Genomic DNA, 72,089 nt, shown 5'->3' with positions numbered 1-72,089 from the left:
TGTGTGGTCTTTGATTGAGCCGATGCAACAAGATGCATGCAACATCGATCCAGGCCGGAAGATTTTATCATTTTAATGATCCCTAAGTGTTGAGCATTTTTCATAATTATTTGTGTACAAATGTGCAACTTTAATCGTGTACAAATGATTGTTTACAACGGTGCAATATTATATGCATTTGATATATTTTTGTGCATAACAAACGCACATCGATATAATGATTTATCCATGCCAAAAAAATACAGAATTTATTAATAAGTATTAAAAATTCTTTTTAAAATATCATGCAAATATAGGTAAGTATGGTCTTGTTTTGAAAATCTTGTCATAATAACATCTTGTCATAAGAAAGATAATGGTACAATCAAAATTAAATTTGAATGCTCGGTTTAATACTTTAGCTTTTTTAGTTTTACATGTGTATGCACGTAGGTGACATCATCATCTCTGTCCTTTCTTCATGCATAGGAAAGATGAATCTTTTGCGCAAACAATCAACCTTAAATTTGCTTAATTACGGCCCAACCACAGGTGTGCTTCAGGTGATAGTTTGAAAACCATCACCTCAAGTGATAAATAATCATAGCAATTGCTATGGGTTAGTAATGTTTCAGATAGCCGCAACCCAAAAACAATAAACATCGGAACGCACTACTGCAATCGTGATGGATTTTTGGTCCATTATAAGGCACAAGTTTGGGTGGATGTTTAGATCCATGAGTTTGTTAATGGGCACAAAGCTCTACCTTATGGGTTTATGAGCATGAATTTGGTCCTACAATATCCGAACCTATAAATCCATAGGTTTTTTAAACCCGATCCAGCCTAGTGCAGTTGTTATTTTATTTTGCAAATTTTTAATCAACTTGACCTCCCTTCTCCTCCACTTCTTATATTGGTGAACTCTAATAGTGGGTAGAGGTGTTATTGCTTTGCAGTTTTAGTTAGGGATGGTAATGGACCCGCAACCCACGGGTAAAAACTTTATTAGGGTAAGGGTATGGACTTTTTTTTTGCGCCATAGATCTATTAATTGTTTTTTTCCCTCACCCTTGGAGTGAAACGGGTCCATACCATATGGCCCCATTTTGGAGATTAATCGATGGATTTTGGATTAGGGTTCTAAGAAGGCTAGGGAAGCCATGAGTATGGGGAATTTCTGGGGTCTTCTATCGATCCCCTTCCTCTGCCTATTCTTTTTACTTGTGTGAGATTTACAGTTCAGTCCTTATAATCTCTCATAATTATATCATACATCAACACTCCCCCTCAAGATGGGGTAAATATATCATAAAGACCCATCTTGCTACAGAATATTGAAAAGGTTTTCTTAAGCAGGCCTTTTGTAAGCATATCTGCTATTTGACTAGATGAACTTACATAAGGCACACATATTATCCCTCTATACAATTTCTCCTTGATGAAATGATGATCAATTTCCATATGTTTGGTTCTATCATGTTGCACTGGGTTGTTTACTATATCTATGGCAGCCTTATTATTACAATATAACATCAACGAGGAATCCCTAAAGAGTCCCAATTCTGTGAGAAGAATACGCAGCCATAATACCTCACATACACCATGTACCATAGATCGGAATTCTGCTTCTGCAGTTGATCTAGCCACAATAGTTTGTTTTTTGCTGCGCCATGAAACTAGATTTCCACCAACAAATGTGCAATACCCAGAAGTTGAACGTTGATCTTCTAGTGAGCCTGCCCAATCTGCATCGGTATAGCACTCAACATGAAGATTTCCTTGACAACTATATAGTAAACCCTCGCCGGGACATCCCTTTAAATAGCGAAGGATTCGAATCACAGCATCCATGTGGGACGATCTTGGGTCATGCATGAATTGGCTCACAACACTTACAGCAAATGCAATATCTAGTCGGGTATGAGATAGGTAGATAAGCTTACCAACTAATCTTTGATAGCATTCACAATCCACCGGTTTTCCTGAATCACTTAGGAGATGATGGTTTTGCTCAATTGGAGTCATTGCTGGACGACACCCAATCATACCTGCCTCTTGTAGAAGATCTAGCACATATTTTCTTTGAGAAAGGAAAATACCTTTTGTTCCTCTGGATACTTCGATCCCAAGGAAATATCTCAAATGTCCTAGATCCTTAACTTCAAACTCTTGTGCAAGGTGACCTTTTAGGTGCATTATTTCCTCTGCATCATCTCCAGTGATAACAATGTCATCCACGTATACAATTAGGATAGAAATCTTGCCCATGTTGTGCTTGTAGAACATAGTGTGGTCTGCATTGCTTTGATTGTAGCCAAATTTCACCATAGCCTATCGAAACCTATAAACCAAGCTCTGGGTGATTGCTTTAGTCCATATAATGAACGATGCAAATGGAGTACCTTCTCATTAGTGTGACTTGTCTCAAAACCAGGTGGAATCTGCATATATACTTCTTCATGAAGATCACCATGAAGAAATGCATTTTTTACATCCATCTGATATATATCCCAATTTAGATTTACTGCACATGATATGAGTATTCTAACATGATATGAGTATTCTAATTGAGTTCATTTTTGCTACAGGTGCAAATGTCTCCTCATAATCAATTCCATATGTTTGGGTATATCCTTTTGCCACAAGGCGTGCTTTATACCTATCAACTTTACCCTCTGGGGTATGTTTAATGGTAAAGACCCACTTACATCATACAGGTTGCTTACATGGTGGTAGATCCGCAAGCTCCCACGTTTTGTTCTTCTCCAAGGCTCTCATCTCTTCAAGCATTGCTTCCCTCCACTGGATCCTCCTTAGCTACCTTCCAGTCTTTTGGTATAGATGTAGAATCTAAAGAGGCAATAAAGCCTTGGAAGGACGGGCTACAATGTCTATAGGTAATGAAGTTGGCTATGTTATGTTTGTAACCAACAGTCTTTTAGGTGTGAAGGGGCATTTAAAGTTCTAGTTGGCTTTCTCAAAGCAATGGGTAATTCATCTTGAGGGACAAGTGTAGACAATTGGTTATCACTGTGACCTATGGTGCTAGTTGGAGCAACGGGACTAGGAGAATGATCATCGTTACCTGAGTCCTCATGCATACAGGGCTCCACATCTTGCGAGTACGGTGATGAATGTCCTGCTACATCCTGCATGTCTCCATGACTTAAATTATCATTACTGTTATGAAACCTTTTCTCTCCCTGACTAGAAAGATTACCATCAAGAGAAGAAACACCTGGAGTAGGAGAAGAAACACCTGAAGTAGGAACAAGAATTGAGCCACTAAGAGAGGCTCCACTATCACTCTCCCCCCCCCCTTGTCCTACTACAGGTGGAGACAAAACAATTCCAGTGCCATTTGTAGAGCCAAGATAATAAGGTTCATGCTCACGAAATGTCACATCCATATTGATAAAAAAATTGATGTTCGGATGGACGCCAACACCTATACCCTTTTTGAGATGGAGAGTAGCCCATAAAGACACATAATGGCTCGAGGATCCAATTTCCCAATAGAATTTCGATAATCATGCACAAAACAGAGACAACCAAAGACCTATGGAGGAACCACAAAGTCATTTGATTTTAAAAGACACTCAACAGGAGTCTTAAACTCAAGAGTACGAAGTGGCATCGATTTATCAAATATGTTGCAGTCTTTATTGCCTCTCTCCAAAGAAATTTAGGAACATTCATGGTAAACATAAGTGAACGAGCAACTTCAAGCAAATATCTATTCTTACGTTCCACCACACCATTTTGCTCTGGTGTATTAACATAGGTAGTTTGATGTTCAATGCCATGTGAGGCAAGGAACTGCCCAAACTCCATGTTAATATATTCAGTGCCATTGTCAGAACGTAAAATTTTGATAGTTGCCTTAAATTGATTTTTAATGAGAGCACACAGATCTTTGAAAACTGAGAACACATCACTTTTACGCTTCAAAAGATAGAGCCAAGTATAACGACTAAAATCATCAATAAAAGTCACGAACCACCTATGTCCAGAAATAGAATAAACCTCACAAGGTCCCCAAACATCAGAATGTATCACTTGAAATGGTTTATGACTTCGCAAACCTCTACTCGGATAGGTTCCCCTTGTATGTTTTGCTAATTCACATGCATCACATACAAGGGATTCCTTAGGGCATAACTTAAAAAGAGACTGATAAATATGAGACATAGATGCGAAGGAAAGATGACCCAGCCTTCGATGATGGAGTAACAATTCTTGACTAGGAGACATGCAGGTTGCCATGGCAATTTCATCACCCCCTTCATCAAGGTAGTAGAGTACATCATGCATGGTCCCAGTCCCGAGGATTCTCCCTGTCTCAAGCTCCTGAAAACCACAACAGGTAGGATCAAACAAACCTCTACAATTTAGGCTTTTAGTGATGGCGCTAACTGATAAGAGATTGACAAGAAATTTTGGAACATGTAGAATGGGAGATAAGGATAATGTCTTAGTACACTTGACAATTCCACAGCCTGTTATAGGCGCCATGGAACCATCGGCAACTCGGACTTTATCCTTACCAGAGGTAGGTGTGTAGGAAGTAAACAAGTTTGAGGCTCCTGTCATGTGGTTTGTGGCTCCAGTATCAATTATCCATGATTTAGGTTAGGCTTGATGGGATTTTATACCTTGTGAAGTAACATTAAGACCGGAATCAGCTTTCGAGAAACAGTGAGAGGAAGACAAGCCTTCTGAGAGTTTGAGCTTGGATTTAACCTTATCAAGAGCTTGCATATCTACCATAGGTAGCTCCCCAGTAGATGCAGTGTGATTGGCTCGTTTTTTAGTTGGAACTTGAGCTCCCCTTTGCTGAAATTTTCCTTTCTCCCACCAAGATGGATAGCCATGTAGTTCAAAACACATATCCTTTGTGTGTTGTTTCTGCTTGTAGTGATTACAGAAAAACTTACTTTCATCCTCCTTGACAAAGGAATTTGGGACGCGGTGAGATTGCATGGACAATGCTGCACGTGCATCTGCACACTTCTGACCATCCTCCTTGGGCTGCGCTAAACGAGTTTCATCCTCACTCACACTGGAAATTACATCATCAAGACTAGGACACTCAGGCTAAGAAAATATCAGCTGACGACGGAGATTTAATTCTTGGTTTAGACCATCGAGAAAAAGCTTGCTCACAAACGATTCAAATTAGACATGATGGATTGCCAAGTCATTCTTATCAATTGGTTCAAATGGATGATAGTAATGTAAATCTCTATACAACTTCTTTACTTCACCCACATACTCAGTCACAGATCTTGAGCCTTGCTTCAAATTTGCCAGCTCATGCATGATACGTGTGGCTTGCATCTTATTTGTTTTTCCTGCAAACTGTTTCTGCAGAGATGACCAAACTTCATAGACTGTGTCAATGTCCTCCACTTGTTATCTAATTGGTGGTTCCATGCTCCCCAACATCCAAACTAGCACTTTGTCATTGATTTGTTTCTTGGTGGCACCATCTTTCCCCAAAATAATGTTTTCATTGGCAGCAAGTAAATAATCATAGTCATTGGCACTCAAGATCAATTTAGCATGACGTGCCCAGCTAATGTAATTACTTGGTCCTGACAATCTGACCGGATTAGGTTCCAGTGCATGTTTAGAAGGCTCGGCGGTTGCTTTGGACTCATCTATTATTTTACTAAAAATTTCACACAACTTTCAACACTAGAATCTCCTGTCTTCTCTCCACTGCTGCTCATGTTTCATTATCTCAAGTGTGTCAGATACTACTATGAATCGGCAGTGCTAGCAAGCAGAGCAGTAGAAAAAGGCCAACTAAAAAATACTATAGCAGCAAGCACACAGTGCACGGACGAAAGCTCCTGGGTATCCAATCAGCACACCCCACAATGGAAAGCAAGGAGAATAAATTACCAGATCCTGATGAAAACTTCCAAGCACACAGACCCAACCTCCAATGAAAATCAACTAGGCGACGCAGCACCAGTTCACAATCTAACGGAGCACACGATGAGCTCCACAATCTTGGCGACGCAGCACCACAACCGTAGAAGGATTCAGCGATATGAGGTGAGATCACTCTGGATTAACCTGCTCTGATACCATTTTGGAGATTAGTCGATGGATATTGGATTAGGGTTCTAAGAAGGCTAGGGAAGCCATGAGTATGGGGAATTTCTGGGGTCTTCTATCGATCCCCTTCCTCTTCTTATTCTTTTTACTTGTGTGACATTTACAGTTCAGTCCTTACAGTCTTTCATAATTACATCATACATCAACACCCCATCCCCATTTCAGTGCCGTCCTCCCATCCCCCTGCTGCCTTGATGGAGTCGGTGTTTGGGGCTAGCTGCTCGAGCCGACCACCGATGAAAGAAGGGGCACCGGGCTCCAACTCGCCACCGGTACCATGTGGGTCTTTTCTTTCTTGGAGTTCGATGGCTAGCACTGCCGCTGCCCATCGTCCCTGACAACAGGGCCTAGCCCGCGTGCTGTGTCATCGGTAAGCCTTCTCTGGAGGGCTGGAACGCCGGAGCATGGGCCATCTGCAGCTTGGTCCACCGATGTCGTAGCCTGCCTGCGCCGCATCGCGTCCCTGGAGGTACCCGTTACAAACGCGGGTGATGGGTATAGGAAAAAATGAGATTTGAGTCGGGTCACAAGTCCTGGTGGCAGAGATTTTCATCCCAGGTGGGGGTGGGTGCGTTCCCCTGCACCCCACCGGGTTTCTCACCTGTTGTTGTCCCTAATTGTAGTGTGTTGTATATGTATATAATGAATTGGTGATTTAGTATGGTGTTGTGACCATTTAATAGAGAATTTTTTTTATTTTATCTATGAATTTAAGTGAACAATAAACTTCTTGCTCATCATGTATTTCTATACGCTATAAATTTGATGCTTATTAATTATGATAAAAGCAACATTGTAAACTGTGGACCCATGGGCAACTCGTAGTTACTTGTTAACCCAATGGGCATGAGTTTAGACACAAAATTAAATCCGGAAGGGTAATAGGTGTTTTAATGTGCATTGTTTTGTATACTTAGACACGGAGTTTGGGTGAACAAAATTCAGCCAGTTTAGACCATATCCATTGTCATGCATGTCTAGTGTGGATTGAGCACCTCGGCCACATAGGTTTGCCGTTCCTCGGTCTCGGTGACTTGCTCGGCCCAGAAAGTCTTGTCGCTACGGGCCAGGCCCACGGACAATAGAGCAGCTGCCAGCATGTCTGTCACACTACGAATTGGGAGTAGATTGGACTGATGGTTTCGTGGTGGGCCGTAGCAGCAAATGATGGAATAAATCGGCTTGCTCTCTGCTTGACCGCGGCCTCCGCACCAGTGGTTTTTTTATTTTTTTATTTTTTGTTTTTGTTTTTTTACAAAAATATATTTTTGTTTTCAAAATTTACAGGAATATACCCCGCCCGCCCCGCTGCCGGGCACCCGGGACCTGGTCGCCCCGCTGCGGGGGCGGCAGGGGCTTTTCTGCAAAAATGTTCGCGGAGAATTTGCGCTGAAGCCAATAGAGGTCCGGTCGCCCGACAGGGGGCGGCCGGCCCCCCCCGGCCGCCCGGCAGCGGGGCGGCCGCCTCCCCCAGCCCTATATAAGGGGTTGGCTGCCCCCACCCCCTCATTTGCCTCACTAAAAATCCAGAAAAAAAGAAAAGAGAGGGAGGGAGGGAGAGAGGCGAAGCTCTGCTGGATTTTCAAGCCGGCGACTGCAGGTAACCAAAATTCTTCTACACTTTACAAACAGTTTATGTTGTAATTATTTTTGTTGACACAGTAGATTAGCAATCAGTTTAATACAAGCGTTGATACAGTACATGGCGTCCTCAGAATCCACCTACATTACAAGGAGTAAGGTGACGGCAACAGTCCCCCAAGGAGTCCAGGTGCCTATGTGCTTTTGCGGATCCTTGTGCAAGCTAATGAAATCAAGAGTTTTGGGGGACGACTTTGGCATGTGGTTCTTCATGTGCGAGAATTACGAGTATGACCCGCCCAAGCATTACGGCAAGGATTAAGCAAAGGTACTACAAAACACTATCAGAGTTTGCCACTTTCAGATCTGGTAATGACTTCTAACATGATTTGGGAAAATACTCCACCGCCTCTATGTGATTTCGTGCAGTGGTTAGACACAGAGCAATCTCAGCAGGATAAGGACCACGTTGAGCGTCAAGCAAGGTGGGTTGCACAATGGTGGCAACGAAATGCTGCATGAAAAACAGATGGAGGAGAAGCGCAAGAAAGATCAGGAAGAGATTCAAAAGAGGATTGCAGAAGTGGAACGTCGGAAGGCAGAGGAACGTGAAGCTGATAGGGAGAGGAAGCGAGAGAGGGCCCGTTGTGCTAAGGAAGTAGGGCCTGAAGTTATTAGGAAGGAAAAATATCCCCGGTGCACTCAGTAAAGCACCACCATGTAATCCCGGCATTTTACATTTCCTAATGCATGTTAGGTTTACTCACAACACGAGGTTATCGTGTTGCACATGCCACTGCTTTTCATTGTTCAAGTACCTAGTAGTATGAATGCCTTAGGCCTCTGCTTTGTAATCGTAGCATTGTTTACAAAATTGTATTGCAAACCGGAAATTTATGGTTTGTAACTACCCTTCTATTTTCAGTACACTACATTCAGTGAGCAATCTAATTCAACCAACCTACACATTTAGAACTGCAACCAAGAAATCTTACTACACAAATACCTTCGTAATGTTACAGGCTACCATCTGGTTCAAATACATATCCATACATAACGAAATGTAATTATCACATACAGGTGGGAATACATATCCATACATCTGGTTCAAATACATATCCACACATAACGAAATCTAAACACGACGGGCTCCAAAATCCGGAGGCAATCCATCGGTGGGATTCCCAGAAGGTCCAACCTCAGCACCAGCATTATCTTCATGCATTTTAGGGCACTTCTTGTAAGTGTGACCGTCTGCTCCACATAGGTTGCATCGTTTTTTCTTCTTTCCTACCTCAAACTCATCCATTCCGTTACGGATACGAAGTGTCTGCCGTCGACCTACCCCTCTCCTAGCATCTGGATTAGGAATGTACATTGGAGAGATATTTGGTGTAGTGAATGATCCCAGACTGCCTATGCCATATATCTCATGGCCCTAAGTGTGCACAGCGATTTCTTTTCTGTAATATTTTGAAACAAAAACCCAATGTTTCAACCCAGATTCTGAACATGCCGCAATGACATGGGAGCATGTAAGTGAAGAAGCTGTGGCTTCTTGCAGCTGTAAAACACCTTGCCTTCTGGCGTTATCAAGAAATCCTGAACGACCCTTTGTCTGTGGACACCCTGACCTATACTGTCCTTGCATGAAACCTCAAACCTTTGATCCTTTGTGCCCATGGAGACCACTCTGTGATATTGAGCCTTTTCAATCTTTTCTTTCATATATTTAGTGACCCTATTACAAAAAACTACTCCTGGATCATTAAGTAAGACAACAGTTGCCTGGTACCGCTCTCTGAAGTACCTTGTGCATCCGTACATGATGAACTCAACTATGCCAACAAGAGGGAATCCACGAACATGACGCATTACCATATTGTAACACTCTGCGTGGTTGGTTGTCTCGATCCCATATCGACGCCCACCAGTGTCGTATAGAATTGACCACTTCTCCTTAGGTGCATCCTTAATCCACTGTGTGAAAGGTCCGCCGCCGGAACGTCTCCGGCTGGAGGTTGAGGCCTGTTCCTTTAGCAGCTCGGTGCACATGTTATCTAGCACCTGCCACAAAGCATCAAACTTCTGCTGCTGATTCTGAGTGCACAACCTCTTGAACAAATTCATAAGTTCCTTATTCTTGAAGCGCTCATAAAAGTTTGCACCCATATGCCTTATGCACCACCTACTCACAACATCTGGCCATAGAGGAGGTTGTCCTCGACTTCTTTTATGTAGTTACCTTATTGCTGCTAGAAGACCTGCATGCCTATCACTGATGAGGCAAACATCTGGCCTTGCAGCAACAACGTGAATCTTCACACGTTCAAGGAACCAGTACCAGCTCTCGGTGTTCTCATTCTTAACAAAAGCAAAGGCGATGGGAACCACCTGCTTGTTGCAATTAACTCCAATCGCTGTCAGTATTGGCCCCTTATATCTTCCTGTCAAGAATGTGCCGTCGATACACAGAACAGGAAGACAATATATAAATGCCCTCACACATGCACCAAGTCAGAAAAAAGCACGAAGCAGAAACCCAGGTCCCCCATATAAACTCGGTACAATGTAGGTATCAGTCGCGCTTCCAGAATTTCTCTGCACAATTGCTGACAGTATGTGAGGCAGGTTATCAGATGATGCCTCATATGTGCCGAACCTCATCTCAAACACCTTTTGTTTTGCCCGCCAAACCTTTGCATAGCTGATTTTGTATTGAAAACAGTCGTCTATGTCCCTAATTATCAATTTTGGCTCATAATCAATTTTGTCGAGAATCACCCCATACATCTTCTTGGCCACAAAAGTGGATGTGATGTTACAGTGATTTTGCGCAACAGCAGTCAATCTATATGTATGTGGTGTAACAATTGAACACTCCCAGTGTGTCTTGTACTTGCCCTTATAGGCATGTACTCGCCATGTACAATCGTCATTGACACACTTCACCTCATATTCTTTGCTGCTAGACTTCACAACTCTGAATTCCTTCCTCAATGATATAGCCCAAAGCTTCACAGCTTCAATGCTAGGATACTTTGCCCCCTGCACAACCTCATTCTCTCTGTATTCGTACTCATTACCCCTAATATCCTGTATCACTGGATTTCCAAAACCCTTGTCTCGCCATTCACCTAGCAATGGGTAGTCCTCATCGTCTGATGAGTCCCCACATTCTTCCATCATTTGAGCCTTCTGGTCTTCATTCTCTACAGCTTCTACTATTCCAGGTATCCGTTCCCCCTCATCAGCTAAACCTTGCGGCTCAGGTTGAATGACATACACGTTCTGATCTTCTTTTTCCCCTACCTGATCAGCTATACCTTGCGGCTCAGATTCTATGACATACATGTTCTGATCTTTATTTTCTTGTTCCATTGATTGGTTCATATGAGATGATGTACTTGTGGACCCTTCACCGAAATATGACTTCTGGTGAATATGAATTAGCATTGTAAGAGGCTATCCACGGTCAAGAGCTGCTTGCATGTAGTTCCGCCATTCTTCGGTGTTTGTTATAAGCATCAACTACCATAAATCCCCGTCAGTTGCCCAATTCATCACAGTCTGAACGGTTAGGAAATAGGTCTTTGGATTCACATTGAATATCTCGTGAAGCCATTTGCATATAGAACCAAAACTCCTCTCTAAGGGTTTATCTATTCCGCACTCTCTGCGTTCAAAAGCTGATAGATCTACTCCATACGCATCATGAGAAATATAGTAGTCATCATAATGAACTTGAAAACGAAGCTTATTCGACATATCTGGCCACACAATAATGATATTAAACTAATTGATAATCTACTGTGTCAACAAAAATAATTATAACATAAACTGTTTGTAAAGCGTAGAAGAATTTTGGTTACCTGCAGTCGCCGGCTTAAAAATCCGGCAGGGCTTCGCCTCTCTCCCTCGCTCCGTCTCTTTTCTTTTTTCTGAAATTTTAGTGATGCAAATGAGGGGTGAGGGACCAGCCAACCCTTATATATAACTTGTGGGAGCTGGTCGCCCCGCTGCCGGGCGGCCTGTCCTCCCGGGGCCCGCGCGCAAAATTTTCGTGAAAACTTTTACAGAAAAGCCCCTGCTGTCTGGCAGTGGGCGATCACCGGGATATATTTATGTAAATTTTGAGAACGAAAATATATTTTTTTTATAAAAAACGAAATCAAAAAATATAAAAAAAGACCGCTCCGCACCACCAGCGCCGAAGTTCGTAACTCGAGGCCCGCAGCCGCCGTCACGACTCACGAGGAGCCGCGACCTCCGCGACCTCTCTCCTTCACGCGCCGAGTCTGCTGCCGGCCGAGCGATCCTCATTCCTCCGAGACCCCGGCCCCATGCCGCCGTCGGCCGAGTTCCACACGGACGCGGGGTCGGAGTCGGAGGAGTTTGAGGACGATGGCGTCGAGACGGACGACGACGGAGGAGCGGGGTCGGAGTCGTCGGAGGATGGCATGGAGACGGACGGCGACGAAGGATTGGGGTCGGGGTCGGAGGATGGCGTCGAGACGGAAGACGACCAAGGAGCCGGGGAGGGGCATTGCCGCGCCGGGGCTAGGGTTCCGGTTCCGGCTGCGGCGGGAGGGGATGGAGGCGTGGGAGCAGGGAGGCCACCGCCTGCCTGCTGCGTGTGCATGGAGCCCTGGACCTGCTCCGGCGCGCACCGCATCTGGTGAGTTTGTTAGAGACGGACGATCAAGGGAAAATTAAAGGCCGGTTGATTCGTTTATGAATTTGTGTGATTGCTTTCTTCGGGTGATTATTGTTGCTAGTGCTGCTACTGAAACGCTTGCTAATCACGACTACGGTTTTTTGTTTTCTCTCGTTTTCCCGGATTAGGGAGATCGTGGGAATATGAAACTATGAAGTCCAGTAATTTTTCAGCTGTTGAATAGCTCAGACCTCAGATGTCCGTTTTACACTTTAGTTTTGGAATCAGGAATATAGACCCACCGTCAATTTTGCATAATTTAGTGCTTAAGATGTGCTGCTCTATTCTGAGGATAATTAGGAGTGAAAAAGTGGAAATGATTTATTCCATCTAGGTTGTCAGAGATAAACATGGACTGGTTTATTCCATCTAGCTAGGTTGTCACTTGTCAGAGATAAACATGGACTGGTTTATTCCATGAAACTGTCTGTTAAGTAGCAATGCAGCATGGCTATGTGCCTATGTGGTATCTTCTTTTCAAATATATAATGAAACTTCATTGGCCAGTTCTCATGATTATTCAATGGGTTAATTAATCCCTTTATTGTTTCACAAGGCTCATCATTTAATGGTCACGAGTTTATTGACATATTGGTTCTTGTTCTTATAGCCATAACTAAAAGTCTAAAACTGGTATGTTAGAGAGAGAGAAAAATAGGACATCACGCATGCATATTCTGAGATGATGACCTGGAATGAGCATAAACAGAGACGACTAGAGGAAGAAAGATAGTGATGTGCATCATGATCTATAATTGGACCGACTAGTTTGTTTCTTTTGTGATCTGTCTTTTTTTCCATGTTATATGTGTGCATGACTTTTATTCTATAAGAAGAGAGTGTGTAATTTTGCAATTGATTGTTGCCTATCTATCTACCACGTGCAGTTGCATTCCCTGCGGGCATGTGTATGGCAGGTCATGCCTGGAGAGGTGGCTGCGACGACGCTGTGGTAGTAGGAGCGCAAAGGTACCACGCATGACTTCAGAGAGGCAAATTAATTTCATGTTAATACGCTTCCTAATTAAACAAAAATATGATCCTAATACACACACTCATAAAAGTTCTCAATATTTCTTTTTGTATGCTTGTCAATCTTTGCAGTGCCCCCAGTGTGGTGAACTATTTAAGCTCAGGCATATTACTAACCTCTATGCATCAGAATATCTATGGGATGGTTGCTGCCAGGTTCCCCTTCTTCCTGTTCCTCATTGTTCTATGGAAGCCTCATAAATGATATCATATCTTGCTTTCCTCAAATGTTCTTCGAGGAAGTAATCTCTTTTCAGTCTCATCTCCTCCGATAGACTCAATTCCAGTAGCTGTTTTTGTTATTGATTAAACAAGAAGTGTTATCCATAGTTACAAGGTTAATTAAAGCAGTATGCATTTTAACCAAAAGCCTTAACTTTATATTAATTGTCCGATGATAATGCATGCATCTCACTAGTCATCTTTATGATCTACCAATCAGGAGTTGACAGCACAGATAGATGAGAAACTTCACAAGTTGACGGAGGAAATTAAGGCTAAATTGAATGACGTCCGCAAGGAGACATCAGTGCTTGTGTCTGACCTTCAGAAAGAGTATCAGAAGAAGCTGGACCATGATGTAGGGGCGATGGTTAAAACATTTGTGTCAATGAAGGAGCAGATGAAGAAGATGGCGGAACAGAATGCCACACCCATGGATCTGATAGAGTTCATGGAGCAGTCCTACACTCAACTGCCGATTCCAAGTAGCCCGCCGGAAGACGGGGCCACAGTGAAGTTATAATAAGTGGATGAGACTGTTTAATTTGCCGCTGTAATGAACGCTGTATGGATGGGATGAGAGCTGTTTGTAGGGTCGGTCTGTACTTTGTACCAGTCTGGTTTGTGTCTGCCGTGGTCAGCCTTACTTGTTGGCGGCCCTGTTAATGTGATCGGTCAAGCTGCAGGTACTTGTCGGTGCGCTGATGAGTGGTATGCGTTTACAATGCCACACATGACCTGAACATGTGATGTGTCTATGTATTTGGGTTTGATGAGCATTAGGGGTTGTGGTGTTACCTGTCTGATATGTGTTGTGCCATGGTCATGTTTGTGATGATCGCTCGTGGCCGCCAAGAGTACTGAGTACCGTATTGAGATTGCTGTTTTATGAAACGGACCTGTCAGCAAACTGAACTCACATGGGCCATGTTTGCCAGTCAGTTCTGCTACACGGGCCTGCACCACACTGGAGTCAAGTGATTTCCCGGCCCGAAATAGATCCGGCCTCGGCCCAACACCGGATCCGGGCGACAGCGGTTTTTTCTTTTTTATATTTAAAAAAAATTAAAATTTCAAAAATATATGTCGGTTTTGGAAAATTTCAAAAATATACCCCGGTCGCCCTATGGGGGGCGACAGGGCTCAAATGTAATTTTTTTCCTTCAAATTTGCAAAGAAGTCCATGGAGAAAAAAAAATTGGGGGGCCTGTCGCCCCCCCCCCCCCCCCCCCCCCCAACAGGCGACAGGCCCCTGTCGCCCATCCCAGGGGCGACCACCCAGTGGGCCTGGCCTACAGGCGCCAGGGGGGCCGGTCGCCCCTCCTGCGGGCGACAGGGGGTGTTGCCCCCCCACGGGCGACCGGATCAGGCCGCCTATATAAGGCCTCCCCCTCATTCCCTCCTCTCATTTGACCTCAAAAAATCCAAAAAAATCCAGAAAAAAGAGAGGGGTGAGAAGAAGGGAAGCGGCAAAGCTCTGTCGAATTCTGCACTTGTGATCTACCGGTAACTTCCGTATAAATTCGTTGATATTGTATAACAATTTGATTTAATTAGTAGATTAGCTGAATTAGATTTGGTGCTTTAGAACACTGGTTTAGTATTACAATTTGAATACTATTACAGACTTTTTCAAATAAAATAATTATACATTAGAATAGAATTATGATAGTACCTTATTGATATTGCAGTATAAGACAATAGAATTATATCAGTACCTATATTTTTACGCATCGATTTGGTATACGATATGTGCATTGCTTAAATTATTGTTTGTTATTTGGCGCACCACACTATAGCGCCAATGTCTTCGTCAGGATCAACCTACATTCCGTGGAGCAAGTGTAAAGCCACCGTACCCCAAAGGATTTGATGTGTCAATGTGCTTCTGCGGTTCGTTATGCAAGTTCATGCAATCTGAGGTTTTAGGAGATGACTACGGCATGAGGTTATTTATGTGTGAGAACTACGAATATGATCCACCTAAGCGATATGGCAAAGACCGGGCCAAGGTAGCGGACAACATACGCTATTTTTCTATATGACCTAACATTGAGTTATGATTCTAACTTGTGTTGGACAAAGTCTCCTCCGCCTCTTTGTGATTTTATGCAGTGGTTCGACACCGTGCAGTCGCAGCAGGCAAAGGACATTGTGGAACAAAAAGCAAGATGGGCTGCAGAACGTTGGCGCCGAATGAAGCACGAGGAACAGCAAGAGGAGAAGCGCAACAAAGAGCAAGAAGAGATCCGCAAGAGGATGGAGGAGGTGGATCGTAAGGCGGCGGCCGAACGTGAAGCTGACAGGGAGAGAAAGCGAGAGAGGGCACGCCGTGCGAAGGAAGCCGGGCCCGAAGCAATTAGGAAGGGCAAATATCCTAGGTGCACTCAGTAGAGTAGTACCATGTAATCCCGGCATTTTACATTCCATAAGGCATGGTAGGTTTAGATGCAACAAGAAATTATCTTGTCGCGTGCACATGCCACTGCAATTAGTTGTTTATGTTTTAAGTTGAGAGCTTAACTCTGTGTGTTGTAGCATTTACCATTAATTTGCAGTTGTAGCCGGGAGTCTATGAAATCTTTAAACTTTTCCTTAATATTTTCGGAGCTTTTCATGTCACTAGAATACTAAAAAACACACATTAATATAACGATAAGAATTAAGAACTAAGAAATACATCAGGGTCTGCTGCTAAAAAGCTCGAATAGCTCAAAATAGGAACCATAGTGTATCTAGCTGCGAGTACGAGATCACAGGTTGCCACTGCTCAGCACGGCGATCACGGGTTTCCCAAATGTCGCATTCTTTGCCCAGACATACGTGACAAAAGACGATAACCCAATAGCAGTGCTCTTCCACCATTTCAAAAAGATGTGACAAGACGGCAACCACACCAGCTCACCTTCAAAGCAGTCTCTCTGGCGAGGACGACGGACCTGTCATTCTATAGCGAAGGTCTGTGGCGTGTAGTGGGGAAGGCGGCATCTAGGCGCGATCGACCGAGCGGCAGCAATGCAGTGCTGTGAGTCTGCATGCACAGAGATGCATCGAGTAGTCATTTCGAGCATCGAATCTAGCCTTTTCAGTGTTAGGTCAGCTAGCCTCTTCACTGTGTTGTCATGTAGGTTTTTTAGGTGCATTTACACTCCACACTCCGGGTATCAGACCTTTGTGCGCCTATAAATACTCCCAAGTTTGTGAACTCCCAGCACAACTCAAACACCAAATCTCATTGTATACCCAATGTCTGGAGATGGGTCTAGCAGGAAGAATTACTATGGTTTTGGGAAAGGAAAAGGAGGAAGAAAGGGAGACCCCATAATATGGGAGGGGCCTCTTGGACCTGATTCCTTTCCGGAACCAGTGTTTGAGTTTCCGCCACAGCACAAGAGTGAATTTACCAATGAAACTCCTCTTCGACAATACGATAACCGTAGAGAACCGTGGCCAAAATGCAGACATGGTGCGGACTGCTTAGTGCAGATGTGCACCGACGGGATGGATGGCAGTCGGCGTTTCTTTAAATGTCCACACGCATGGGTAATACTCGGTTGTTTCATTTCTTTATCTTCAATGAGACACCTTACATGGAATTTGTTTTGCAGTCTTCCGATGCTCCAGAAAACTGTGGTTTTACTAGGTGGGTAGATCCTGCACCAATTGATTCTGTTCAGGAGTTCATCGAGTACCTCCAGATAAAGATCTTTGATCTGGAATGTAAGGTGAACCATTATGAGGAAGTGAGCGAGGGTAACAAAGACGACGAAGATGATGATACCAGCAATGCAGCCGGTTCACAGGATGAACCATGCACTATTCCTTACTGCAACTACCCTTGTCACAAGAAGAAGGGTCATGCGCCTCCGGCACCACCGCCTGCACCACCTGCAATGGGTGGATACTGCGGAGAAGGCTTAACGCAGTTTGCTACGTGGGGGTACGGCTACTAGGACTACCCTAGTGCTACCCTAGTGCTAGTGACATGCTGCATCATTGTGTTTGTTCTGTTTTTTTTAAATTACCTAAGGCATGTTAGGTTAGTCCAGAATCTGTTTACCGTAGTTTGCAACGGGTTCTGACATGCCACTGCATGTGTGATGTGTGTTTCATTATCGTTGTATTATGATGTAAAATTTGGTGGTTCACATTACGTAATGCATTTCTTAGTTCTTATTTCTTATCGTTATATTAATTACATGTGTGCTTTTTAATATTCTAGTGACATTAAAAGCTCCGAGGGCCATGTCCGTGCCCAGCAGAGGCCTAAGAGGGTCCGACGCCATTGGGGTGGTTAGACATATCTGATGTTTGTATCTCTGATGTTTATTTGTAATGAGATAGCTGTGGACCGCTTATTTATACACTTCAACGTTCGTCTCTGATCACTCTCGTATTTTCCATTACAATCAATAGATGATATGTTTATACTTCGATGCTCCATTACGACTAAGTACGATTCAAACTCGACATTATGTACATGTCCAGTGAATGCAAGTTTGGTACGAGACATACATACAAGCATAATACAACATTAACAATACTAAATGCGAATACATCTTAAACCGATGAATATCATATGTTATAGATCATGGCATGAAATCATCTAGGTGTATAATTCGGCAGAACTTCGCCGCTTTTCTTCTCCTCACCCCTCTCTTTTTTTCTGAATTTTTAGGCTCAAATGACAAAGGGAATGGCGGGGACCCTGTCGCCCCCCCAACGGCCCTGTCGCCCCTGGGATGGGCGACAGGGACCTGTCGCCCGTTGGGGGGGCGACAGGCCCCCCCAATTTTTTTTTCTCTAGGGACTTCTTTGTAAATTTGAAGGAAAAAAATTACATTTGAGCCCTGTCGCCCCCCCATAGGGCGACCGGGGTATATTTTTGAAATTTTCCAAAACCGACATATATTTTTGAAATTTTAATTTTTTTTAAATATAAAAAAGAAAAAACCGCCGGGCGACACAGAGCGAACCACTTGTGGCTGGAGATGCCACCGTGGCCCGGGGGGAGCCCCGCCGTCGGCCCAACAGGATGTGGTCCCAAAGAGCAGCAGGTGGGGCCGTGGAGGTGGGGGGCTGCCGGACTGGGACGGAAGGCGGCGGCGAGCCGGCGACGAGGAGGTGTTATCCGGCGGCCTGGGCCCCTCCATGTACGACAACGAGGAGTAGTTTGCCGCGGCGGAGGGGAGGCCGCACGGCACGGGCGCAGCACCTACTGCAGCCCTGGCTCCAGCGGCTGAGATCCGACTCCACCTGTCTCAAAATAAATATAATTTTAACATCACAAATTAATATTAGTTGTAAAATTATAAAAATAAAATCTATTTTTTATGATGAGTGAATGAGGTGTTAGTTGTTTTTTGCAAGAATCTTTCCGAAATTATCTTGTCTAGACAAGTCAAAGTTAGCAGTTTTTGTAGAATAAATTTTGAACTCTATAGTTGTAATTATTTTAGAATAAAAGAGTAATTTAAATTTAAATTGCTGCTTAATGTGTAGGGGTTCCAATTGCCTCAGCTCAGAATGAAATTGTTGAACAATGTGCAGGTTTTGTTGGTTGCTTCATTTCTTTGCTTGACTTGAAATCACCCCTCGAGTCTCCTGTTTAGCTATGCCCAATTCATTGCCGTGCAAGCAAGTCCACCGCCACCTTGCCAGGCTCTTGGGATTTTTTTTTTAAGAAAGGGGAAATTTTATTGATTTCAATAGGCTACATTAAGGTGATACATCAACTCGAAACGTTCCCGGCCTCTGGCGTAACTGCACACAGTCTAAAAAGAGTTTTAATATAACCAGGTACACTAGTGACCGTCAATCCTACGACTAGACCGCCACACATGAGCCTGGGCAAAAAAAAAAATCCTTGGACACCTGCGCCAAGAAATGAGATGCTGCTACAAGAATATTCTGTGATGAAGGCCGCTGTAGGATAGCCTACGTACGTAGCCAATGTGTCGTCAAGTAGATAAACTGCAAAAAGGAAGATTATTTGTTATCGAACACCACCGCATTCCTGCAGAGCCAAACAGACCAACACAAGGTTGCCGCGCCCACAAGCACTAATAGTTTAAAATCTTTGGGTATTCCATTTAGCCAACTTACGAACATATTTGATATATTGCGGGGTTTGGGTAATCCCCAGGCCACATATACTGTAGCCCATAACATTCTAGTGAACCGGCAGTCAAAAAAAAAGATGTTGTATTGTTTCATTTTCATGAAAGAAACAACATTGTTTATTTTCTTGCCAGTTTCGTCTCACTAGGTTGTCTTTTGTGAGAATGACACCCCTCCTGAGGTACCATAAGAAGATTTTGATTTTCAATGGGGTCTTCAGTTTCTAGAGTTTCTTATTCAGGTTTGGGGTATCTTGATTGATTAATCCCAGATAATATGATTTAACAGAGAAAACACCAGACTGGCCTAAATTCCATCTAAAGTCATCTCTCTCCTGTCTTAGTTCTATTCCCTCTAGCCGAGATAGAAGATTGTTCCACAATATCAGCTTGTTGCCAATTAGGTCTTTCCGCTAAAATATGTTTGGGATCTGTGTAGTTGGTACATCAGCCATCGTATCATGTTTTTTCCTGGCTATATTGTAAAGCTGAGGGTATTGTTCCCAGAGAGTTATATTGCCTAGCCATCTATCCTCCCAAAAACACACTTGTGACCCGTCTTTAACTATGAAGGTTCCGAATTTCAGGAATTCCAGTTTCGTTTTCATTAGGCTTGCTCAGAAATGAGAATCTCCGTTTTTCCATTGGACTTGCACAAGTGGCTTTGTCCCAATGTACTTATTGCGGATGAGTTGCTGCCATGTACCGTCTGTCATTAGCAAACAATATAATCATTTACTAAGCAAAGCTATGTTTTTTAGCTCTAAGTTATGTATCCCTAAGCCCCCTTGGTCCTTAGGTTGGCACAAGATATCCCACTTGGCTAATCTATATTTTTTCTTATGCTCGTCACTTTGCTAGAAAAATCTACTACAACAACAACAACAATATAGCCTTTTTTTCCCAAGCAAGTTGGGGTAGGCTAGAGATGAAACCCGAAAGAAATAAGTTCAAGGTTCAGGCACATTGATAGCTAGTCTCCAAGCGCTCCTATCCAAAGCTATCTCTTTAGAAATATTCCAATCCTTAAGGTCTCTCTTAACGGACTCATCCCACATCAGTTTAGGTCTACCTCTACCCCTCTTTACATTATCGACCTCAAGAACCCCATTACGCACCGGCGCCTCAGGAGGCCTTCATTGGACATGTCCAAACCATCTCAGCCGATGCTGGGTAAGTTTCTCCTCAATTGCTGCCACCCCGACCCTATCCCGAATAACTTCGTTCCGGACTCTATCCCTCCTTGTGTGCCCGCAAAACCACCGCAACATCCGCATCTCTGCTACACTCAGTTGCTGGACATGTCGCCTTTTTGTAGGCCAACATTCAGCACCGTATAACATCGCCGGACGAATTGCTGCCCTATAGAATTTGCCTTTTAGCTTTTGTGGCACCCTCTTATCACAAAGGATGCCAGAAGCTTGCCGCCATTTCAACCAGCCAGCTGAAATTCTATGCCTAACATCTTCATCAATGTCGCCATCCTTTTGTAGCACCGATCCTAAATACCGAAAAGTATCCTTCTGGACCACCACTTGCCCATCTAGACTAACGTCTCCCCCCTCATGCCTAGTCGCGCCGAAATCGCACATCATGTACTCGGTCTTGGTCCTACTGAGTCTGAACCGTTTCGACTCTAACGTGCGTCTCCACAGCTCTAACTTCCTATTAACCCCAGCCCTACTCTCGTCAACTAGCACCACATCATCAGCAAAGAGCATACACCAAGGGATCTCACCTTGTATATCCCTTGTGACCTCATCCATCACTAAAGCAAATAAATAAGGGCTCAATGCTGACCCCTGGTGTAGGCCTATGTTAATAGGAAAATCAGTGGTGTTGCCATCACATGTCCGGACAAACGTCGTCGCATCCTTGTACATATCCTTAATGAGGGTAATGTACTTAGTTGGGACTTTGTGCTTCTCCAAGGCCCACCACATGACATTTTTCGGCACTTTGTCATATGCCTTCTCAAGGTCAATGAAGACCATGTGCAAGTCCTTCTTCTGCTCCCTATATCTCTCCATCAATTGTCGTATTAAGAAAATCGCCTCCATGGTTGACCTTCCAGGCATGAACCCAAATTGGTTTTGGGTCACACTTGTCACTCTTCTTAGACGATGCTCGATAACCCTCTCCCAAAGCTTCATCATATGGCTCATCAGCTTAATCCCACGGTAGTTAGTACAATTTTGAACATCGCCCTTGTTTTTGAAGATAGGTACTAATATACTTCTCCTCCATTCTTCCGGCATCTTGTTTGACCGAAAAATGAGATTAAAAAGCTTAGTTAACCATACTATTGCTCTATCTCCTAGGCATCTCCACACTTCAATGGGGTTACCATCAGGGCCCATCGCTTTACCTCCCTTCATCCTCTTCAAAGCCTCCCCGATCTCTACCTCCTGAATTCTCCTCACAAAACGTCTGTTGGTATCGTCAAAAGAGTCATCTAACTCAAGGGTAGGGCCCTCACTCTCCCCATTAAACAACTTGTCGAAGTACTCTCTCCATCTATCCATGATCTCCCCATCCTTTACTAACAGTCGATCTGTCCCATCCTTAATGCATTTGATTTGGTTGATGTCCCTTGTCTTCCGCTCGCGGATCCTAGCCATCCTATAAATGTCCTTCTCCCCTTCTTTCGTGCCTAGCCGCTGATACAGGTCATCATACGCCTTACCCTTTGCTACACTCATAACTCGCTTTGCAACCCTCTTCGCTAATTTATAGCCCTCGATGTTGGCTGCACTCTTATCAAGGTGGAGGCGCTTGAAACACTCCTTCTCCTTAATAGCCCTTTGCACCTCGTCATTCCACCACCAGGTGTCTTTCCCCTCCTGTTTGCCTCCCCTACTCACGCCAAACACCTCTGAGGCCACCTTCCGAACACATGTTGTCATCTTTAGCCACATGTCATCTGCGTCTTCTCCTTCCCAAGGCCCCTCACCTAGCATCCTTTCCTTAAACGCTTGTGCCGCTTCCCCTCTAAACTTCCACCACTTTGTTCTCGCAATCTTGGCATGTTTGTCCCGGTGGACACGTACCCGAAGATGAAAGTCCGCCACCACAAGCTTGTGTTGAGAGACAACACACTCCCCAGGTATCACCTTACAATCTAAGCAATCACGTCTATCCTCCCTCCTAGCAAGGATAAAGTCGATCTGGCTCGAGTGTTGTCCACTACGAAATGTCACAAGATGGGATTCCCTCTTCTTAAACACGGTATTCGCTATCAACAAGTCGTAGGCTAACGCGAAGTTCAACACATCCTCCACCTCTTGACTCCTGCTACCATACCCAAAACCCCCGTGCACTCTCTCGAACCCTACATTAGTCGCACCCACATGGCCGTTGAGATCTCCTCCTATGAAGAGTTTCTCGCTGGTAGGTACAGTACTAATCATGCTATCTAGATCTTCCCAGAACTGCATCTTGGTGCTCTCACTAAGGCCTACCTGAGGGGCATAGGCACTAATCACATTCAAAACCGAATCTCCAACTACCAACCGGATTAGGATAATCCGGTCGCCTTGCCTTCTAACCTCTACGACTCCATCCTTAAGGCTCCTATCAATCAAGATGCCTACACCATTCCTACCCGGAGTTGCTCCCGTGTACCAAAGCTTGAAGCCAGTATCCTCAACCTCCTTCGCCTTCTGGAACGGAAATAATCCAACTTCGCCTTGCTAGAAAAATCTAGAACAGAAATAATCCAACTTCTTACGGACCCCTTTCGGGATCTCGAAGAAGGACATCATGTACAACGGTACACTGTTGAGGACCGAATTGATTAAAGTCAGTCGGCCACCAGTTGAGAGGTTTTTCCCTTTCCAACTCTCTATTCGCACAAATCTTGCCCAAAAATCCATCCAATAAACGTGTTGGGATGGAAACTACTGCTGTTGAGATTCATTACCAGCATAAAAATCTTGATCTTCAGGGGTATTCTACTTTTCCGAATGAGATTTTGCGGGAATTTTATTTGCTCGAACTGAAGTGCAAGATAGAAAAGAATAGACAGTACCAAGAGTTTGTCTTATGTTAGCTAGATTTAGAGATTATATCCCTTTGTAAAAATAGAAAACCACCTAATTCTATTAGGTAGTCCAAGAAATTAGAGAAAATATGATAGTAGTTATATTCAAAACCAGTTCCACATCATCCTCTCTCTTATCCTCTCATTTCTTATCCTCTCATTATCTCTCTCTCCTCCCATCCACGGTGTGCAACACCAGCGAGCCCGAGCTCCAGCGAGCTCCTAGATGGCGCGTACGAGGCCTTGGATGCTAGCTCGTGGCCGGCAGATCTCGCGGTTGGCGAGCGGCGGGCACGAGCGTGCGTCTGGAAGATGAAGCGTCTGATGGTGCCCCGGTGCCTCTTCAAAATCAAACCATACGACTGCTCCGTCGTAATTGAGGAGTTGACGATCCACGCACTTGCCTATTCATCAAACCATCGATCCCCATTCCGTTCCCCCCCCCCCCCCCCCACTGCTTGTGCTTGTGCCAGCGGCGCTCCCCTTCCCCCATGCCTCCGCCGACACCTGCATCATGGGCGCCGGCATCTCCGGTGCCTCCACCGCCTTCTTTCTCACCAACTACTCTACCTCGCTCCATGGAGCACGGCTCCGCATCTTTGAACGCCGTCACAGGGTGGGCGGACACCTCGCCACTGTCGCCATCGCTGGTGACCGCTTTGAGGCCAGGGGCTCCATCATCCACCCACGCAACCTCCATGCGCGCTGCTTCGTCGACCTCCCGGGCCTCGCCATCAAGGATGGCGGCCAAGACGTTTGGCTAGGGACCTGGGAGTAAAAGCTTCGCCTTCCAGAGGATCCTCTCGCTGCTCGAAACTGGCAAGCAGGGAGGCACAGCGGCCAGCGGAGCTCGCAGCCCGCGAGCTGGGGAGCGCGGTGGCCGGAGCCCACGATCGGCATGCAGGGAGAGCGCGACAGTCATCGAGCCGGGGGAGTGTGGCGGCGAGAGTGCGGTCACCTTCACGCAGGTGGGCGGCGCCGGAGAGGGCACATGAGAGAGGGCGGGACCACGCGGAAGGAGGGATGGCGAGCATGATGGGCTCGGTATGAATGCCGGACGTGGAGGCTGTTATGGTGAGCAGGATACCGATGGGATGGATATGGTGGAAGTGTTGGATGGTAACTTTAAGAGAGTTTATATCTATCCAATCTAATTTACCTAATCTGTTGGAGTTGCTCTTAAGCTTGCCATTTGCAGAAAAATTCCAAACACTCTTGGCTGGAAGCCTTACATTAGGCATGAGTGCTCTAAACCTGTTGCCTTTTGGTTATTGTTTCTCCTCTCCTCGCGTTCCTTATAAACTTCATGCTAGCTACCGCTGTGTCATAACCTAGTGTTGAAAGCCAATATTAGCAAAGACGATGCCCGATTGGTCTGAACTGTGTAGTTCGAGTAGGCTTAGATTTGTAATGGGAATTTTTGTGTAAACCGATTTGGAAGGAGTACGACTTTCCCGGCCTATATATATGAAGACTAAGGCCGATTGAAGATATCCCCAATCGAATCATACACTTTATCTTTATTTTTTCCAAATCCTAGCTTTACCAACCCTTTTGTTGTTCTTCCTGCATCTCTACAGTGTTTGAAGACATTCTGAGAGGCCTACCGATCTCAGAATAACTTTAGATCCACGAGCTCCGACAGAGTCCCTCCCAACTTTGTAGTTCAGGTTTTCATTGTTCCCTTAAAGGAACCGGTTTGAGCGGTACGTTCAACCGGTCTGACCGGTTGGCACATAAGGGATGCAGGAGATTATAGTTGTGATCAGCACATTCTAGCACTTTCATGTGTTGAGCAGATTTACGTCAACGTTTAGGTACATGTCCATAACCAGCTGCCCGAACAAAATTTGCTATGGATAGTGGTTTGCTTTTGCTCGTGAGTTGCGACATGCATTGGTATAGCCATAGTACTGATCGTACTCTGCTCAATGCTCATGTATTGTAGCTGCATTCCTTGCGGGTATGTACATGGCAGATCATGTCTACTTAATTAGACCTTGTTCGACTCCCCGGGGGGATCAAGGGGGGTTTTAACTTGTTGGGATTTAATCCCTCCCAATCCCCACTAACCCCATTAGGCCTCCGGTTAGATATGGATTCATTCCGGATCGGAAATGATAAAAACAATAAAAAAAATATAACAAGAGACCGGGATTCATTCCGGGTCAAAAACTAATTACAACAAAATAGACTTATAATTAGTACAACAAGAGACCCGGATTGATTCCACACCTCTAGACTCATGGATTAATTCCCAGTCTTTTAATGTAGCTATCATAAGTCTATTTTATTGCAATTAGTTTTTAATTCGGAATGAATCCCGATCTCTTGTTATATTTCTTATTGTTTCTATCATTCCCGGTTCGGAATGAATCCATGTCTAACCGAACAAGCCCTTAAGGTACTTGGCATCATAATAATGGTTTCTCAGTTCTAGGGACAATTAACCTTTGAGCCTAGCTCCATCTATGCCCCTCTTTGCAGTGAGCTCAATGTGGAGAACAATATAGATATATTAATCTCTACACCCCCGGATGAGTCTCCTCTGCAGTACTGCAGGGAGACTCTCCCACTGACCTGTGGCCCCCTGAACCATGGGGCCCGCAGGTCAGTGGCACCGAGTCCCTCTGCAGTACTGCAGAGGAACCGGTTCCCCATGGAGCATCTATGGGGTGACTGCCGTTCAGGGTCCCAAGAAATCATTAGCTCGTTTGTTCAGGTTTTGAATGTGATGCTTCTCGTGGCAACCACAGTGCTACTTTCTGTTGGAATTATGGGCTTAGCCCATTTATTCTAATCAATGCAATAAAAGAATTTAAAGCCCACTATTAAATATTAGGGAATTAATTGCTTAATTCCGTACCAGGATTTGAGGAGGATCTCAACCGACTTAAAGGGTGCACCTCGTGTACACCACTTGTGAAGCCGGTAAGAGGAGGTCGGTGAACCACACGCGCACGCGCTCGCTCGCCTCACCGGGCCGAGGCCGTGGGCGTGGCGTGGCCGGCCAGACGGGCGGTGCGTGTGCGTGTGCGTGGCCGGACGTGACCTGCAGGTGCAGGTGCAGGTGCAGGTGCGACGTGATGTACTAAGATGAGAGAAACATAGACAATAAAACGTTGGCATTAACAGGTGAATGATGACACAGAATAAAACCTTTACGGTTAATGAGATTCCTGTGACTCAATTGCACCAGTAATTGCTGCTCATCAAAGCCCATTATGACGTCCAGGTTCATTGAATCTGAGGCACCTCCACGCCTATATAAACCAGGCCCTCCTCCACTCATCCTCACAACACAAGCACTCTTGCTTCATGTACTCCTGCTTAGGAGACCTCTCCCTTCTCTCTCTGCTGCTTTCTGCATTCCCATCGCTAGCGCTGCGCACACAGCTCCAGCGAGAGCAGGCCTCCAAAACCTCTGCTCGCTGAAGGTCCTGCACGGGACGCGGGCAATCAAGTTTTTGGGGAGCGTCTTGACGCGACTGCTCACTCCCTGAACGACTACTTCGTCTACATCCCGGCGTGAACGAACGACTACTTTGTCTACTTCCTGGTGACCGTTCGTGAGACTGTACTGCAAACCTCTTCCTGCATCGATGTCGTTCGGCTACTTCAGGCAAGGCCAGTCGAATAGAATGTCTATTCCAGCTGGTAACGGCGCAACCGGTGCCTCCGGCACTGGTCCCGCCTTGGGGTACACTCTAAACCTATTCTGGTTTAATATTTTGTTCATGCTTATTAGTGAGAATAACATGAACACAAGCACATTCTTTGTTCACATATTATCACTCTTTCATGCCATGAAATTGCTAGTAATATTTGGAATTAAAATATACCGAAAATTGCCTAGTTATCTAACAATCCAAAAACCTGAACTTGTTAATAGGCTTTCGGTATCTAGCTTTGCTGTAACAATCAAATCACCACCTTTTGATGGTTCCAATTACAAACGTTGGCAAGAGCGGCTTATACTATGGTTGACAGTGCTGAGAGTGATGCATGTAAAAGAGGGTAAGCCTGAACAGTTTACTCCAGAGGAAGGGAGTGCGTTCGATGAGGCTGATACCCTCTTTCGAGGCTGCGTCATTAGTGTTCTCGCTGAAAACTTGGTGGACTCTTATGTCCTACTGCCAACTGGCAAAGAATTGTGGGATGCACTTGAGGCTCAATATGGAGTGTCTGATGCCGGCAGTGAGTTGTATGCGATGGAGCAGTTCCTTGACTATAGGATGGTCGAAGATCGTTCTGTAGTGGAACAGTCTCATGAAATATATACTCTGGCAAAAGATCTCAAAAATTGCAGCAAAGAGTCCCCATGTGTGTTACCCGATAAGTTTGTGGCCGGAGGTATTATCTCTAAGCTGCCACCTTCTTGGAGGGACTTTGCTACTTCTCTAAAACACAAGAGACAGGAGTTCACCATAGATGGACTCATTAGGACTCTTGATGTTGAGGAGAAGGCGAGAGCAAAGGACATACGTGGGAAAGGAGTTGTTGGTGCTTCTAGCGCCAATCTTGTTCAGAAGAACAACTCCCACAAGAACAAGAAAAACCCACCGCAGAACCAACCAAAGACTAAGCAGACAACCACCTTCAAGAAGAAGAAGAAGAAGAAGAATGGAGCATGCTATGTGTGCGCTAGTACGGAACACTTTGCTGTAAAGTGTCCGAACCGCAAAGGCAACGACTCCGCCAACATGGTCATTAGCGAGCCTGGAGGAACATCGGGGTACGGTAATTTATTACATACAGTTCTTTTAGTTTTTTGGTCACCCGAGTGGTGGGTTGACACTGGTACTAATATTCATGTTTGTGCTGATGCTTCTTTGTTTTCTTCTTACCAGGACGGCGGGACTTCCTCCTTGCTGATGGGGAACGGATCGCATGCGCGTGTTCTTGGTGTTGGTATGGTAAATCTGAAGTTTACTTCGGGGAAGACCGTGCAGCTGAAGAACGTGCAACATGTCCCCACCATCAAGAAGAATCTAGTCAGCGGCTCTCTACTGTGTAGAGATGGTTTTAAATTAGTCTTTGAGTCCAATAAATGTATCTTGTCTAAGTTTGGTACTTTTGTTGGAAAATGTTATGAAAGTGGAGGCTTGTTCCGTCTTTCTTTGACAGATGTTTGTAATAAAGTTACTTACAATATTATTAATGTTGATGAAACAAATGTTTGGCATTCGAAGCTTTGTCACATTAATTTTGGTTGTATGATGCGCTTAGCTAATTTGAGTTAAATTCCAAAGTTTACTTTTGTCAAAAATTCTAAATGCCATGTATGTGTTGAATCAAAACAAACTCGCAAGCCTCATAAGGCCGCTGAGGCGAGGAGCTTGGCACCCTTAGAATTAATTCATTCCGATTTGTGCGAAATGAATGGAGTGTTGACAAAAGGTGGTAAAAGATATTTCATGACTTTGATCAATGACTGCACTAGATTTTGTTACATCTATTTGTTGAAGTCAAAATATGAAGCTTTATACTACTTTAAAATCTATAAAGCTGAAGTAGAAAACCAACTTGAGAGAAAGATCAAAAGAGTTAGGTCAGATCGTGGTGGCGAGTACTTCTCAAATTTATTCACTTTGTTCTGTAAGGAACATGGTATTATTCATAAGAGGACGCCTCCCTATTCACCTCAGTCAAATGGGGTTGCCGAAAGAAAGAACCGCACTCTAACGGATTTGGTTAACACCATGTTAGTTACAGCGGGACTTTCCAAGGAATGGTGGGGTGAGGCTATATTGACTGCATGTCATGTTCTAAACCGTGTCCCTACAAAGAATAAAGAGATAACACCATTCGAGAAATGGGAGAAGAAAAGGCCAACACTTTCATACTTACGTACATAGGGTTGTTTGGCAAAAATGAGTGTGCCAATAACCAAGAAACATAAGCTTGGACCTAAAACTGTGGATTGTGTCTTTCTAGGTTATGTTATTCAGAGCGTTGGGTATAGATTTTTAATAGTGAAATCTGGAGTACCTGACATGCATGTTGGTACTAAAATGGAGTCCAGAGATGCTACATTTTTTGAAAATATTTTTCCCATGAGAGATGGAACAAGTTCATCTAGGCAAGAGTTCATCGAGGATGATAGCTCTGCTGAGTCGATAGAACACAATGAACCTACACTTGTGGAAAATCCTGAGGAGGATAACAATGATGCTCCTAGAAAGAGCAAGAGACAAAAGACTGTAAAGTCTTTTGGTGATGATTTCATTGTATACCTCATGGATGATACATCCAGAACCATTGAAGAGGCATATTCATCTCCTGATGCTGACTATTGGAAGGAAGCAGTGAGGAGTGAGATGGATTCTATTATGTCTAATGGAACCTGGGAGGTCATTGAACGTCCTTATGGATGTAAACCAGTTGGGTGCAAGTGGGTGTTCAAGAAAAAGCTTAGGCCAGATGGTACTATTGAAAAATACAAAGCTAGGCTTGTGGCCAAGGGTTATACCCAAAAATAAGGAGAAGATTTCTTTGACACTTATTCACCAGTTGCCCGATTGACCACAATTCGAGTGTTACTTTCCCTGGCAACCTCTTATGGTCTTCTCGTTCATCAGATGGACGTTAAGACGGCTTTTCTCAATGGAGAGTTGGAAGAGGAGATCTATATGGATCAGCTAGATGGGTTTGTATCAAAGGCTCAAGAAGGAATGGTTTGTAAGTTGCTGAAATCTTTATATGGTCTCAAGCAAGCGCCTAAGCAGTGGCATAAAAAGTTCGACAGAACTTTGACGTCTGCTGGTTTTGTTGTGAACGAAACTGACAAATGTGTGAACTATCGCTATGGTGGGGCTGAAAGAGTGATTTTGTGCTTGTATGTGGATGACATACTGATCTTTGGCACTAGCCTTAATGTGATTAAGGAAGTCAAAGACTTTTTATCTCAAACTTTTGAGATGAAGGATCTGGGAGAAGCTGATGTTATCCTTAATATAAAGCTGGTAAAAGAAAGCAACAGTGGGGTGATTCTTACACAGTCTCACTATGTGGAGAAGGTGTTAAGTCGCTTTGGTTATAGCAACTATAAACCTGTCTCAACACCATATGATGCTAGTTTAATTCTAAGGAAAAACAAAAGGATAATGCGAGACACCATATGATGCTAGTTTAATTCTAAGGAAAAACAAAAGGATAATGCGAGATCACCTGAGATATTCTCAGATCATTGGGTCATTGATGTATTTAGCTAGTGCAACAAGACCTGACATCTCGTTTGCTGTAAGCAAACTGAGCCGGTTTGTTTCAAACCCGGGAGATGATCATTGGAAGGCTATTGAAAGAGTAATGCACTATTTAAAGGGCACAATGAACTATGGAATTCACTACACCGGGTACCCTAGGGTACTAGAAGGGTATAGTGATTCAAACTGGATTTCTGATGCTGATGAGATAAAGGCCACAAGTGGATATGTGTTTAAACTTGGTGGTGGATCTGTTTCCTGGAAGTCTTGCAAGTAGACCATCTTAGCGAGGTCAACTATGGAAGCAGAACTCACAGCATTAGATACCGCCACTGTTGATGCTGAGTGGCTTCGTGAGCTCCTTATGGACTTGCCGATAGTTGAAAAATCGATACCGGTAATTCTAATGAACTGTGATAATCAAACGGTGATTGTCAAGGTGAACAGTTCAAAGGATAACATGAAGTCATCTAGACATGTGAAAAGGCGGTTGAAATCTATCAGAAAATTGAGAAACTCCGGAGTTATAACCCTGGACTATGTTCAGACGGCTAAAAATCTGGCAGATCAGTTTACAAAGGGTCTTTCACAGAATGTGATAGACAATGCATCTATAGAATTGGGCTTGAGACCCACGTGAGTCATTCTATAGTGGAAACTTGTCCTATATGATCGGAGATCCCGTGAAGTAGGATGGTGAAACAAACTAAAGTCTGACTGAGAGAAGAGAACCTTTGTGAAAAAAGCTCATTCCGTGTATATGGTGCATTTCTCTTCTAATCTGTATGGCAGGTTGGTCTATACCTTAATGTGTTCCAAGTGGTTTCTTTAAAACAAATGAGTTGTTTTCTTGAAACAAAGATGTTGTCCTATAGAACATCTGAAAGGAACACACCTATATGAGTCTGACTACTGGTCATGGTCTATGAGAACTGGGTATTCTCTAGAAACTCATGAAGGGCCTGGAGTATGACTTATAAGCTCCAAACCGCGGGGATGCTTATGCAGCCTAGTACCAGTATAGGGCTTTGGTCAAACTTGTTTGCACAAGACTAGCAATTCAAGGCATAGTCCATTGTACAGTTGTGAATAAGTGTAGCCTTTGTCCTAGATGGAAGTTCAATTTAACAGTCTCTGTCAAATACTGGTATATCAATGAGGGAATGAGAGCATTTCTAGTATGTCTTGAATTTCTTGGTGGGGATTGTTGGAATTATGGGCTTGGCCCATTTATTCTAATCAATGCAATAAAAGAATTTAAAGCCCACTATTAAATGCTAGAGAATCAATTGCTTAATTCCGTACCGGGATTTGAGGAGGGTCTCAACCGACTTAAAGGGTGGACCTCATGTACACCACTTGTGAAGCCGGTAAGAGGAGGTCGGTGAACCACACGCGCGCGCTCGCTCGCCGAGCCGAGCCGGGCCGAGGCCGAGGGCGAGGGCGCGGCGCGCGGCGCGGCCGGGCGGTGCGTGTGCGTGGCGCGGCCGGACGTGACGTGACGTGCAGGTGCAGGTGCGACGTGATGTGCTGAGATGAGAGAACGTTTTGCTGTTGAAAGCATTAGAATAGAGACAATAAAATGTTGGCATTAACAGGTGAATGATGACACAGAATAAAACCTTTGCGGTTAATGAGATTCCTGTGACTCAATTGCACCAGTAATTGCTGCTCATCAAAGCCCATTATGATGTCCAGGTTCGTTGAATCTGAGGCACCTCCACGCCTATATAAATCAGGCCCTCCTCCACTCATCCTCACAACACAAGCACTCTTGTTTCTGGTACTCCTGCTTAGCAGACCTCTCCCTTCTCCCTCTGCTGCTTTCTGCATTCCCATCGCTAGCGCTACGCGCACAGCTCTAGTGAGAGCAGGCCTCCGGAACCTCTGCTCGCTGAAGGTCCTGCACGGGACGCGGGCAATCAGGTTTTTGGGGAGCGTCTTGACGCGACTGCTCGCTCCCTGAACGACTACTTCGTCTACTTTTTGGTGACCGCTCGTGGGACTGCACTGCGAACCTCCTGCATCGACGTCGTTCGCTACTTCAGGCAAGGCCAGTCGAATAAAATGTCTATTCCAGCTGGTAACGGCGCAACCGGTGCCTCCGGCACTGGTCCCGTCTTGGTTTAATATTTTGTTCATGCTTATTAGTGAGAATAACATGAACACAAGCACATTCTTTGTTCACATATTATCACTCTTTTATGCCATGAAATTGCTAGTAATATTTGGAATTAAAATATACCGAAAATTGCCTAGTTATCTAACACTTTCCAAGATCCAACTCCATCCGTTTCAAATTATAAAGCATTCCAATTTTTTGGAGAGTCAAACTATTTTTATGTTTGACCAAAATTATAGAAACAATTATAAAAAGTTATAGTACCAAATAGATATATACTATTAAAGTATATTTAATGAAGAATCTAATAATACTTATGTGTTATCATAAATGTTAGTATTTTATTTATAAACTTAGTTAAATTTAAAATATTTTGACTTTTCAAAAAAAAAATTGAAATGACTTACAATTTGGAATGGATGGAATCATTAAGATAATAAGATGCAGTTGTAATACTTGTACCCTGTCTGCTACACAACTGTCCAATGTATATATGGCACATGACTTGCTGTGGGCTGTTGGTGGAATCCTTGTGTACTCCACTGTGTTTGTGGATGAACTCCTTAACCAGCCTTTGAATCAGTATTTTGACGGATGATGAAGCTTTATGAAATGATGGCTCACACATGGAGATGCATAGCACATAGCATCATCAGAAAGTACTCCTATCCAAAACATACTTATTGATTAGATCAGGGATAAAGTCATCATCTCCCTCGGAATGGTGACGAGTTTTGACTTAATGTTCTGCTACAATCATGGAGAAAAATGGCATGGGCTCATGCCATCAAACACCAACCAAAAGCATGTGCATGGGCACCCAAACAGAGTCAAGGTCAGGCCACTCAAGGTTTGCAGGAACTTTCAGAGCAGGTTGATGATCAGCCAAAGAAAAGAAGCCGTTGTTTGGTGGCGCTAACTGTCTAGGCTTTTATTACTCAACAGTGTCTAGATCGATCCTGTACGACTATATGTCTACCTTCCAAAAGTGGAGCTGTTTCAATAAAACCAAAAGAAGTAATCTTAGGCGCTGTTTGGCTACCCTGATTTGAGTCACCAGTTTAAGTCGATTTAAGTAAGTTGAGATCCAAATAAACCTAACTTATAAGGATTAAAATAGATTGGAGGGATTTCAATCCACAAGTAGAGACGACAACGGGTACGTACTCGATGGGTAGTGATCACCCATACCTATACCCACTAGGACTAAGTTTTACCCGTCGGGTTACCCGTACTTGTACATGGGTAGGAAAATGCTTCCATATTCGTATCCGCACGGGTAATTTGTATCCGACGGGTAACCCGTACTCGAAAGCATACCTGAGAATTATATATAAATATCACACATTTATACGAAAAATAAATCATTCCAAACTAAAACTGGAGTGAGTGTGGAGTAGGATTTCATGGAGGGTTCAACAATATATATACTAGAACGGTTTAATTGGATTTGGGCCAAATTTATAGGTCATATGGGCTAAAATGAGTTAGGCACTTAGAATGACTTGTTTTTTCTGCGGGTATTTCTCACCCGCGGATAGGCGGGCATGTGTACTATACATCCACACCCGTACCCGCCATACCCAATGGGTACACGATTTTGCCCAACAATGTACCCACAGGTATAAAACGCATTCCATACTCTTTTTCTTATCGGCTAAAACCCATTGGGTACACAGTTTCGAGTACCCATTGCCATCTTGATCCACAAGTTCACTCAAGGGTAGGGTAGCTTAAAGGGACTTAGGGCCTGTCTAGTTACCAAAATTTTTTGCCGACTTTTACAACACGAATTAGGAGTATTAAACGTAGACTAATTATAAAACTAATTACACGGATGGATAGAAAATCGCGAGGCGAATCTATTAAACCTAATTAATCTATTATTAGTGGTTGTTTATTGTAGCACGACACTGTCTAATCATTGTATAATTAGGTTTATTAGATTCGCCTCGCGATTTCACCCGGGGTTATGGAATGGGTTTTATCAATTATTCACATTTAATGTTTCTAATTAGTGGTCAAACGTTCAAAATTACTGTAGTGCATTAATTAGGGACACAATGATATTTGTTTGACAGCATTAAAACATTTTGGTCATTGCAACCAAACAAAAGGTGACTTAAAGAAAGTAAGTTAAAATAAATCACCAACATAAATCAGGGGTGACTTAAGGTATCCAATGCAAGGAGGGCCTTAGACCTTTCAAAACTCAAAAACTCAGTATGATGATACAGTAGTTGACCACTAAAAGTTTATTAGAAATAGTTACTGAGTGCAATATGAAGGAAATATCAAACACACTTGTATGTGTCCGCTAAAAGTTTTCCTATGTCCAAATTAAATTAACTAAACTACATAATATACACTGTATGTAGTCAAAATGAAGTATTAACACTTTGTGACGGCACAGATTCTAGAGGCCTTGTCTTCCTATTTTCTAAATCAAACACACTTGTACCCTTGGCCCTTGGGGCTTGGCTAAGGGCATGTACAGCGCCATTTAATGAGCCGTCTATGTCTGGTTAATCGGGTTTACCAAGGGTGATTAAATGCCGAACCGGGCGAGGCCGTGGTCTCGCGAGACGACGACCACGGCTCGTGCTCCCAGAAGTAGCGACGACACCGTCGCCGGTTGTACGAGCTGCGGATTGAAGCGACGCCCCCCATATGGATTGAGTGCGAAATCAGATGCCTGTGTCCGCCCCATGCCACACCGCAGCTACCGCATCGCTCTCCGGCCGACCGGCCGGCCGCCATCGCTCCACGCTCCGGCTGCTCCCCGCCCCCGCCGCTCCGCCCGCTCCGGCTTGCCGCTGTGCCGCTTGCAATCCGCCCGCTCGCATGTAAGCTACAGCACCGTCCGGCTTGCATGCTGCCTAGCTGACTGCTCTGCTGTCCGGCCGCCTGACGCTGCGGAGAAGACCGGCGGAGAAAGCACGGGACGAGAAAGAAAGAGACCGGTGGTTGAGAGAGATCGAGAACAGGAGATAGAGATAAGGTGATATTTTTCATTCTACAACATAGCCTCTAGTTATTTTATGAAATAGTCCTCATAAAATGTAGAAGTCACAAGATAATTTATAATCATATAAAAAGAAAGTGAAATGTAATATATAATTCCATTAAAACGTTAATAGGATTGTATTATTCTAGCATACAGCATGAATTTTGTAGAAAGCAACAAAATGGCACACAAAGATCTAGTTTATGCTTGATCATCATGATATATGACTCAATGTTTGGATTAACTGCCTTGTAGACAGTGTAATAGATAAATTATTGTATGAGTTGTCTATTTTATTGTCTATGTGCTATATACTACAAGATATTTATAAACGGCAGCTGTCTAAACTATTGTACATGCCCTAATAACTACTCCTATGTACTACGAGTAGCTATAGATGCTGCACGTTGGTGATTGATGGTTGGCTGTGTTGTCACTCCAATGCATCCAGCGCCAGCCGGCAGCTCAACTGTGGTCTGTGCACGCACGCTAGCTGGGCTCTTGGCAAGCGCACGTGTAGGCGACTGACGAAGCAATCTTGGAAGCCATCTTTCCATGATCGGAATCGGAAAGATTCGTAACGACGACGACACGAGAACCGATGCAGATCAGGCTACACGGTGGCCCCACGGCATCGAATTTAACCAACCTACTACTCCAGGCTCGTAGATAATGGTCGTAGTATGTGCTGATCCGTTAATTACCTACCCATGGTTAGTTAATTTCTGCAGTAACCATGGTAGAAGAAAACTAAAATGTCCAAGCTATGGCTGAAACCGGTAGCTAGAGAAGATGCGGGGTCTGAAGTTCTAGCCTGCGCAGTCATCCTCAAGAACAGTATTATTTGATCCGAAAACAATGCTAGTTGCAAGGTACAGAGCGCCATTGTTGATAGAAGGTGAACACAATTGGTGGTGGAAAACCGCGTTTATTTTGCAATATTACAGGCCACTGGAAGCTACAATCAAAGAAAAAACGAAAGTTGTTCGAGAAAGAAGAAGGAAACACTTACTGCAAACAATAGGAGACAGCATATGGACATGGACATGGTCTTTTTCCAATACAGGTTCAGACTTCAGATCAGCAGCACTGCAGCACCGTCTTCTTCCCTGACTCCGGCGACAGATGGAGCCGTTGGGGGGAATGAAGCCTGGTCCGAGACCGTCCGAGGCGACGGCCCACGCCGCCCGTTGTCCGGCCGGTCTCGCTCCAGACGACATTCCCCTCAACAAGATAAGATGATCGCGAGGAGATGGGGGAGAAAGAGGACCGAGTTTTCTTTATACAAGCTGCTGCATCCCTGCAGCAAATGATGCTGCCTTGTGGTGGGCGATGGTGTCAAGTTCAGAAGCAAGCCCCTTTCTTGCTTATAGCTTCTTTGCTGCCCTCACACTACACCTTGCAGCGCCTGCAGAAACCAAATCTTTGTTGCCTGTACTGCACATCTCAATGCAATGTCAAAGAGGATTTATGTTCAGGGGATTGAGACATTCAGTCATGGTCCTGGATTTTAATATGGGCATACATTCACTCGCAAATCGCAATCATGGGTAATATATGCTCAGCTATGATGGTTATGCAAAAACGTGGCGCCAAGATTCGGGGGGATAGTCAACTAAACCGAAAATTTTGTGGCAGAAAGGTCAATTAGTCCATTGTGAAATCTGAGCCATCATTACGCTTATTCTTGGCTATGATTAAGCATAACATTGGGTCGCTGGAGGAAAAAGGATTGGTAAAATAGATTGTTCTTTCAGAAGTGCTTGATCCTGACATCAGTTGATGATTTCTATTCGCCAGCAAAGGCCAAAGGGGTTCTTTGCATTGCGTTGCCTGGCTGTTTTGATTCCAAGCTTAGCACTGAAGAAACTAGTGGCCGTGAGGCGCCATGCTACAGCAAAAGAGGCTTTTTCTGAGCCTGTGGATTACAAGCGGTTTAGAAATTAAAAACAGTATTTGCTCTGTTCTTTATTTGCTGCCAATTTACATGAATGATTTCTTTTCTTCACCTAATTTGTATTTCTTTATCGCGGAAAACGATTGCTTAATTTGTTTCTGTTCCCTCTTTTGGTGAGTAGACCATGGAAGAACTTCACTATCAAGCTTTTAATTTGATAAAAAAACTCGGCCGGGTGGGGAAAGACCGCCCCACCGGTATTATCTAAGAGAAGACTCGGCTTCCCCGACCGAGAAAATCCCCGAACCCTAGCCTGTCCTGACACTGGGAGACGTAACCCCTAGGGACTACCTGCCTGGGCTATGTAAGGGTCCTCAGGCCGACTTGGGGCCGGCTCACAACCAGTGCTTTGGCACACAGGGCCAGCGAGGGGATTTTTTTACCCTCAGCCTGAAATTCGCTCCCACGGGGAGTCGAACTCAGGACCTGAGGGGTGCCGCTAGGTTCCCCTAACCAAGTCAGCTAGAGGCCCTTTGGCAAGCTTTCCTGTTGACGGGGGGATCAAAGAAATTGTACTTGCCGGTCCCGAATAAGTCTACCTTAGCTTTACCCCACTTGAATAACTTTACTGAAAGATATTTCTAAAACCTAGTGATGACCCTTACTTAGCACTAGAGAAACTACTGGCCACGAGCCACATAAGCCCTGCAACAGCGAAAAGGGGTTTTCTGTGAGGCTATGGATGCAGAGACTCAGTTTTGCGCTCCTTTTTGCCATTCATCAAAAAAAAATCCAATTTCCTTATCTATTTTCCTTTCCTTTTTTCAATTTTCTGTTCTTTTTGCTAGAATTAAGTGTATGGTGTTTCGATTGAGAGGGAGTCAAGTTCATGTATGGTTCCCCCTGTCACACAACACATCAGTAACTAGTGAGTGTTGGAACTCCATATCAGGCATCAACATGGCTTTCAAGACCTAAACAACTTCACTGAAAGGTATTAGAACCTAGCAAAACTGTAGAATCATCGTCGTCAGCACATTGATCTTCAGTTCCACACATCTCACCTGATTATTCACATTAAGTCAACTTGGAGGCTAAAACACACACAAATGATGTCCCGTCATAAAATTGAATGATTTGTATATTACTGTACAAATCTATTATATTTTAACACACTGCGAAATTAGAGTGACGGGTCGCGCGTGTGCTTCCTTGAGATAGCCGTGAATGTTAGTGGTCATGCACGCTATTGCGAGTAGACGTGTCGGCAGCCCACCACTAGTCCAACCTATGGAGGATCGAGAGGTAGGGCAGCGAGGGGCACCGCCTCTTGGGGTGGTGGAGGATGGTAGGTGGAGAGGGATGGTGGCGGGGGAGGCCGGACGGTGGAGAGGGATGGTGGCGGGTGAGGTCAAACAGAGTTGGAGAAGGGTAGCTTGCACGTGTTGGAAGGTGGTGGTGGAGGCGCCGGGGCAGCGCCAAAGTCGGTGAACGGCGGTGGAGGCGAGGGAGATCGGCTAGTGTCGAGAATGAGGGTTGTGGTTAGCGTCGGTGTTGGCAGAGGCGCCAGGACGGCATCGAAGCCAACTGGAGGCGGCAGAGGCGAGGAGCGATGCCGACCCATATACATGTAACATCCCGAAAATTTACTAAAATAAATCATGCGCTAAAGTTGTTTTTCGTCGTTGAGCTCGACTCCACCCTGAACCATAGTCCCAGAATTTCTCCTGAACAACCCGACACCTGTTTTCAATGTGCGTCCCATCCATTTCCCATCCAGCACGACGCGTCGCGTCCGACCGCCGCGAATCTCTCCCTCTCTTTCTCCTTTTCCTCCCTCTCCTCCCTGGCGCGCACCCGACCGCGCACGCCGGCCGCTGGCCCGCGCACCCCGCGATCGCCGCCGGCGCGTGACCACTTTTCCCTCCCCCCTCTTTTTTTGTTTTCCCCTCCCCTTTTCTTCTTTTCCTCTATTTCTTTTCCCTTTTCCATTTTTTCTTTTCTTTCCTTCTTTTCTTTTCTTTTCCCCCTCCCCCCGTCGCGCCTGCCCGAGCCGCACCACGCCACCACACGCGTGCCTGCCCGGGCTGCTACCGGTGCGCACGCCTCCCCTACTTCCCGAGCCCGAGCGGCCTGACCACCTCGCCGGCCTCGCGCGCGTGCCACGCCGCCCCGCTCCGGCCTGCTCCTACCGGCCGCGTTCGCGTGCACCGCAGCGCCCCGCCCCGGCCAACCGTGCGCCCGCGAGCGCACGCTCGCGTCGCGCCGAGCTGCGACGCGCACGCGCACCGCGTGCCCGCGCCGCGCGCCGGTCCGTACCCGCGCCTCTCGCCGTGCCCGCGTGCGTGCCTGGCCAAGAATCGAAGAGACTGTGAAGAAATTCAATACACCGGTTGAACCGACGTTAAGGAAAAGACACACGCCGGTGTAATTGTCCAGAAGCTGGAAACTGAAGATACACTCACCGGATTAACCGACGTTGAAGAAAATGCATACGTCGGTGCATTGCCAAACGAAGACCGATGAAAATACATACACCGGTTGAACCGACGATGCATCGGTCAATTGCATCGGTTCAGTTGTCCAGAGAGGTGGTTTTTGGAGGAACGTGAAGAAGTTACAATCACCGGTTAAACCGACGCTAATTTTACATACACCGGTTGATTGCATCGGTTAAACCGGCGATACACCGGTTAATTGCTAACGGCTAGTTTTTCACGTAGCAGTTTACATATACCGGTTAAACCGATGATGGCTTTTGGGGTACGTCGGATTAACCGGCGTTACGCAGTTTTCTGGCAGCTTTTCTCCAACGGCTATATTTGCTTGTGCTGCCTATATATACCCCTAAGGCCGGGTCATTTGAGAGTGCTGGAGTTCAAGGAAGTATACAAGAGCTAAAGATCATCTCCAACCACCATAGAGCTTCATTGTACATCATATAGGCTTAAGCACACTTGTGAGAGTGCTTAGTGCTTGTTTAGGCTTAGTTCTTGAGAGAACTAGCTTGAGAGAAAGCCTTGCTGCGGCAAGCACCTTGTGTACTCGTCGTGTGACCCTCTGACTTGGTGTGGAGTGGCAACGACACTTTGTGCGGGGAAGGAGGCCCCTACTTGGTGTTAAAACTCCAAGATAGTGAAGACGGTGCCGTGGTGACGCTTCGAGATAGATGGTGGCGGTGACCTCGTCTTTGTGACTTGGCGTCACTTAGCCTTTGATTGTCGGGAGCCTTGGAGGCGTGGCAAGACGGTGATCAAGCGAAGAGACTCGGCATTACACTTGTTCTTTGTGAGCAAGTGGCCGTGGACGTAGGGAGGGACTTTGGTGTCTTAACCGAACCACGTTAAATCGTGTCTTGGTGTCTTCACGGGAGTTTGCATATCCTCTCCCTTACCGCTTTACTTACCGCATTACGTTTCCGCATTTACTCTTTCTTGCTTACCTTTACTTTCCTAGTTAGTTTGATTAGGATTGGCTATAGGTTGCAAGTCTTTTAGGGTAAGTAGAGAGTAGCATAGATAAACCTTAGTCATAACTAGCATGTGTAGGACGTGTTAGGTTTATCTTATGCAATTAGATTGAGCCCTAGATTAAAAAAGCGATTAGCGACCCTATTCACCCCCTCCCCCTCTAGGGTCAGACACCCCGGTGATCCTTACAGATTTTCTAAGATAGCCCGGTCCATGACAGAGCTGCTCAAGAAAGAGAAGAAGTTCACCTGGATGGAGTCGTGTGAAAGGAGCTTTCAGGAATTGAAGCGAAGATTGACGACAGCTCCAGTACTAACCCTGTCAGATATTCATCGGGATTTTGTCATCTATTGTGATGCGTCCCGACAAGGATTGGGTTGTGTACTGATGCAAGATGGGAAAGTCGTTGCATATGCTTCCCATCAGCTCAGGACTCATGAGCAAAACTACCCGACCCATGATTTGGAACTCGCAGCCGTAGTGCACGCACTTAAGATTTGGAGGCATTATTTGATTGGAAATAAGTGCAAAATCTTTACCGACCATAAAAGTCTGAAGTATATCTTCACCCAGCCAGACTTGAACTTGAGACAGAGAAGATGGCTGGAATTGGTCAAAGATTATAATTTGGAAATTTATTACCACCCGGGAAAGGCAAACGTAGTGGCCGACGCCCTTAGTCGGAAATCCTACGGGCCCAAGAATGACCATTTACGATAGGAAATGGCACGATTAAATGTGCACATTGTCCCTCGAGGCTCCAGCCAAGTGCTAAACGTTCAATCCACTCTAGAAGAAAGAATCAGAAAAGCCCAAAGATCGGACAAAGGACTGATGGAAATCCGGAGGCAGACCGGAGAAAATAAGGCACCAAACTTTAGAGTGAATAATAGAGGAACGTTATGGTATAAAGATAGAATTTGTGTACCCCAGAAGGGAGATTTCAGGCAAATAATCATGGATGAAGCCCACAACTCAGCCTACTCCATTCACCCAGGATCCACCAAAATGTATATGGACATAAGACAGAAATATTGGTGGAATGGGATGAAGGCAGATATTGCACGATTCGTCGCCCGTTGTGATACTTGCCAAAGAATCAAAGCTGAACACCAGAAGCCGGCAGGATTGTTGCAACCCCTACCCATTCCGGTTTGGAAATGGGACGAAATAGGGATGGATTTTGTGGTAGGACTGCCCAGAACCCAGAAAGGGCACGATTCCATATGGGTAATAGTGGACCGACTCACTAAAGCGGCTCACTTCATATCCGTACGGACCAACTATGGCGGAGAGAAGCTAGCCAAGCTCTATGTGGAAAACATAGTGAAGTTGCATGGTGTGCCCAGTCGAATTGTCTCAGATAGAGGGACCCAGTTCACCTCTAGATTTTGGAAGAGTTTGCATAAGGCCATGGGCACCAAGCTAGACTTTAGCTCCGCTTATCACCCACAGACAGATGGTCAGACAGAAAGGGTGAATCAGATTATGGAAGATATGTTGAGAGCATGTGTTCTCACCTACGGCAAAGATTGGGAACATAGTTTACCCTATGCCGAGTTCTCATACAATAATGGGTATCAAGCAAGCTTGGGCATGTCGCCGTTCGAAGCTCTTTACGGAAGAAAATGCAGGACCCCTCTGATGTGGTCAGAAGTTGGAGAACGCGCCCTAGTCAGGCCCGCACTCATAAAAGAAGCAGAAGAAAGAGTAGCCGAGATTAGAGAGAAACTGAAAGCATCCCAGTCCCGACAGAAGAGCTACGCGGACAAGAAAAGGCGGGAAATTTGTTTCAACCCAGGAGATTTTGTGTATCTCAAGGTATCACCCATTCGAGGAACCTGAAGATTTCAGGTACAAGGAAAATTGGCCCCTCGGTACATTGGACCATACCGAGTTCTGAAGAAAGTTGGAGCAGTAGCATACCGTTTGGAGCTACCAGAAGAAATATCAGATATACATCCCGTATTCCACGTCTCGCAGCTAAGAAGATGTTTGAGGGTACCCGAGGCAGAGCATGTGCCAGTAGAAATGATAGATCTACAGCCAGACCTACGATATCAGGAAGTACCGGTCAAGATTCTAGACACTGTCACTAGGAGAACCAGAAACTCCGAAGTACGGATATGCAGAGTTCAGTGGAGCAGACACGGAGTAGAAGAAGCAACGTGGGAACGCGAAGACGCTCTGAAGAAGGAATTTCCCCACCTGTTTAGGAACCAGCAGAATCTCGAGGACGAGATTCATTTTAAGTGGGGTAGGATTGTAACATCCCGAAAATTTACTAAAATAAATCATGCGCTAAAGTTGTTTTTCGTCGTTGAGCTCGACTCCCCTTAAACCCTGAACCATAGTCCCAGAATTTCTCCTGAACAACTCGACACCTGTTTTCAATGTGCGTCCCATCCATTTCCCATCCAGCGCGACGCGTCGCGTCCGACCGCCGCGAATCTCTCCCTCTCTTTCTCCTTTTCCTCCCTCTCCTCCCTGGCGCGCACCCGACCGCGCACGCTGGCCGCTGGCCCGCGCACCCCGCGATCGCCGCCGGCGCGTGCCCACTTTTCCCTCCCCCCTCTTTTTTTGTTTTCCCCTCCCCTTTTCTTCTTTTCCTCTATTTCTTTTCCCTTTTCCCTTTTTTCTTTTCTTTCCTTCTTTTCTTTTCTTTTCTCCCTCCCCCCCGTCGCGCCTGCCCGAGCTGCACCACGCCACCACGCGCGTGCCTGCCCGGGCTGCTACCGGTGCGCACGCCTCCCCTCCTTCCCGAGCCGAGCGGCCTGACCACCTCGCCGGCCTCGCGCGCGCACCATGCCGCCCCGCTTCGGCCTGCTCCTACCGGCCGCGTTCGCGCGCACCGCAGCGCCCCGCCCCGGCCAACCGTGCGCCCGCGCGCGCACGCTCGCGTCGCGCCGCGCTGCGACGCGCACGCGCACCGCGTGCCCGCGCCGCGCGCCGGTCCGTACCCGCGCAGCTCGCCGTGCCCGCGTGCGTGCCTGGCCACGCCGCGCGCCGCCCGTCGCTGCGCCGCCCCGCTCAATGCCGAGACGCCCGCCGCTAGCACCTTGCCCCGGTCCCGCTCGCCTGCGCCCACGTGCCCGCGCACTTGCCCCACCGCTGCCCCGCTCTGCTCGGCGGCGTCCATGCGCACGCGGCCACGCACAGCGCCCGCCCTCGCCACTAGCGCCACCGCCCTGGGCCGCACAGCACCACCCTGTGCTCGCCGCTACCGCTCGCGTCCCGTCAACTGTGGCCGCCTCGCCGCCCGTGCCTCGCTCCGCGACGCTCGCAAGGGGCCAGAACGCCATCAATGGTGGCCGCAAGGCTCGCCGGCCGCCATCACCGCCTCCTCCACTCCACCGCCTTCCCGCGGCTATAAAAGGGACCCTAGCCCCGCCTCCAAGCCCACCTCAACCTCGCCGACCCCTGCGCGCCTCCTCCTCACAGCTCTCAGCGCCGCCGCCGCACGCCGCTAGTGCCGCCGCCGCCTGCTCACACTGACCCGCCTCCTCGCTACGCCCCGGGCCGAGGTGAGCGGGGGGATCAATCCCCCACATCCCACTGCCCCTTTTCCCCCTACCCCGAGCCGACGCCGAGCCCTCACGCCGCCGAATCGCCGGCGCCGAGCGCCCCCCCCCCTCTCCTCTGTTCCGCGTGGGGAGAGGAAGGAGATGGCAATTAGCCCAAAAGCCCCTCCCCTTTTCCTTTATTTCTTAAAGAAACCCTCCACCCTTTTATCCTTTTTGCAGAAACACCCCCACCCTTAATATATTCGCAAATAAACCCCCCCCTCTAGTATAAACTAAATTTCAAATAGACCCCTGATCTCTCCAGAATAACCCAAATGCTTCCAAAAATTACAAACAGACCCCTGCCTACTCAAGATTAATTACGACTAGGACCCTAACCCCTTGATTAACCCATAAACCTCTACACAACTTATTATTTCATGCACCTAATGAACTCTGATCAACCCGAAATGTTACCACGTCTTTTCTAACCTAGTTTCGGCCATGCCATTAAGAATCCACCCAAAAATATTACTCCGAACTCCATATTTTATGTGTTTCCGTTTCGAGCTCAACGATAAATCTTTAAGTTTTGTGTCTTGATTGGGTGCTTGTTTGTGTGCGCTGTAGACCACGGAGTGAACGAAGGAGAGCCCGTCAACGAGCAGTACTGTTAGCAGGAGAACGAGGACCCGTTCCGCGACCCCGAGCCCGAAGGACAGGACATCCCAGAAGGCTTTGAAGACGGCAAGTTCAATCCCATCCTTTGATGCATGTTTCTGTCCTAGTTTTTATAAACACAACCCAATGGCCTGTTTTATAAAATTGCATATGTTTTGCTTGCATGAAAACACGGTTGGATAGCCACCCCTTGATTTGTGATAACCATTCCTTGACCACCTAGATTAATATCTGATTTTGCTTGGACGTTAATCGATATTAGAACGCTTAGGACTTTACTCATAATACTATTTATTTTATAAAGAAAATGTGTGCGTATGGGATGGGATAAATGTGGTGTTTTTGTAAAGAAAGTTTAGACGGGATGGATGTCATTTCTAAGGATTTGCCATTTGGTGTGCTCGTGCCAATGTGGCAGGGCAGAGAAGGGAGATATACATCTTGTCGTGTCTAAGGATCGAGCTGGTGTGTCATCTCACCTAACTCCACTATCGTGCAAACCACTCGACCGTTGTATGGGCAACGGCGTAGCATAAATCCCACTAGTTGGTGTGATAGCCATCAGGAGGGCTGAGAGCAACGGGTGATCAAGGAGAAGGGATATGCTCAGTGTGACTTATACCCCGATTATACCTCAGAGTTAGGTCGATGACCCCTTGGTGAATCCCGTGATGGCTAGTCAGGCTTAGCTATGGTGGGTAATGGCTATGTTGGGATCTACACCGACACGACGGTGTTCGAGTTGTGGTATCCTACTTGTGGGTAAAGTTGCACACCTCTGCAGAGTTAAAAGCTATTCGAATAGCCATGCCCACGGTATTGGGCGAGTTATGGTGTGGTCACATAACTAGTGTTTCTTTGGGATGGGCTGGTGTGAGTTGTTTTGGAATTGTGTCCGGCAGTTGTGCCGTGTGCTACGACGGACGGGGAGTCCGGTAGCAGTTTAAAACTTGAACTCCGTATTACTCAATATAAAAACTGATTTCTGAAATGTTTTAGCTAAACAAACCCCCGCATTAAACTTAGCTTTCCGCAAATTAAACCGTAACCTTACCCTTGATTCACCTGTGCATATTATTCTGATTTAACCCCCCCTCCGTGGGTGTGGTTGGACTTGCTGAGTACGTTTGTACTCACCCCATTCTTACTTTTTACAGAAGAAGATCCAGACTTCGTACCAGACGACGCTGAGTAGGGTTATCGTTCTACACCCAACCTTGCCTGTGGAACCGGCCCTGTTCGAGATGTTTTCGCTGACGCAATACTCTGAGCCCGCGCTAGCCCCCATGTGGTTTGCGGTCTGGTGTTATGTTGTAACTTGGTTACTTATTATCATTATCTGTATCGAGTGTCCTCCAAGGTTTGTACGGTTTTGAACCATCTGATGTAATAAATGTGGCATCAGCCTCCTGGGACTGGTGTTTTGTATCACATTTAAGTCTTATTTTATGAGGGGACGCTTCAATACAATCCACAGCGGTAGAGGTAGGGGGAGCCTTATGCGAGGCTCCTTCTTTTGGGAATATCCCTCAGGATAGCTGGTCTTATTTGATCGGGGTGAATTCATAAAGGTCGCTTCTTCTTCTTAGTGAAATAAGTGCGTGCACGTTCTCAAAAAAAAAAAGGTTGAGTGACTTAAACATTTCCTTTTGGGACTTAGAAGGTTGAGGTCATCAGGTGGGAGTAATGAGAGAAAAATAAGAAAAATCAGAGAAGTGGGCCTCTGCTGGGCCTGGATTGTCCAAACCCTTTCGGCCCAGCCCACAGGAAACACACACAAGGCCCAAACAGCCGCTGGTGACAGGTGTGAATCGGGTGCTCCTGCCTCCTGCTCTGCTGCTGCTGCTGCGCTTAACCCCTCTGCTCTCCACCAAGTTTAAAACCCCTTCCTCTCTCTCCAACCCCTTGACTCCTCACGTGCTCCGCCGCGCCACGGCTCGTCGTCGAGGCCGCCATTCTGCCTCCACCGCGTGCTCCGCTCCTCCTCCGCCCCGCCGGCCCCCTTCATACGAGGAGGTATGCATAAGCCCTGCGCCCCTACCCGTCCTGTCTCCCGTGCGTGAGCGCGCGCGCGTCCCGGGAATCGCGCTCTCTGGTCGGGTTGGGCGGCGGCGGGGCATCGCCCCCCGCGGTCGGCGCTAGGAGCCGCGCTTCCGTTTCTAGGGTTGGGGGAAGGATGATGTGGCCGGATTGAGGGAGCGCGGTGTAGACCTGAGCGTTTGAGGGTGGCGGGTGCGAAACGGCGTCGACTTGATCTAATCGCAAGCTATGTCGCTGTATTTTTATCTTCCCTTTTATTCTTATTAGGCCTAGTTTTGGATTTATATCTGCGGATTACTGCTCGTATGATGTTTACATAGGACTAAGATTATGGTCTGGATACTGAAAGGGTGCTTGATGCTTGAGATCAGTATCGGACATTGCTGGCATATGCGGATTTTCGAGCCTGATTGTTCTTACGGCGTGTGTTTCTATTGTGTATCTGTGGAAATGCTCTGATTCTTCAACATTTCCCATCATTATTGCTTTCTCCTAACCATTAAGATGTAACACTGTTATCATTATTATTTGACTGTTTCTATTGGGTGTTAATTTGACCTGTGTTTATATGTTTTGGTGCTTCAGTGCTGGTGGCATGGCTAAGATGCAGTCAAGTTCCAAGGAGCAAGAGGTTCATAAAGTGGCAGGCAAATCCCGTGAGCAGAGTCCCCTGAAACAAGGGTCTGTTGATGATGAAGACTCTGGTAGTACCACCCCCTCTGCTGGTGAAAACAGGTATCCTGGTTGGCCTGGAACCAGTGTCTTCAGGATGCTGATTCCTTCACATAAAGTCGGTGCGATAATTGGCCACAAAGGAGAAAGGGTTAGAAGGCTGTGTGAGGAAACAAAAGCCTGTGTCCGAATTATAGGTGGCCATCTTTGTGCGGCAGAGCAAGCTGTAAGTTCTAAGTTGTCCACTGCACAGTTACCTTATAGTTGATTTAGGATTTTTCTGGTTTCCAAACAGGACCTTAAGGAGTTTATGTTTCCTGTTCATTGGATAATACAATTTATTGTATTTTTGGCTGCATTATATTTCCCTTTTATCTTTCAGGAAACAATATGTTCATTTGCTACTTGTGATCGATTACAACTTGTTGCTATTTGTTTGTAATAAACACCTTTTTGGTTTAGTTAGTACAATAGATAAAAATGCATCTTGATTTCATTAAATTTGCAGGCCTAATCAAACTTCAGCTAACTATCAATGTTTAACACACACGAATCCTATATTTAGTTCACTTTATCCTGGTCAAAGACAGGGCATTTTGTCAGCACAGCTGGAGAGCTGCGTATCATTATATTATATAAGAAAGGGGATAAAGAGAGCCCCTATTAAACACCCACCACTATCTTAGTGTTGTGATTTGCTGTTAATTATTATAAATTGTACATTTTATTGTAACAACCGGGCCCTCCATGAGTACCCAGGAGCTAGAGCAGTACTGCTAAAACTGTGAATCCTTATTTCCGCGATATCCTGTGAAATCTAAACAATATATATAGTGAAGACTGAAGAATATTTCGTTGTTGAGGATTTGAAGAAATATTTTGAGACAAAACAAGAGAACAAATAAAGCATTTGCCACTTACTAAGTATGGCTCATCATATATTCTTGTATGGCTGAACAAAACAAGAGAACAATCGAAACACCAGCTGATCATAATAATAAAAAACTCTTCAAAATAGCTCCTAAAAAAGAGCTTGATTTATGCTTGGAAAATTTAGGTTCACGCCACTGTCTCACTTACCATTGCTTTTAAAATTATCCGTTTCATGCAACTTGTTCTGAAAGTTGTTTAATTCATGCCATACCCATCACAGAGCTTTATCTCCCGTTAAATTTTTGCTGAGCTGGCTGATATAGACAATTCAAAATTCCTTCATGTGTTGGTTCAACGTAAAGAATTGTCCTAAAACTTGCTCTCATTTTCTTTTTGGAAGGTAATAATTTTCGGAAAGGAGCAGCCTGATGCGCCATTACCTCCGGCCATGGATGCACTACTAAGAGTATATCAGCAAACAATTAAAGATGATGATTTAGATTTGGGATCCAATAGTACAATTGTGACACGGATTCTTACACCAAGTGAACAGGCAACAAGCCTTATTGGTGAGCAGGGTGTGATGATAAGTTCAATCATGCAATCTTCTCAAACCAATATCCGTGTCCTTGGTATCTTTCTTACTTTGATTTCATGTACCTCTCAGCTCATTTTCCCGCTACTCTTCCTTCTGCTGATATCAGTGATTGTCATAGAAGTGCATGGTGATCTACAGATGATTGCACTGACTTAGTGAGAATATGAGTAATCTGCTGCAAGCAACAGGATTTTGTACCTAATGAAGTATGAAAGTAGAGCAGTTAATCCTGTTTCTGCCCAACTTGCTCTGCTGAAGCTCATGTTAGCATAAATTGTGCTTTGCTCTCATCACAGAAGTACCACCTGTTGTTTCAATTGCATGATTGCATCTTTTCTCAAACATGGTTGAACTTATTAATATTAGATTGTTGATGCACTTCTGAAATGTAGTGTTGCTGTAGCGATGGTGTGTGATGCATATATGTGTTATATGTTGTCAGGTATTAATATCTCATATATGGTCAGAAAATATTGGCCTACATTCAAAGAGTTCTGGTAAAGTACAAACTGTGCTGGAATTTCTAAACTCCTTAATTGTTCATGTACCTTTCTTTTCTTACTTTTCAACTTTAACACTGACATGACAGCTCTTGATTCATTAATAGAACAGAAAAGAAACAGTTTCAACTATTACTTCATAAAAATCACATGATGCATGCCCTGTTGAACTAGAAGTAGCATGATTTTTACCTCATCCATGATCCATCTTTGAATTAAAGTGTGTTCACTTGTTCAGCATTATTTAAATTCATGTCTCAACTTGTTATTGGCTTACATGAGAATCTATCTTGTCCATCTGGAGATACCATGACAGACAGTTTGAGGGTGTTATTCTTGCAATTGGTATTGCTGGGTTGTCAGTCCAGCCTTCAGTATTATTGAGTATGTACCTCATTCATTACATGGTTTAACTGTTTAGATGGTGACCTGCCGCCTGTTGCACTGGAAGAAGATAAGGTTATTGAAATATGGGGACTGCCTGCAGGAGTGCATAAGGCTTTGGAACTTGTTGCTTCTCATCTGAGGAAGTATCTGGTTGATCGGAGTGTCATCCCATTGTTTGACCATCATGTAAGCTGCCAAATTTTAGAACATTAGTTGCTTAACAGGCATACTGAGATGAGAACTTTTTTATCCTTATCAACATTTAATATTGATGACTCCTTCAGGTCCCTATGCCAATATTGCACACGGACATGCCTCCATGCCACTACATTGACCATCCTGATGGCCCTGTGCACGCAGTTAGTCCAGGCTATCACTCTGTATGTGCTGAAGATTTTCATTGTGAACTATGGAGTGACACTTCCTATTTGAGGGTCAGGCATCCTATCGAAAGTCTTCTACATGCTGATGCATTTGAACACAGATGGGAGACATCTACATCATTCAGGCGATATCGATCGGTTACACCACCAAACCATGCTAGAAGTGCATATTGGCCAAAAGCATCTTCACCTATGGAGGCATATCATTCAGCTCCTATGAAATTACATTCACACTGCAACCTCATACATGGATGGCATGCAACTCCAATTAGTCCAACAGCTTCTGTTGAAAGAATTCGCTCCCTTATATCTGTGTATGGACAACAAGCACATCCACAGAGACAGACATATCAATCAGATGAAATGTGTAAACATCCACGCTTTGGAAAATCTTTACATGTAAGTGAAGCTCATCCAACCAGGGTGTCTCCATCAGATGCAACTGAACTACCTCCAAATACTGGTATTTCTGCATGTGGACGAGAAGCATCTCCACCCTTCAGGATGCGTCCACCAACTACTGTGGAAAATCTTCTACACTGTCGTGTATCTGCATGTGGGCCAGAAGCACCACAACATCAGACTCCGCCTTCATCAACCAGTTGGTCTGCAGCAGTTTCTTCTCAGGTCTGTGGTTACCAAAGGCGTCATATTTGTACGCTTGATTGTATGTTTTGATTGTCCTGCTAAAATTGGTTATATCTATTTGGGATGGTGGGTTGTTTGACAGGTTAAGAAGAAGATGCAAGTTCCAATATTCTATGCTGAAGCTGTAATTGGCCCATCTGGTGAAAGAATTGAATATATTCGTCGTACCAGTAGGTCGAGCATTTTGATAAACAATTCCGAGGAGAGCATAATGTCTATTGAGATCACTGGAAGTGCTGCAACAGATGTTCTTACTGCAGAACAGCTGATTAAGGTATTCTAAGAGATTTCTTATATGTCTTCTAAGATCATATATTAACTATCATATATTACATGGTTATTATGCTGAGCAAATAATTTTATTAAATTTCCCGGTAGAGTCCTCTGTGGTTGCATATATAAAGTTCTCTGTCCCCTGGTTGGATGCCTATGTTCAGTGTCTATTACGTTCAGTCCTCTTAATCTAGTGGCACTTGTTGGGTAGGAATCTGCCTCTTTCTGCGATGAATGCCTTGCTGGTTTTGTTCAAATGCTCAACATCAGTCAAGTGCATCGGCAGACAGGCTAATAGCTACAATCCTGGTGATGTGGTGCTTTCCTTTTCCTTTTAAGGAGTAATGCATCATGTTATCTGTACTTATATCTAGAGCTTTTATGCTGAAACATTCCATTTGAGAATACCAGGTCATCAAAATGATTCCTTGCTCTTGTTATCGTTTAGATGTGTTATAAGTGCATATTTCAATGATGAACTGACATTAATATTGGCCGAAGAATGAGTCAACTCCTTTGTGACTAGTGTAAATGGTGGCGGCTCCTATTTACTTCTTCTGCATACCATCTTGTTTTCTGTAATACTAGTTTTAGGCCGATGCTTTATAATTACTCTGTTCGTGGTTATCTGTGTTACAAACATGGGCTTTTCACCTCTTGATCATTGTTTTCTTTTCTAGAACTTTATGGCTGAAGCAGCTGCTGCCTCCCCTGGTCATAGTTTCAACTTCATTCCATCATATTTGCCAGCATCCAGATCTCCCATTGCTAATATTCTTACTACTGAGAAAAGCAGTGTCACTTTGCCAGAACAGCGCCTGCAAATGATATACTGAAAGCTCCCAAAAGTTTTGTTTCTGCACATACCAGCAAAGACACTACCCAAACCCTGATACCGGCAACACAGGAAATACAGATACAGTAGATTCAGAAAGATGTTTTGATAGTTATCCTGAGATGATTCTACCGTTGCAATTTTGACCCTGATAGTTTCATCTAGATTCTTTTGTAGACTGTTTTATAGCCTTGATCCATTCCATGGTTTTAAAACTGGAGGCTGAGGTGTTGGTGAGAAAAAAGAAGCTAGAGCCTGCGCTTATGGTCCATGGAAGCGAATTTTTGGTTGATTTCGCACATATGATGTACAACAGTACAAGATGTGTCCCGAGATGTTTAAAATTTTGAACTGTTGCTTTGCAATGAATCATATTCGTACTAATCTTTGCCCCTTGACATTGTCACCGTTCTTTGGTGTTTCTGTTATTAGCTGCTCTAAACTACCACAATGCCTGGGATTACTGGGTGCTGCACAAAAGACACCTGCTAATGACCTGGGTGAAGGAATCTAACCTCGATATGCATGTAGTTTTTTTTCTCATACCATTTGAATCTGATTAACACGAAATAGTTGTTTGGTCAAAAGGCAGTAGAAATTACAAGCAGATGAGATGACCTATAAAACGGCACCAGTATTTTGTCTGTTGGTGTTTGGTAATCCCAAAACGAGGGGCCGCGCTGAAACCTCTCGCCGGACGCTGTTAGGCATGCGGGCATTGGAGAGGGAAAACGCCGCGTTTGGGGGCCCCGGCCGCAAGGCAGGCAGACGCATTCGGCTCCTCGTTTCTCTCTCCTCTCTTCGCCCCCGCGTGGAGGGGGAGAGAGACAGGGGATCGGAGCGCCCCGGCCTCCTCTTTCCTGCCAAGAAGCCACACGGATTTCCCCCCGATCTTCTCAAGGATTTCCCACGCATTTCATCGCCCTTTTTGGTGGAACTGATTGATTCTCCGGCGAGGTTCTCCCCCCAGGCCTGTGGTTGTTGCAGCATCGGCGCCTGCCCCTGGTAGGTCTGTATAGAGATCAAAGTTTCTTCAGCAGAATTGAGGCATTGGCCTGACAAAGATCCAGTGTTTTCCTCCCCACCAACGCTGCGTGATTCATCGAGGAAGCACCGTCACCTGTATGTGAAATTTTCATGTACATTGATCATCAGACATGTCTGCGAAAACCGGCTCAGGGTCAGAGGACTGCTTCTGGCACCGGTTCTGGCCCATGCTGTCATACGCTTGCGGCGAGCTTTGTGTGATCATACTGCTGTATGTGGCGGCTCTGGCATCATACGCCGCGACAAGGCTGGCGCGCATCTGCGGGCTCAAGGTGCCATGCATCTTCTGCACGAGGCTGGACCATGCCCTCCATGGCAAGGCATGGTTCTCTGTGGATTGGGTTTGCGCCGCGCATCGCTCGGAAGTCTCATCTTTGGCTTACTGCAAGAGCCACGACCAGCTTGCACGCTCTGATGATCTCTGCAAAACATGCCTCCTTGCATGCTCTAGCTCCAGATCGAGGTCAAGAGGGTTGTGTTCTTGCTGCTCGGAGCTGTTCAAGAATACCCACAATGCTCAGAAGCATTCCGAAGCTGCCAAAGCTGTGGAGTCTTGGGATAATGTATCTCGTTTGGAGAAGACTAATCCTAGGAGCCATGTTTATGCAAGTGACAGCACTGTTGCTATGACACCCAGGGTTGTGCCTGAACAAGTCCCTGCAGATCATCCAAAAGAGAAGGGTATGTGTAGCGTTTTAATTACTTCAGTTTTATTATAAGTGAATTTTTTATTTTCTAACTAATTGCATCATATTTCTTGATGTAGCTTTTGTCGTGGGTATTGAGGAACACCATGAATCAGATGGACAGTCTAGAAAGGACAGCGGTCCTTCTGCACATGCTGGGACAGCAAAGCCAGCAACATATAGGTCTGCTGCACCAACATGCATTGCTGTCGACCGCAACACCAGTGTAAAAAATGTGCTCGCGTCTAGGGTCAACTTGACATCTCCTCGGCCATCAGAAATCATCTCTGCCAGGGACAGCAATTCAACAACTCAGCAAGAAGTGAAGGCACTCCTTTCCCAGATGTCTTCTGTTAGGGGCCTTGACAGTTCTTCGAGTGAAGGCACTCCTAGGCCTGGTATCAATGTTCAGACTGAAGAAAGCAATCCTACGAGCAAGAAGCCATCTCTTGAGAGTAATTATTCTGTGCTGGAACCTTCAGACGGGAGCCTCACTGATGATATCGAAGGGGAAAGTTCTCTTGAGAATGTAAAGAAGCAACTCGAGCTCAACAAGAAGTCAATGGCTGCTCTTTACAAAGAGCTTGAGGAGGAACGGAGCGCTTCAGCAGTTGCGGCTAGCCAGACGATGGCCATGATCAATAGATTGCAGGAGGAAAAGGCTGCAATGCAGATGGAAGCACTGCAATACCTGAGGATGATGGAACAGCAAGCTGACCATGACCACGAAGCAATACAGAATCTACATGATTTGCTTACAGAGAGGGAGAAAGAATTACTCGACATGGATGCTGAACTTGCAAACTGCCGGAGGCTCCTAGAGAGCGAACCATTCAATGGTGCACGAATTGACGCCACTGACACAATAGGTGACAGGAATCTAGCATCTGAATTCATGAATGGCCTGGATTTTGTGAGGAGCACCATGTCATGTTTCGAAGATGAAAAGGCATATATTTTAGAATCCTTGGGCAGATTGGAGGAAAATCTCGGCATTTCCACAAACAGACTTGCTTCTGATGATGCCAAAATCAGTCGAGAGGACATACTGTTTGAAGATCATACAAGAGCTGATGGCCGGTACAGGGAGAATTCTCTGTTGGATGAACACATGAGTGGCGAATCAACTTCAGATCAGCAACATGGAGGACATGAAATGGTCAAGGACAACAAGGATACTAAATGTTCATGTTCTCCTTCACACAATGACAATATGGGTGGTGTAGCAAGTCTTAAGAATGAAATTTCGCTGTTGAATACAAGACTGATGGCACTTGAAGTTGATCAGGAGTTTCTCAAGCAGGTATTGAGTTCCCTCCAATGTGGCAGTGATGGGCTGCGGTGTATACAGGAGATAACCAGCCATTTAGCAGAGCTGCGAAGAGTTGCAATTCAGTGAAGAAAATGGTTGCATTGAGTTCACACTATTTGGTCATGAGGTAAGAACTATTCTAGTCACCATGTAATAGCAGGGGGTTACTATGGAACATGTTCTGAATAATGAAGACATCATTGCTTCTGAGAAGAAACTGAAACCTTCATTATCTACCATGTTCCTGGTGGATACTAGTGTTTATGGTTCCTATAACTATCCAAAATAGTGTGTAGGCGCAGTTTATTGTACTTTTGACAAATGGGGTGACCACAGTTCTTATACATAAACCTTCCAGTCAACTAAGAAAGAAATTGACCCCAGTTTATTCCAATACTTTTTGCAGATCTTCTCTTGCAGAGATGTACAGGCTAAGAATGGTGTTTCCAGTGAAAGCCTATGATGCTATCCATCATAAATCATAGACCTGAAGGAGCACCAATGTTCTCTGTTTGGATCTGGCTCAATGTGGGATAGAAGGCATACCTGACCAAAATTTTACATCTCTTGCACTTGACTCGAGTTTTCCGAAAGACCTAACTGGACCATTGTTGCAGATTACTGAAACAGATCAAACATCTCTTGTATGTGATACGGTGGTTGTTTGGACTAAGGAGCATTGGAGCAAGTCTGTCACATGTATGTAACCAACCTTGATGTTCTTGCAAAAAGGAGTCAAATTGTACATGATAAAATGCAGTTCTTGTAAAATCAGTGAATATGCCCTTATCCTGGGATGCAAAGTAGTATCACGTAATGCCCATCCAGATTCATCGTCTCCAACTACTAGAGTGGCTAGAATCCTGCCAATAATTTGCCATTGGTCACTGACATGCGATAGATGATAGTCAGGGGAACTTTACTAATTTGTCCTTGACTAAAACATGTGCGCCAAATTTGCTTTCACGTAGGTTTGAGGCATGTTTGTTTCAGCTTCAAATTGTGGATTGTCGATTTTACAATCCGAAGTCGAAAAGAACAAACAACTTTTGCCCCAGGCTGTAACTATCTAATAACAACCCTAGAATTAGGTTGCCAAGCTGTTGCAAAATTGCAAAGTAGATTTTGGACAAAGGGTCTACACCATTTTTGGTGATTACCATGAGTTCAATTTGAAAATCGAATTCGAATTGGCCTACATCATTAGAGATTACCTTGATTCATTTTCAAATTGGTCATACACAAGTTAGTATTCTTTTACTATTGCGGGATCTACACTATGTTATACATGGTGACTATCCTCAACGTGCGTATCCAATTTTGAATTTTGAATTATAAGGTCTACTCTATCATACACAAGGTAGTATTCTTTTACTACTGCGGGATCTACACTATGTTATACATGGTGACTATCCTCAAAATGCGTATCCAATTTTGAATTTTGAATTATAAGGTCTACTCTATTTGGATGATTGCCTTGATAATTATTCCAATTCATGCTGGAATTCAAGTTTACTGAATTTGCATTGAGAATTTAAGTTGGAATTCAAGTTTATTGAATTCACATTGAGAATTTGTTGCTGAAATTCAAATTTATTGAATTCGCATACACAAAGCATTGACTATTGCCAAATCATGTATATTTGGCATCCAGTTTAGTAGGTGAAATGGTCGTCAATGAGTTGGAGGTTCTCACTATTGACGGACACCATTTACCTTAATGGGCTACGGATATCAAAGTGAGTCTGTCGATCCATATACTTTTTCAGAGTTTGGCAGCAGCCGTTGCGGGAGCTCAGCCAATAAAGGACACTGTCGAGTTTGGGACCTTATACATGTTAAGGAATCATATCCACCCAGACTCAAAGTCTGAGTATATGTTGACGATCCATAAAAGTTGAGGGATTCTCTAGGCAACGTTATGAACAGCAAAAGATAACTATCTTTTCTGAGGTTCCTATGAGTGGAATCAAATTGCACGTTTAGGATTTTAAATCCGTGAATGCGTGTAATTATGTTGTTCATAGAATCAACCAGAAACACATGCATATTCTTTGAGAAGGATTCCTCTGATGTAGATAAAATTGGGAAGACATTGTTTACAATGTTTCTATCAGAGAGAGTCATCACTCAAAGGTACAATAAGAAGGTTTCATAGTCCATGTTACATTGATTCGGTCAAATAAAGGTAACCATGAGTTCATTGTGTGGAACTTTCAGCGGTATCGACAGTATATTGCTCCTCTATCTGAAGTACATGTCAGTTGAGAGACTGAGAGGGATGGTTCTAGCAACCACCCTAGAAACTAATCTGGTTGTAAGCGGAAGAAAATCCGCATGCCTGTAACACCCCGGTGTTAATTTTATGTTTAACTCGCTAATCATGGGCCTAAACCTGTCATTAGCGCTAATTAAGTTTACATAGTGTATCCTACCTTAGCTAGTTTTGATCACGTTTTTTTCTCCCTAATTCAAGACTCAAATCAAGTTGTGCCCAATATCAAAGTTGTAGATCTTTTCTTCCTCTACAATTTTTATTTTCGCCAAAATTCAAATTTCAATGTGAAGTTTTGAGTTTTGGACGGTCAAAATCGAGCTAAGTTTCGTTGAACCATTTTTTTTCTTCTCCCTGTGCTACCTGCTCCTATGCTCCCGTACACACGCCCATACCGGCAAGGGCACAGCCCGGCGAGCCCTCCACGCGTCGCCGCTCGGCGAACCTCGGGCGCCACCTCGATCGTGTTCTTATCCTCTCCCGACGCCCCTCCTGCACTTTCCTCATTTCCCTTCTTCCTCCTCTCAGTCAAAACCGAGCAGAGCCACGTCGTCGGCGTCGCGCCGGCCATCCACGCCGCTCCCGCTCCGATTCCGTGCACCCAGTGCCTCTCCAGCCTCGACCACCACCACCTCGACCGCACATCCCCCACCCTGGACGCGCGTTTCCCAGGCCGAATCGGCCCCCGCTCCGGCCGGCCGCCACTGCAGCTTCACGCAAAGCTCCAGCCACATGCCGTGCCCCCACCTCCGGCCATCCCCCGCCCAAGATGAGCCCCTGAACGGGTTCCCTTCGTCGCGCTGAAGCTTTCCGGCCTAGCCATCGCCGCCCTCCCTCGCCGGAAGCGCCACCGTGTGCTGCGCACATGGCCATGGGAGCACTGCTCCGCCGCGCCCCCACTTCCGGTCATCCCCGATCCCAACCGAAACCACCCACAGGTAGTTCTCGAGCCTCTCGTGCTTCCCCACCACTTCCAAGCCGCCGCTATGGCCTTCTCTCACCGGAATCGAGCCCCTGAGCGCTTCCTCTGCTTTAACTTGCGCCCAAGGACCTCCTGCAGCAATTGAAGCAAGTCCAGGGGGTTTTCTGCATTGTCATAGACTCATATAAATAGTCTTTCATGGACCAAATCGCTTGAAACTTTGAAAATCCATAGAAAATAGTAGAAAAATCGTAAAATAGCAGTTTAAGATGTTTTGGAATCCTTGTGAGTAGATCTATGCAGTGGAATCATAATATGATGGGTGTTAGTTGAAAATATTTGCTGTAAAATAGATTTATGCTTGTTAAGGTTTTAATGCTAGTGTTGCTTGTCTTTTTCATAACTGCAGTTATATTGCTCTAAATGATATGAAAATTTTATGGTAGGCTATTATTGTGATGTGTGTGCTGTGGTAAAAATTGGAAGTTCATTGAGTGTAGTATGTCTGAGTTTTTGATTTAGCTTTTTGAATGCTAAGTAAATAGTTTATAAATAATAGAATTGTGTAAAAATGGAAAATGCGATTCCACTGCCCTTGTATGATGTTATATTGGTCTAAAACAAATATAATATGGCCATGTGCTTACAGAAAATATGAAGTTTTGCATTTAACTTGCTCTCACACGATTAAGTGCAATAAAGATTTGTGTTTTTTTATAATCAATAAAATATAAAACCTGAGCACGTGAAATTTGTACAGTAGACTATTAGGAGTATTGGTGATCTACTGTGATTTTGGTAGAATTTATTGTGTACTTTACATGTATGATCATATATATATGCCTATATGTCTTATTATCTAAATAAATTAAGAAAGGCTTTAAATAAATTAATTTGGGGTTGGATGCTATGTTTTCTGGTGATCATAAGTCATGTATGACATGTTAGATGTTGCTCATGCAACTCTTGTTTAAGCTTGATATTATTTGCTTGTTTGCTAAAGCTAGCTCATGACCTTCATTCATATGGATGATCAGTCGTGACCTTGTGTCTGTCTTGCTTGCTCTTTTTGATGCATTGTCTATTGTACCTCTGTGCATTCATACATCCGCATTGTTGCATCTCATTTAGGTACGCTAGATGTGTGACGCGTGGAACTGAAGGGTGATGTTGGAGTCGATCTAGAAGATGGTGTATTGATGAACCGACCCAGAAGATGGAAGGGCCGACTGAAGTGCAAGCTAGGGCCGAAGATACTATCAAGCTGGTGCAAGCTAACTAACTGACTCAGTGTTATCCCAGGCAAGCCCCGGAGCATAACCCCTAATTTGAGTATTCAATGTTTATTTAAGTATTTGTGCATTTACGTTTTTAGGAGTTGTATGGAACCCTAGTATGCATGTTTCTCCCTAGGTACCTATGAGTCTATACTAGTATACAGGTGTCGTTAGTATTGCCATGCTTAACTAGGATCTGGTAGAAGTCGAGTGATTGCTGTCACTCGCGAGCTATAGGTTTTTGTTATTTATGGAAAAGTGGCTTGAGAATGAATCTGTGAGGAAAGAAAAAAATGGAGACCGGGCGGAGAGGAATTGGATTACGGATATGGAATTTTTGGAAAGTGGACCTCCGCCTGTATTGATTGAGGACCGTACCGTTGTTGGCCCTGATGACCGAGGATTGAATAGTACTAACCACATACCGGAAGTAGGAGGTAGTCGAAACCGGTAAACTGTGTACCACTTTACGATGATACTCTGAATTCCGTCCTGCTACGCTGGGTGTGGGATGATGACGGGTGTTGGATTGGATGTCGCCTTCGGGTTCTCCGGGAGTTCACCGTGAGGGGCCCTTCATCTGGGTTTTAGCAGGCGTGGTTCAGATGTCGTGGTAATGATGGAAATAGCTGACGCGTGTGGGCCGGCGTGGTTTGCATGTGTCGTGTGAGTTAGGTCCACCTTGCAAGGTTAAATCGGATCGATTCGCCGTGACTCGTGGATATGAGAGCCTTGGTCACTACGTCACATCGTAGTAAAGAAGTGGAATAAGAATTGAAAGACAAGGATGGAATATATGTTTATGATACTCTTGGAAAATATAATGTGATGTACCATGTTTGCTCTAGATGTTTATGCAAACCTAGTTGATATTTGTTCATTAAACTTGAACTAAAATATTGAAAGCAAGGATCCACCATTAGTAGCTTTTGAGCAAAATAACTCCAGAGCCAAAAAGCTTTGCATGTCTAGGAGTCGGCTAAGTATATACCACTAGTCGGGTAAGCCTTGCTGAGTATTAGTATACTCAGGGTTTGTTGTTATCCTGTTTTCAGGTAGCTGCTGCTGGTTGGAGCTAACCAGGATTCACATCGGTGGGCTCGATGTGACGTCCTCGCGTCATCGTAGTTATCGTTGTTTTTCTAAACTAAACTTCTATTTAATTTCCGTTACATTTTGAACTCTGATATTTTATGTAAATTTGTTTGCAAAACTCCGCATTGTAAATTAAATTTGAGAATTTTTGTCTGCTTGTAATCATCTATGCTCGTCTTCGTGCGGGACTTCCAGTGTTTTCGATCCTTAACCCAACAGGCTGTCGGATTACACCGTTTTAAGTGCGTGTTTACTTGATTAATGCTTAAGATGATAGTTAGCGCACTTAAACCGGATTAATTTGGGCAGTTCTGTCACAGCTGGTATCAGAGCCGAAACACACTGGGGATGATTACTTGTATGCTTAATTAAGTTTAAAACTAACTTTTTGGCTTGCAAAATGTTCGGTTTCGAAAGTTTGACGCTAGTTGCGCTAAGGAATAAGATAGATAGCTCGTATGCCCTATCTAGGTTTTATTAGCTATGGTGGCATCTCTATATCTATTTTATTCCAGCACTTCCAGCACTTTACATTCTGTTAAAACTTACTTTCTTGCACAACTGGTATCTAACATTCTGTAATGACGCACCTACACTCAGGTAAGCAAGGTGAGTGTTCTGATAGTCCTTAGAATAGCCCACGTGTTTCATACGTGCGCGGGTCCCATATGATGAGCATACGAGGAAGTGATAAGGTTCAATTCAAACGAGCCTATCGCTATCTGCCGCCTGATATGGAGTGCGGATTTCCCACCGTGTGATTGTAATCGCGGCCATCTCGTAAGGCAATGTTGTGAGGTGAAGACATGTTATGTGGTTAGACATAACCGTGTACCTTGGGACACGTGTACCCTTGGGTGTCCCGTAAGGCGATTTGTACGGGAAGTGAATACGTTGCCTCGGTAACGTATGAAGCGCTGCCCATTCAGCGTCGAACGTTTGGGTGCCATCTCTATAGTGGATGGTAATGTATGTGTGAATATGTGGGAAACTGCATATGCGTTACCCGTGTGGCGTAGGACACATGAGGGCCGTTCGTGTGTGCTGGCACGAAGGGTCCAGAAATGGATCTATATATCTCTTTGTATCTTGTGTTTGTCTGCAGATACACTAACCACGTTACGTAAGCTTTGAACGTAAGAACGACTAGTATATATAGGGATAGTACGTAATTGTGCCACCAATTGTTCCCGTATGCCTAGTTATTGGCAATTGTTGGTGAGGAACAATAGAACGTGCATGCATCATGACATATCTTGGTTTGATTAATTGCCTTGATGGTTGCATCATTTTACTAAAATGTGTTGCTTTTGAATGTCCCCCTAGGTTTCTGTTGTAGTAGTGTGACCGATGTAAGCTGCTAGATCAATTTTGAGTTGAGAAGATCTTTTGGAAGTTAGAGGCTTTGGATCATATGTGTACCTTACCATTAAGCTTCGCTTGTTATCCAAACTGAACCCTTGATCACTCCCTTGAACCAATTCCAGCAAAATTGTTGTTGCTTTTCCTTTACTGGCTAAGACTTGATGTTTTTAACAAACCTTTCAAACTATGGTTCAATGAACCTTCTTTCAATGTGGGATATTTTGACTCCAACATTTGAAAGTCTGTGCCTTCGTTCTTGCTCAGTTAATCTTGGTTAAATTAAAAAGGTTCATGACAATAACAATTGGTTACATACAGTCATTATTGCAACAATCATGCATCACGTCATTTCATGTCATTGGTCAGTGCATAGTGTTGCATCGTCATCAGGAATATGTAGACTGACTAACGGGTATGCGTTCGAGTATAACTTCGGGTTGTCTTCAGTTTCGTTAATCTATCTTGTTGCTGGCACTGTTGGGTTGCTACTATCGATTTCTCTTGCGGTTGTGTTTAGTTACATAACCCTGATGCCGCGACGGGACCTAGGGTCTCATGTGTGCTGCAGCCACATGATTGAGCCACTAGGAGCGCGCTGGTGTCTAGGTATGTGTGACGTGACTCACTGCAGTCCCTTTCTATGCAACCCGTATGAGTGTCCTAACTTCTTGGCCTCACCTAAGGGTATAGAACTACCCAGGTGTTAGTCACGAGAGAACGGTTGCGAGGTGCGAGTCATGTGCATCACCAACTCATGTGGTTGCGCATCATGCTTATGTATCTCATACCTGCATACATCAAGAGCATCATCATCTTTGCATCATGGTGTATGCATCATTGGACCAGCATCATGGCAAATGCATCATGTCATATGCATCACTTCATTTGCACATGGAACATCCCAGCATAGTATTGCACCGGCATTGCAATCATCCGTTTCATGAATGCATCATTGTCTTGATTATCGAGCAATTACACTCTGAGTTGGAGCATTTGGTCGTTATCCCTTGATTGCATTGGCATAAATAAGCATGTTTTACAACTAGCATCGTTCAACTCATTTAAATACTATAATCCTGAGCAAGGATATTCCAGAGACTTTTCTTAAACCAATCTTCTGTGCTATCCTCATTTCTATCTATAAGTCTTGTGGTGAATCTCACTGACATTATTTTTCCTCATGTGATGATTTTATCATTGTGAAAACTGACCATTTTGTCTCATCATCATACCTTGTTCGGTTAACTTTTCCTTCGGATCTGAAAACCTTGCACGACTCAATTCTCCATTCTAGTTGAAGAGCCGTGTAAGAATCGAGTTCGGGTGTTCACTTAAAAGCAATCGTCGTCATTGGGAGGCGTCCCCAGCTGCATGCAAAGAGGAAGTTCCGTTCACCTTAGTAGGAAATCCTGGTTTTGGACTGCATGCGTAACCTTGAGTTCCCTAAACCACCTTGCTTAAGTTGGAGCTAGAAAATCTTAAATGCAGTGCTAGTTATGGTTGTTTGTGCTGCAAAAATCCAGGATCTATGCATCATGTGGACATTTTCGTTGACCCGCTTACCCTAGCCAAGTTTCACCAAGTGTTTGTCTATGTCTGTGGTATGCTCATGTGCCTGATGGTCAAGAGCCATACCTACAATCATCACGGAACCTCTCTGTCGCTTATCCTAAAGATGATCTCGTGCAATGCTAATCTCTTTTTCTACCTTGGCCTCAGAATCTTTCCCTTGTAAATCATGGCATTGCTTTATTATCTAGGTCTCGGGATGGTATATCGGTTTTGTTCCATATGTCCTGCTTGTTTCTTTATAGTTCTCTCAGGTCTCTGAATGTTTTTGACCTTGATCTCATGTTGTTGCTCAATCGGACCGAACCTCATCTTGGTCGTTAATCTAGTAATCTCTTTGGTGGACAAGCAGTATATGAAGCTAAAGCAAGAGTCGTATACCTTGTCGTCTTTGACAGTTAATCTCTACTACTCATATGCCATGCCTCTATGTATGGATCACCACTTTGCTATCCCTTTTTCTCATCCTGCTCATCCATGCACGATCTGTCAGTACTACATTGGAATTCTCATCGATGGTATGCTCAGTAATGGTGTATGATTAATGATTGACGGTTCTGCGACGAAACCAAGAGCCTCGTGTGAGCCACTGACAGATGATTGTGTTGCTCGACACGTGCTGGTATCAAGATTGCTTACCATGAACCTTTATGCAACTTCGTCAGTATGCTATCTCCTCGTGGGCCTTCCCCGCATCTAGCGTTCGTTGTTCTGTCTGGAGATCTATATATCGGACCTAAATCTAGTGAGTCTTTCTTATGAAATTACCAATAGAATAATTTTCGAAAGAACTGTTACTAGACGAAAATGTTAGTAGACTGCAAGAAGTGGAAGACCAGGGACTTGTCTGATCTATCGTGATTAAGCAACCTGTGCCATCACTATTGGAACAAGAGACTACACCACACTTTAAGTTGGACAAATTATCGGTCAGACAGAATTGATGGAGATGCTATGATTCTTAACGGTCACTTGGTTCTCTTTGTCTTTCTTTAAGATCTCAATCTTTATCTGCATGGGATTGCACCGTCAACATCAACTCCCCTCTGGTGTGATTTTTTTTTCTACAAACCTTTGATGGTTAGTCTGTTCCTCCTTCCTTGAAAGTCTTTTGTTCTGAATCTCGGGACGAGATTCTTTTAAGGGGGTAGGATTGTAACACCCCGGTGTTAATTTTATGTTTAACTCGCTAATCATGGGCCTAAACCTGTCATTAGCGCTAATTAAGTTTACATAGTGTATCCTACCTTAGCTAGTTTTGATCACGTTTTTTTCTCCCTAATTCAAGACTCAAATCAAGTTGTGCCCAATATCAAAGTTGTAGATCTTTTCTTCCTCTACAACTTTTATTTTCGCCAAAATTCAAATTTCAATGTGAAGTTTTGAGTTTTGGACGGTCAAAATCGAGCTAAGTTTCGTTGAACCATTTTTTTTTCTTCTCCCTGTGCTACCTGCTCCTATGCTCCCGTACACACGCCCATACCGGCAAGGGCACAGCCCGGCGAGCCCTCCACGCGTCGCCGCTCGGCGAACCTCGGGCGCCACCTCGATCGTGTTCTTATCCTCTCCCGACGCCCCTCCTGCACTTTCCTCATTTCCCTTCTTCCTCCTCTCAGTCAAAACCGAGCAGAGCCACGTCGTCGGCGCCACGCCGGCCATCCATGCCGCTCCCGCTCCGATTCTGTGCACCCAGTGCCTCTCCAGCCTCGACCACCACCTCGACCACCACCACCTCAACCGCACATCCCCCACCCTGGACGCGCGTTTCCCAGGCCGAATCGGCCCCCGCTCCGGCCGGCCGCCACAGTAGCTTCACGCAAAGCTCCGGCCGCATGCCGTGCCCCCACTTCCGGCCATCCCCGCCCAAGATGAGCCCCTGAACGGGTTCCCTTCGTCGCGCTGAAGCTTTCCGGCCTAGCCATCGCCACCCTACCTCGCCGGAAGCGCCACCGTGTGCTGTGCACATGGCCATGGGAGCACTGCTCCGCCGCGCCCCCACTTCCGGTCATCCCCGATCCCAACCGAAACCACCCACAGGTAGTTCTCGAGCCTCTCGTGCTTCCCCACCACTTCCAAGCCGCCGCTATGGCCTTCTCTCACCGGAATCGAGCCCATGAGCGCTTCCTCTGCTTTAACTTGCACCCAAGGACCTCCTGCAGCAATTGAAGCAAGTCCAGGGGGTTTTCTGCATTGTCATAGACTCATATAAATAGTCTTTCAGGGACCAAATCGCTTGAAACTTTGAAAATCCATAGAAAATAGTAGAAAAATCATAAAATAGCAATTTAAGATTTTTTGGAATTCTTGTGAGTAGATCTATGCAGTGCAATCATAATATGATGGGTGTTAGTTGAAAATATTTGCTGTAAAATAGATTTATGCTTGTTAAGGTTTTAATGCTAGTGTTGCTTGTCTTTTTCATAACTGCAGTTATAGTGCTCCAAATGATATGAAATTGTTATGGTAGGCTATTCTTGTGATGTGTGTGCTGTGGTAAAAATTGGAAGTTCATTGAGTGTAGTATGACCGAGTTTTTGATTTACCTTGTTGAATGCTAAGTAAATAGTTTATAAATAATAGAATTGTGTAAAAATGGAAAATGTGATTCCACTGCCCTTGTATGATGTTATATTGGTCTAAAAAAATATAATATGGCCATGTGCTTACAAAAAAATATGAAGTTTTGCATTTAACTTGCTCTCACACGATTAAGTGCAATAAAGATTTGTGTTTTTTTATAATCAATAAAATATAAAACCTGAGCACGTGAAATTTGTACAGTAGACTATTAGGAGTATTGGTGATCTACTGTGATTTTGGTAGAATTTATTGTGCACTTTACATGTATGATCATATATATATGCCTATATGTCTTATTATATAAATAAATTAAGAAAGGCTTTAAATAAATTAATTTGGGGTTGGATGCTTTGTTTTCTGATGATTATAAGTCATGTATGACATGTTAGATGTTGCTCATGCAACTCTTGTTTAAGCTTGATATTATTTGCATGTTTGCTAAAGCTAGCTCATGACCTTCATTCATATGGATGCTCAGTCGTGACCTTGTGTCTGTCTTGCTTGCTCTTTTTGATGCATTGTCTATTGTACCTTTGTGCATTCATACATCCGCATTGTTGCATCTCATTTAGGTATGCTAGATGTGTGACGCGTGGAACTGAAGGGTGATGTTGGAGTTGATCCAGAAGATAGTGTATTGATGAACCGACCCAGAAGATGGAAGAACCGACTGAAGTGCAAGCTAGGGCCGGAGATACTATCAAGCCGGTGCAAGCTAACCAACTTACTCAGTGTTATCCCAGGAAAGCCCCGGAGCATAACCCCTAATTTGAGTATTCAATGTTTATTTAAGTATTTGTGCATTTACGTTTTTAGGAGTTGTATGGAACCCTAGTATGCATGTTTCTCCCTAGGTACCTATGAGTCTATACTAGTATACAGGTGTCGTTAATATTGCCATGTTAGCTAGGATCCGGTAGAAATCGAGTGATTGCTGTCACTCGCGAGCTATAGGTTTTTGTTATTTATGGAAAAGTGGCTTGAGAATGAATCTGTGAGGAAAGAAAAAAATGGAGACCAGGCGGAGAGGAATTGGATTACGGATATTGAAATGTTTGGAAAGTGGACATCCGCCTGTGTCGATTGAGGACCGTACCGTTGTTGGCCCTGATGACCGAGGATTGAACAGTACTAACCACATACCGGAAGTAGGAGGTAGTCGAAACCGTTAAACTGTGTACCACTTTACGACGATACTCTGAATTCCGTCCTGCTACGCTGGGCGTGGGATGATGGCGGGTGTTGGATTGGATGTCGCCTCCGGGTTCTCCGGGAGTTCACCGTGAGGGGCCCTTAAACTAGATTTTAGCAGGCGTGGTTCAGATGTCGTGGTAATGATGGAAACAGCTGACGCATGTAGCCCGGCGTGGTTTGCATGTGTCGTGTGAGTTAGGTCCACCTTGCAAGGTTAAATCGGATCGATTCGCCGTGACTCGCGGATATGAGAGCCTTGGTCACTGCGTCACATCGTAGTAAAGAAGTGGAATAAGAATTGAAAGGCGAGGATGGAATATATGTTTATGATACTCTTGGAAAATATATTGTGATGTACCATGTTTGCTCTAGATGTTTAAGCAAACCTAGTTGATATTTGTACATTAAACTTGAGCTAAAATATTGAAAGCAAGGATCCACCATTAGTAGCTTTTGAGCAAAATAACTCCAGAGCCAAAAAGCTTTGCATGTCTAGGAGTCGGCTAAGTATATACCACTAGTCGGGTAAACCTTGCTGAGTATTAGTATACTCAGGGTTTGTTGTTATCCTGTTTTCAGGTAGCTGCTGCTGGTTGGAGCTAACCAGGATTCACATCAGTGGGCTCGATGTGACATCCTCACGTCATCGTAGTTATCGTTGTTTTTCTAAACTAAACTTCTATTTAATTTCCGCTGCATTTTGAACTCTGATATTTTATGTAAATTTGTTTGCAAAACTCCGCATTGTAAATTAAATTTGAGAATTTTTGTCTGCTTGTAATCATCTGTGCTCGTCTTTGTGCGGGACTTCCAGTGTTTTCGATCCTTAACCCAACAGGCTGCCGGATTACACCGTTTTAAGTGCGTGTTTACTTGATTAACGCTTAAGATGATAGTTAGCGCACTTAAACCGATTTAATTTGGATGGTTCTGTCACAATGCCTGGGAGATACTTCAACAAGGGAAAGACATTTCTAAGCCCAAATACGACAACCATGAGACTTATTTCAAGTCTGGTTATTACAATCATGTGGCTAAGAAATATAAGATCCCTAAGTATTTGGTGGAACTGTATACGATGTCTATGGGATATGGATAGAACGCCGAAGGAAGAAAGTATGGAGTATACTCCATCTCCAAAGTGCATGAGGCTGGTCCTTCGGACAACTCTATTCCTGATGAGCGAGACCAAGTGATACCAAAACTCTGCAACAGGGGAGAATCCTTCGGGAAGTGATAATATTGTCATGGATTAGAGCCACCTGCTAGCCTCCTCTTCCTCGGCAATCTTCGTGTCATCGTGAACGCCGGAGTGCAAGCATGGCGTCTCCTCTCGTCTCCCTAGGCCCCCTCCCTGGCGATCTCCATGGCGTTCGTGAGATCTCTTCCTCCTAGGGTCTTGCTGGTGATTCCCAACGGGATCTTGGTTCCACTATGGAGGACCACCAGGATCTCTTCGCCAAATTGGATTTCTCTCCGGGCAAATCTTTCCAGGAAGACGTTCGGCTCCAACTTGGCAAGTCGGTACACCATCCCTCCTCCTCTCCAGATGGATCCTTCTTTCTCTTGGCGACTTTTCGGCGTTTCACAGTGCGTTTAACTGAAGATTCGGTAGCTCTCATGCTCCAATCATGTTTGGGGGGTTCGGCTCCTGGTTTTCATGTCTCTTTCCAAAGTGATTGTCACTTTCGGTTCTCGGTCTCTTGCAAATCAGTGGGTTTCAAAGTCTATAATCTGCGGAGGTTCATTGGTTCTTGCTTTGATGTGTATTTTCACGTTTGGAGTAATGGTGCTCCACGTTGGGAACGTGAAAAACTTCTTTGGGAGCAAGAACAACAACATGAATGGACCTATGTCCAATCTCGCAAGAAGAAACGTTCTACTGCCCGTTCTCAGCTTGTTCGCCGCGTTCGTTTTAATCCAAAGCTGATTCAAGACTCTCCAAGGCCTAAATTCAAGCCAAAGCCTATGCCTTCACCTTCTATTCGCATTGGGGCTTTCACAATTCCTACTACAGTTCAGTTCAACATGATTTTTGGCCGGCTTCATACAGATCTGGCTTCGAATGCTTGTCCTGCTCAAGATCCAAGTTCCAAGGAGGTTTCTTAGTCAGCTGATTCAGCGCCGGTTTCTCCTCTCTTTTCAAATTTGAATTCGAAGTTACTCCTTTGTGGCAAATGTTTAGCTAATGGGCATCTGGCCCGGAACTGTACCGGTCAGTGGCGCTGTAAAGCCTGCTCCAAATATGGTCACAAGGCCCGTTGGTGTCTGACCAAGGCCTTTCCAAAGATTGCTTGGGCCCCTAAAACAGTGAAGCCCATCCCGGATGGAGCCCAAGAAATTTGCCCTGATTTCAGCGACAAGGCCTCGGCGGATCCGCACTTACCTTGCGACTCTACGCCTTCCCCAAACTACAGTGCAACTCGATTGCCGGCATCTACGCCCTCGCAATCTCCACCGCCATTTCCATTGTCCACGACAGCCTCTTCCCAGCTTCCTCCCATGGCGAACTTTCCTTGCAATCCAATGCTTTTCACTCCTGCGGGGATGCACGTTGAGCATGGCTGGCAGAGGCCGGCACATGCTCGGATTGCTCTTGGCGGAGAACCACCACATCGACATGAAGAATTCGCCATCCTGGAGCTGGAGCCAGAGCCCGTTCCAGCGCAAGTTCCGGAACTCATCCATGATGTAGTTCACTTCCTTCAGCAAGATTTTCCGGTGAGAGTGTTATCTGCTTTTCCCTCACCATTGGGGTTAGGGCTTTTCCAGTTCGAGGATCAGATACAGAGGCAACGTCTTCTTAATGCTTCACCAATCCAATTTGGTCACGTTATGATCCGTGTTCTTAAGCATGATGAAGCTAGGAATCACCGATCTTGTACCTACACTAGAGAGTGTTGGATTATGTTCCTGGGTTTTCCTCTGGATTTTCAGCATTCTGATTTCATAAAGGCTGCCGTTGCCCCCTTTGGTCGCTTACTCTCTTGGCTTGATGGTCCTAATAAGTCAAGGGTCTTAACAAAATGCCTTCTGCTTGAACCTGATTGTGTTCCAAGAAGCCTAGTTGTGTCACATGGTACTCTGATAGGAGGCATGGGACGTTCTTGGACAGTACTGGTTTACATTCTAGATGGGCATTTCCCTGATGTTTTTCCCATGGATGAAGACCCTGTTCCCTTTGATGGCAATCCTCACCCAGTAAATGGTCATGTCCAGAATGCTAACGCAAATGCACCCCAAGAATGGCAGCATGATCAGCATGGAGCTGCTGGGCATGTTCAGAATGACTTTGGCCTCAATAATGCTCATATGGCAGATGTGCAGAATGACTTGATGATGCATGGTCATGGTAATGCCAATGTGGAGCAGGGTTGGGATGCTTGGCCTGAGGATCAGCAGGATGACAATGGTATTCAACAGCCAGATATCAATGATCAGCAACAAGAAGCCATCTCTTTTGATCAATCAGGCTCATCAGCACAGTATCTCAGGGCTCATGGCCCTGATATAACTCTAACAGTGGAAGATATATTAGCTGGTAATCTTGACAATACTTCCTCTTCATCTTCTTCAGATGCATCTTCTCAGCTTGTAGTGCAATTTCAACCGAGTGAAGTTTTTTGGGCTGTTGAATTAGTGGCTTTTCAGAGGTTATCTGCCCCTCCTATTCCACAACTGCTTCATCTTCCTATTGTGCTGGACAGGTTGGATATTTCTTCTGTTCCCCAGCCTCCCTTGAAGACACAGGTGGCCCACATGGGCCCACATTCTTTGCCGGCTGCTTCAGAGAATGAGGATCTGGCTATTATCCCCTACATGCCAAGTCTGCATGCTGTGCTTATTCAA

At 44.9% G+C, this 72,089-nt stretch overlaps 2 protein-coding genes across 5 annotated transcripts; both read left to right on the top strand.

The window, feature by feature from the left end:
- Positions 1–35,653: 35,653 nt before the first annotated feature.
- On the top strand, positions 35,654–53,302 carry LOC120689549 (flowering locus K homology domain-like). 4 transcript variants are annotated; one of them, XM_039971845.1, is made up of 7 exons: positions 35,654–36,152; positions 48,335–48,647; positions 49,695–49,926; positions 50,814–50,965; positions 51,064–51,789; positions 51,893–52,084; positions 52,764–53,302. In XM_039971845.1, the coding sequence occupies exons 1-7, from the start codon at positions 35,704–35,706 to the stop codon at positions 52,917–52,919; spliced, it is 2,220 nt and encodes a 739-aa protein (XP_039827779.1). In that variant the 5' UTR covers positions 35,654–35,703; the 3' UTR covers positions 52,920–53,302. The 4 variants fall into 4 exon arrangements, with proteins under 4 accessions (XP_039827779.1, XP_039827780.1, XP_039827781.1 ...); XM_039971846.1 differs by having other exon boundaries at positions 52,295–52,903; XM_039971848.1 differs by lacking the exon at positions 35,654–36,152 and adding an exon at positions 47,567–47,725.
- A 160-nt stretch (positions 53,303–53,462) lies between these two features.
- LOC120689551 (myosin-binding protein 1-like) lies at positions 53,463–56,790 on the top strand. The gene is made up of 3 exons (XM_039971849.1): positions 53,463–54,646; positions 54,732–56,090; positions 56,370–56,790. The coding sequence occupies exons 1-2, from the start codon at positions 54,076–54,078 to the stop codon at positions 56,048–56,050; spliced, it is 1,890 nt and encodes a 629-aa protein (XP_039827783.1). The 5' UTR covers positions 53,463–54,075; the 3' UTR covers positions 56,051–56,090; positions 56,370–56,790.
- The last annotated feature ends 15,299 nt before the right edge of the window (positions 56,791–72,089 follow it).

This window comes from Panicum virgatum, chromosome 9N, assembly GCF_016808335.1.
Source record: "Panicum virgatum strain AP13 chromosome 9N, P.virgatum_v5, whole genome shotgun sequence".
Lineage (NCBI taxonomy): Eukaryota > Viridiplantae > Streptophyta > Magnoliopsida > Poales > Poaceae > Panicum > Panicum virgatum.
This window is presented reverse-complemented; position numbering and strand designations above follow the sequence as displayed.

Bases quoted from the DNA above. Each gene is read 5' to 3' on its own strand.
- LOC120689549 (XM_039971845.1), top strand. From the start codon at position 35,704: ATGCCGAACCGGGCGAGGCCGTGGTCTCGCGAGACGACGACCACGGCT. The intron at 48,648-49,694 runs GTAAGTTCTAAG...TCTTTTTGGAAG, and splicing joins TTTGTGCGGCAGAGCAAGCT to GTAATAATTTTCGGAAAGGA. The intron at 50,966-51,063 runs GTAAGCTGCCAA...TGACTCCTTCAG, and splicing joins TCCCATTGTTTGACCATCAT to GTCCCTATGCCAATATTGCA.
- LOC120689551 (XM_039971849.1), top strand. From the start codon at position 54,076: ATGTCTGCGAAAACCGGCTCAGGGTCAGAGGACTGCTTCTGGCACCGG. The intron at 54,647-54,731 runs GTATGTGTAGCG...TTCTTGATGTAG, and splicing joins AGATCATCCAAAAGAGAAGG to CTTTTGTCGTGGGTATTGAG.